We start from the raw sequence: 72,089 nt of genomic DNA on the forward strand, positions 1-72,089 counted from the left end.
TGTCATAGTAGTAATCGTGACCCCCACAGTATCCTCAGTAGCAATAGTGACACCCATAGTGGCCCCAATAGTAATAGTATCCCCCACAGTGGCCTCAAATGCAATAGTGTCCCCACAGTAGCCTCAGTAGTAACAGTGACACCCATAGTGGTGCCAATAGTAATAGTATCCCCACAGTTGCCTAAGTAGTAATAATGTGCCCCACAGTGGCCTCCAAAGCAGTAGTGACTCCCACAGTGGCCATAGTAGTAGTAGTGTCCCCCACAGTGGCCCTAGTAGCAAGTGACCCCCACAGTGGCCCAAGTAGTAATAGTGACCCCCACAGTAGAACCAGTGGTAATAGTGACCCCCACACTTGCCTCAGTAGTAATAGTGACCCCCTATACCGATCCCAGTAGTAATAGTGAGCCTCACAGTGGCCTCAGTAGCAATAGTGGCTCCCACGGTGGCCCCAGTAGTATTAGGGACCCCCACAGTGGCCCCAGTGGTAATAGCATCCCCCACACTTGCCTCAGTAGTAATAGTTACCTCCACGGTAGCCTCAGTAGTAATAATGACCCCCTATACCGATCCCAGTAGTAATAATGACCCCCACAGTGGCCTCAGTAGCAATAGTGGCTCCCACGGTCGCCCCAGTAGTATTAGGGACCCCCACAGTGGCCCCAGTGGTAATAGTGTCCCCCACAGTTGCCTCAGTAGAAATAGTGACACCCACAGTAGCCTCAGTAGTAATAGTGACCCCCTATATTGACCATAGTAGTAATAGTGCCCCCTATATTGACCATAGTAGTAATAGTGACCTCCACAGTGGCCTTAGTAAAAATAGTGAGTCTCACAGTGGCCTTAGTAGAAATAGTGTCCACCTTAGTATCATCAGTAGTAATAGTGTCCCCTATATCGGCCCTGGTAGTAATGTCTCTGATATTGGCCCTAATAGTAATAATGTCTCCCACAGTGGCCCTTATAGCAATAGTGATCCCCACAGTATACCCAGTAGTAATAATGACCCCCCCACAGTGGCCTCAAAAGCAATAGTGACTCCCACAGTGGCCCCACTAGTAATAGTGTCCCCCACAGTGACCTGAGTAGCAATAGTGATTCCCAGAGTAGACCCATGTGTAATAGAGTCCACCACAGTGACCTCAGAAGCAATATTAACCCCCACAGTGGCCCAAGTAGTAATAGTATCGCGCACAGTTGCCTAAGTAGTAATAGTTACCTCTACAGTAGCCTCAGTAGTAATAGCGAACCCCTATATCGGTCCCAGTAGTTATAGTCCCCCCAACGCATATACTTACCTCCTCCTTGCAGTCAGCGCAGCTCCTCCTCTTCTTGGCGCTGATCCCGGGTACACACTGACAGCAGTGCAAGTGCCCGGAACATTTTTTCCCTTGTCCTCTCCTGCGGAATGAAGGAGAGGACTTAGGGGAGGAGGATCCCGGATATAGCAGCAGGGAATTGTTCTTACTAGCAGGGATGAAGGAAACATCTGATGCATGCGATAGATGTGTTCTTCATCCCAGCGGGGGACGCGGCGGCGGGTTAGTTTTTTAAATTTTTTTTCTCTTTTTACACTAAAACTATTGCTTTTCAGGGAAGGGCTTATATGAAAATCCCTTCCGTGAAAAACAATTTAGGGGTGCCAGCAGAGCATTGTTTTCAATGGAGCCACTGGCAGCAGCCGCAGCTCCATTGAAAACAATGCACGCTCCGCCCGGATCATCAGTCACCCTGAAAAGTGCTTGACTCTCTCATTGACTTCAATGGGGTTCGTTACTCGAAACGAGCTCTCGAGCATTACAAAAAGCTTGTCTCGAGTAACAAGCACCCGAGCATTTTGGTGCTCACTCATCTCTACCCAGGTGTAATAGCATCCAACACAGTAACTCAGTAGTAATAGTGACCCCCACAGTTTCCCCAGTAGTAATATTATCCCCCACAGTAGTCGCAGTACTAACAATGACCCCCTCATTAGACTCAATAGTAATAGTGTTCCTTCACAGTAGTATCAGTTGCAATAGTGACACCCACAGTGGCCCCAGTAGTAATAGTATCCCCTACAGTTGCATCAGTTGTAAGAATGACCCGCACATTGGCCTCAAAAGCAAAAGTGTCCCCCACAGTAGCCTCAGTAGCAATAATGACACCCACAGTGGCCCCAGTAGTAATAGTATCCCCCACAGTTGCATCACTTGTAAGAATGACCCGCACAGTGGCCTCAAAAGCAAAAGTGTCCCCCACAGTAGCCTCAGTAGCAATAATGACACCCACAGTGGCCCCAGTAGTAATAGTATCCCCAACAGTTCCCTTAGTAGTAATAGTGACCCCCACAGTGGCCTCAAAAGCAATAGTAACTCCCACAGTGGCCCCAGTAGCAATAGTGACCCGAAAGTAGACACAGTAGCGAGTGTCGCCCACAGTGGCCCCAGTAGCAATCGTGTCCCCCACAGTAGCCTCAGTAGCAATAATGACACCCACAGTGGCCCCAGTAGTAATAGTATCCCCAACAGTTCCCTTAGTAGTAATAGTGACCCCCACAGTGGCCTCAAAAGCAATAGTAACTCCCACAGTGGCCTCAGTAGCAATAGTGACCCCAAAGTAGACACAGTAGCAAGTGTCCCCCACAGTGGCCCCAGTAGCAATTGTGACCCACACAGTAGACCCAGTAGTAATAGTATCCCCCAGAGTTGCCTCAATAGTAATAGTGACCCCCACAATAGCCTCAGTAGTAATAGTGACACCACATATCAGCCCCAGTAGTAATAGTATCCCCTATATCAACCCCAGAAGTAATAGTGCCCCTACAGTGGCCTCATTAGCAATAGTGTCCCCCACAGTGGCCTCAGTAGTAATAGTGACCCCCACAGTAGCCTAAATAGTAGTAGTGACCTCCTATAATGACTCTAGTAATAATAGTGTCCCTTATATCGACTGCAGTAGTAATAGTGACTCCCCACAGTTGCCTCAGCAATAGTGACTCCCACAGTGGCCTCAGTAATATTAGTGACTCCATATATCGACCCCAGTAGTAACAGTGACCCCCAAAGTGGCCATAGTAGCAATAGTGTCCCCCACAGTTGCATCAGTAGTAATCGTGACCCCCCCATAGTAGCCTCAGCAATAGTGACTCCCACAGTGGCCCTCAGTAGTAATAGTGACCTCCACAGTGGCCTCAGTAGTAATAGTTACCTCCACAGTACCCTCAGTAGTAATAATGACCCCCTATACCGATCCCAGTAGTAATAGTGAGCCTCACAGTGGCTACAGTAGCAATAGTGGCTCCCACAGTGGCCCCAGTAGTATTAGGGACCCCCACAGTGGCCTCAGTAGAAATAGTGACACCCACAGTAGCCTCAGTAGTAATAGTGACCCCCTATATTGACCATAGTAGTAATAGTGCCCCCTATATTGACCATAGTAGTAATAGTGACCTCCACAGTGGCCTTAGTAAAAATAGTGAGTCTCACGGTGGCCCTAATAGTGACTCCAACAGTGGCTCCAGTAGTAATAGTGTCCTGCAGTAGCCCCAGTAGCAATAGTGACCCCCGCAGTGGACCTAGTAATAATAGTGTCCCCTACAGTGGCCTCAGTAGTAATAGTGACCCCAACAGTTGCCTCAGTGGTAATAGTGACCCCCCACACTGGCCTCAGATGCAAAAGGGACTCACACAGTGGCCCCAGTAGCAATAGTGAGCCTCACAGTAGACCCAGTAGTCATAGTGCCCCCACAGTGGCCCCAGTAGTAATAGCAACCCACACAGTAGCGTTTCAGTAATAATATCTGCCACAGTGGTCTCATTAGCAATTGTGACCCTCACAGTTGCCACAGTAGTAATATTATCCCCCACAGTTGTTGCAGTAGTAATAATGACCCTCATGATAGCCTCAAAAGCAGTAGTGTCCCCACAGTGGCCCTAGTAGCAATAGTGACCCCTACAGTAGACCCAGTAGTAATAGTGTCCTCTACATTGGCCCCAGTAGTAATAGTGACCCCCGCAGTGGCCTCAAAAGCAAAAGCAACTCTCACAGTTGCCCCAGTAGTAATAGTGTCCCCCAGAGTGACTCTAGTAGCAATCGTGTACCCCGTAGCAGACGCAGGTGTAATAGGGTCCACCACAGTGGCCCCAGTAGTAATAGTATCCCCCACAGTTGCCTCAATAATAATACTTACCTCCACAGTAGCCTCAGTAGTAATAGTGACCCCCTATATCAGCCCCAGTAGTAATAGTGTCCCTAATATTGACCCCAGTAGTAATAATGTTCCCCACAATGGCCCTAGTAGCAATAGTGACCCCCCCCCACAGTACACTCAGTAGCAAGTGTCCCCAACAGTGGCCCCAGTACTAATGGTGACCCCCACAGTAGACGCAGTAGTAATAGTGACCCCCACAGTGGCCTCAAAAGCAATAGTGACTCTTACAGTGGACCCAGTAGTAATAGTGTCCCCCGAAGTGACCCTAGAAGCAATAGTGATGCCCACAGTAGACCAAGGTGTAGTAGAGTCCACTACAGTGGCCTCAGCAGCAATAGTGATCCCCACATTGGCCCCAGTAATACTAATATGCCCACAGTTGCCTCAGCCTTAATAGTGACCCCATATATTGGCCTCAGTAGTAATAGTGTCCACTATATCGATCCCAGAAGTAATCGTGACCCCCACAGTGGCGTCAGTAGCAATAGTGTCCCCCACAGTGGCCTCAGTAGTAATAGTGACCCCCACAGTAGCCACGGTAGTAATAGTGACCTCCTATATCAGCCCCAGTAGTAATAGTGTCCCCTATATCAACCTCAGTAATAATGGTGACCCCCACAGTGGCCTCAGCAATAGTGACTCCTACAGTGATCCCAGTAGTAATAGTGTCTCTTACAGTGGCTTAGTAGTAATAGTGATCCACACATTAGCCCTAGTAATAACCTCCTCAGTAGCAATATTAACCCGAAAGTAGCCACAGTTATAAAAATAACCCCCTAAGTAGTATTAACTCCACGTTAGCATCAGTAGTAATATGAACCCCTCGCAGTAGCCCCAGTCAGAGGCGTAACTTGAAGCTCCCGGGCCCCAATGCAAAACCTGTAACAGGGCCCCAACTATAATGGTTTAATAATAGTACTGGGCTCCCTATATAGAGAAGAGAGGCCCTTTGGGCCCCCCAAGGCTCCTGGGCCCGGGTGCAACCGCATCCCCTGCACCCCCTATAGTTACACCCCTGGCCCCAGTAATAGTAGTAACACCACAGTACATTGTTACGCCTGTCAGCTCATAGTTTATTTTGCCAGCACACCTCGTTCTGTCCAGACAAGCCAGGGTTAACATCTCCCGTGCCTCCCAGTCAGGTTAATTATCCTGCTATGTGTCTGAGGAGTGTGCTGGTGATTGACAGGTCTATTTACCTATCGGCTCCTCCCGCCTTCCTATAAGATCCAGCTCATGCTGCCTGGAAGTTGCCAATTATTGTTCTGTTGTTCTAATTTTCTTGTCTGTTGGACCTTGCTATTGTCTGCTTTACTTTCTGTTATCTGCCAGGCCTGTCTGCTAGACCTTGCTTTTATTTTCAGTTTTCAGTGTCTGCTGTGTAGTTCAGCTACTCTGACCTGCTGGTAATCTGGCCCTGGTACTTTGTGTCCTTCCCTCAGTCTGCTTGCTAGTCTGCCTCGTTTTGGTATCCTGCTTCCGTCACCTTGTCCGCTAGACCTCACTGTTATCAGCCACTGTTTTCCAGTCCACCTCTGTTTGTATCTTGCTTCTGTCAGTTTGTCTGCTAAGCCTCGCTGTTATCAGCCACACCTTACCATCTGCCTTTCCTGTCGGTGCTAGTGGGTAGTAGTCTCTTGCATAGGTACTGCGGTCCCTGTCTGTCCCCCCTAGTAAGCGTAGGGTTAGAGTTGGCGGCCTGGACGAGTTCACCATAAGGACTATCTCCAGGAAGGGACAGTGGCGTGGGTGTAGGTCAGGGAGCCCCGCGCCTTGCGTACCTAAGCACCCCACTAGTACCGTAACATACATTGAGTAATAGTAACCCCCTCAGCAACCCAAGTAATAATATTACCCCTTCCAGTAGCCCCAGTAATTAACTCCCTCAGTAGTAATATTATTTCCCACTGTAGCCCCAGTATTAATAGTACTCACCTAACCCATATACTTACCTCCTCCTTACAGTCAGCGCCGCTTCTTCTCTTCGAGAAGTAACAGCCGGCTCCCACTGTGGGATAGTGTTGGCTCAGCTTCTGAACCACGCCATGCACAGGACTTAATTTATGTCCTGTTCCGTTAAGTATATGACAGCTAGGACATAAACTTACGTACTCTAGAGTTAAGAGGTTAAAGGGCCATTCCAGTGATTTTTTTCCCATTCATTATATAGCTGTCCCTCCAGTATATAAAAGTGAGCTAGTGTAAGTTGATCAGATTTTTCCAAGGGTCAAACCAGGACAAAGGGGTGTGGTCAGGGGGTGGGGCTTATCCGATGTATGATTCTCATCACAATTGTTACAAAACGTACAGGGCCCCCACAGTAGCCCCAGTAGTAATAGCGACCCCCACAGTGGCCTCAAAATCAATAGTGACTCCCAAAGTGGCCCCAGTAGATAAAGTGTCCCCCACTGGCCCCAGTAGTAATAGTGACCCCCACAGCAGACCCAGTAGTAATAGTGACGCCAAAATCAATAGTAACTCCCACAGTGGCCCCAGTGGATAAAGTGTCCCCCACTGGCCCCAGTAATAATAGTGACCCCACAGTAGACCCAGTAGTAATAGCGACTCCCACAATGGCCCCAGTAGTAATGGGGTCCCCTATATCGGCCCCAGTAGTAATAGCGACCCACACAGTAGCCGTAGCAGTAATAGTGTCCCCCACAGTGGCCTCAGTAGTAATAGTGACCCCCACAGTTGCCCCAGTAGTAATATTATCCCCACAGTTGTCATAGTAGTAATCGTGACCCCCACAGTATCCTCAGTAGCAATAGTGACACCCATAGTGGCCCCAATAGTAATAGTAACCCCACAGTGGCCTCAAATGCAATAGTGTCCCCACAGTAGCCTCAGTAGTAACAGTGACACCCATAGTGGTGCCAATAGTAATAGTATCCCCACAGTTGCCTAAGTAGTAATAATGTGCCCCACAGTGGCCTCCAAAGCAGTAGTGACTCCCACAGTGGCCATAGTAGTAGTAGTGTCCCCCACAGTGGCCCTAGTAGCAAGTGACCCCCACAGTGGCCCAAGTAGTAATAGTGACCCCCACAGTAGAACCAGTGGTAATAGTGACCCCCACACTTGCCTCAGTAGTAATAGTGACCCCCTATACCGATCCCAGTAGTAATAGTGAGCCTCACAGTGGCCTCAGTAGCAATAGTGGCTCCCACGGTGGCCCCAGTAGTATTAGGGACCCCCACAGTGGCCCCAGTGGTAATAGCATCCCCCACACTTGCCTCAGTAGTAATAGTTACCTCCACGGTAGCCTCAGTAGTAATAATGACCCCCTATACCGATCCCAGTAGTAATAATGACCCCCACAGTGGCCTCAGTAGCAATAGTGGCTCCCACGGTCGCCCCAGTAGTATTAGGGACCCCCACAGTGGCCCCAGTGGTAATAGTGTCCCCCACAGTTGCCTCAGTAGAAATAGTGACACCCACAGTAGCCTCAGTAGTAATAGTGACCCCCTATATTGACCATAGTAGTAATAGTGCCCCCTATATTGACCATAGTAGTAATAGTGACCTCCACAGTGGCCTTAGTAAAAATAGTGAGTCTCACAGTGGCCTTAGTAGAAATAGTGTCCACCTTAGTATCATCAGTAGTAATAGTGTCCCCTATATCGGCCCCGGTAGTAATGTCTCTGATATTGGCCCTAATAGTAATAATGTCTCCCACAGTGGCCCTTATAGCAATAGTGATCCCCACAGTATACCCAGTAGTAATAATGACCCCCCCACAGTGGCCTCAAAAGCAATAGTGACTCCCACAGTGGCCCCACTAGTAATAGTGTCCCCCACAGTGACCTGAGTAGCAATAGTGATTCCCAGAGTAGACCCATGTGTAATAGAGTCCACCACAGTGACCTCAGAAGCAATATTAACCCCCACAGTGGCCCAAGTAGTAATAGTATCGCGCACAGTTGCCTAAGTAGTAATAGTTACCTCTACAGTAGCCTCAGTAGTAATAGCGAACCCCTATATCGGTCCCAGTAGTTATAGTCCCCCCAACGCATATATTTACCTCCTCCTTGCAGTCAGCGCAGCTCCTCCTCTTCTTGGCGCTGATCCCGGGTACACACTGACAGCAGTGCAAGTGCCCGGAACATTTTTTCCCTTGTCCTCTCCTGCGGAATGAAGGAGAGGACTTAGGGGAGGAGGATCCCGGATGCACACGTTTACATCAGAACATGCGCCATGATCAGTGCTGCCAGCGGCACAACTATGAAGGGCTCTGCATGCCACCTCTAGCACGCGTGACCTACCCACTGACCTAGGTGTGTGTGAAGACTTATAAGACGATCGATACTCTTTTGGAAATATGCAAAAAGGGAACATGGAACAATACCTCTGCAGCACCACCTATTGGAAGACAACATTCATGCAAGTCATTGTTATAAAGACTTACATAAAGAGTCAGACAATGCCTTGCAGGAATGCTGGTCTCCTCACTGACCTTCTAGGTTATAACTTATAACCTTAAGGAGAAACGATACACTTTCTGAGGGTGCCTTCCCACTTGCAAACGCGATATTGCTGCATTTTTTTAATGCGAATGTCAATGGGACTTTGTAATGTTAAAAATGCATCGCACAAAAATCCCAAGTTTATGCTTTGTGATTTTTGTGCAATGCCTTAACATTAGAAAGTCCCGTTGATATGCACGTTAAGAAAGCGCAGCTATATCGCGATCGCAAGTGTGAAGGCACCCTGACCGCCATTCCTATATAAAACACTGAGTGGGGAGTGTTTAAATCCACCGAGAAGTGAGCGAGCCAACGATGATTATTGTGCTGGCTGAAACTGAACAATGAACGATAGGTTAGTCGTTGGCTCGCATTTAAACTGAGCGATTTGTTCACTTTCATTAGGCTTAACAATTGTTTGAAGGATAATCGTTGCGTCTTAACGCACCTTTAAGCGTACAAGGAGAGCGGTGTGCAATGCATATTCTAACATTTCCTCCATTATGAAACAAAACTGCTAATATTCCTTGTTAATAGATTTTATTACTCTTTTGTATAGTTATAAAACACCTAGAAAAAAATTAAAGAAAGAAACCCCAATACATTTAGGTCAGTTTCACGCGACCAAGAAACTCACATGAGATTTGTGCGTTGCACACAAATCCCGCATGAATATGATCCCTATTCTTTGGAGTCATACGCATAAGCAATGTAAAACGCGCTGCATGTTCTATCTTTTCACGTTCCTTGGAACGCATTGCCATTGTTTCCAGTTGGACAGTAAACCACAGTGCACTTGTCGATCCTCCGACACGGCTGAAAGCTGCGCCGGAGGATCGCTTCTTTACTGAAGTGATTTGAGGCATTTTTGCCGTGGATATCGCGTTCGCCCCTGTGTATAGGTAGCCTCACTGATTAGCTATAAAATTAATTAAAATGAAAAGTCCACTGGAGCTCTGTTTAATAAATCTATCTATTTCACCACAGAGGGCTCTGTTACTTCCTAGTACATCCTACGGACCTCACCAGTCCACACACCTACACATGTCCATCCCTAGGCAGTCACATTTGGCACTATACGGGTCACCCTGAGCGCAGGAGTCATCCTCTTTTTCTCTTTACTTAACCCCTTAGTGACCAAGCCTGTTTGCGTCTTAATGACCAGGCCAAATTTTGCAAATCTGACATGTGTCACTTTAACATGGAAAAACACCAGAAAGGTTTTGCATATCCAAGCGATTCTGACATTGCTTTTTCGCCACATGTTGTACTTCATTTAGGCGGAAAAAAAAGACCGATAGAATTTGTGTTTATTTATTAAAAGCGCCAAAATTGGGAAAATTTTTAAAAAATCATCATTTTTTCAGATTTCCAACTGCAATATCTCAAATAATCTGCAAACATTATCCAGAAATTTTTGCTGAGATATATATTTCCACCCGTTTACTTTATTTTGAGCGCACATTGGAAAAACTTTTGTTTTTTTAACCATTTAGGAGACGTATAAATTTAACATTACTTTTCAGCATTTTGAGGAACACAAAGCCAAGATTGGAAAGGCTCATAGGAGTCAAAATGATAGATACCCCCACAAGTGACCCCATTTTAAAAACAACACCCCTTAACGTATTCACTGAGGGGTGTCATGAGTATTTTAACCCCACAGTTTTTTCTCACGAGTCAATGCAATTTAGAAGAGAAAAACTAAAATTTTTTATATTTTTGCAAATATGTTATTTTAAAGACAGGACTAAGGATGAGCGAGTATACTGGCTAAGGCACTACTCGTCCGAGTAATGTGCCTTAGACGAGTATCTCCCTGCTCGTCCATAAAGATTCGGGGACCACTGCGGCTGACAGGTGAGTCGCGGCGGGGAGCAGGGGAGAGCGGGCGGGAGAGAGAGATCTCCCCTTCGTTCCTCCCCGCTCTCCCCCGCAGCTCCCCGCTCCGCGGCGGCCCCCGAATCTTTAAGGACGAGCAGGGAGATACTCGTCTAAGGCACATTACTCGGACGAGTAGTGCCTTAGCGAGTATACTCGCTCATCCTTAGACAGGACGTTTTTCTATAGTACACATGAAAATGAGGATTTGCACCCCAGAATGGATACCCCTGTTTGTCCCGTGCTCAGAAACATACCCATTGTGGCCCTAGTATTACGTCTGTATGCACAATGGGGCCCAAAATGAAAGGAGCAACCGGTGGCTTTCGGAACAGAAATTTTGCTTGAAGGAGATTTAGTCCCCATTGCACACTTGTAGAGCCCTTGAGTGACCAAAACGTTGGAGAACCCGCACAAGTGACCCCATTTTGAAAAGTAGACCCCTTAACGAATTTATCTAGGGGTACGATGATTTTTTTGACTTCACAGTTTTTGAATAAATCTAAGCCAAGCAGAAGGAAAAAATTATGATTTTCATTTTTTTGGCAATTGTGTCAATTTAAAAACAGGTTTTTTTTGTACAGTGTACATAGGAATGAAGACGTTCACCCCAAAATGGGTACCCCTGTTTGTCCCGTGTTCAGAAATATACCCATTGTGGCCCTAATCTACTTAAAGGAAACATAGCTAGGCCTATAATGGAAGGAGCACCTGTTGGATTTCAGGGTACAACTGAATAAATTCCAGGCCCCATTGCCCACTTGTAGAGACATTGAGCGGCCAAAACATTAGAGAACCCCCACAAATGACCCCATTTTGAAAACTAGACCCCTTAACGAATTTATCTAGGGGTGTACTGCGTATTTTGACCCCACGGTATTTGAATGAATTTAAGCAAAGCAGAAGGAAAAAATTACGATTTTCATTTTTTTGGCAATTTTGTCAATTTAAAAATGGTTTTTTTTTGTACAGTGTACATAGGAATGAAGACGGTCACCCCAAAATGGATACCCCCATTTGTCCCGTGTTCAGAAACATACCCATTGTGGCCCTAATCTACTTACAGGACACATGGCTAGGCCCATAATGGAGGGAATGCCCGCTGGATTTCAGGGTACAACTGAATAAATTCAAGGCTCCATTGCCCACTTATACGGAAAAAAAATTGACTTCCTAAAAATAATCCCCCCCGCCATCGCCATTTTTTTGGCACTCCCTAAATATTAGATAAAAGTAATAATATAAACTGCGTTTTATGTCCAAAGACAGGGGTAATTACGGTGGCTGGTTGGGATGGGCACATGGGGCAAGAAAACCGGGTATCCCCCCTTCTCTCTCGGGGGTATTTCGTGACCTCAGCGGCAGGGATAGGGGTGTAAAAAGTGGCGCTCTGTGAAGCTTCGTAAGCTTGCTGCGGTGCGGCGGTCTCACACAGAAGGTGCTCAATAAGCTGCTCCTGGAACTGCAGGTAGGCGAGCGTTCCCGGGGCTTCTTGTAAATTACGGATTACAGGTAGCGATCTGAATAACGCCGGGCTCTCACGGCCATATGCAGAATCCGCTTGCGGAGGCCCGCAGCGGATCCCAGCTGTGCGCCCGGACGTGACCCTGCGTATGGCTGCGTAATGTACTGCGCATAACTGCCTACTCACACAGGCGGTCATGCGCAGTACACCGTTTTTTGTTTATATTTCCCGTGCTGTTGCTTAGAGATGACCCGGGTACCCGCAGCCCGTACACAATGTATTTGCACATGGGCTGCGAGTATATCCGCGGTCATAGAGCACAATGGGCTCTAGGTCACGGATATCCACGGTAAAATATAGCATGCAGTGTTCTGTTTCTGCGAGTGGATTACGTAATTCCGACCCGCTAATTGGGGGGAATTGTGTAGTCCAATGCATGTGATTCCTCTCCAGTCATGCGTGACCGGCCTGTTATATCGCTAATTTATCACGTGACCGGGGACCGCTCAACGAGGCCTCCGATCACTGCTGCAAGCACTCAGCGACCAACGCAAGGAGATTTAAAATTTCCTGGGCTCCCCGGCTCCTGTGAATGTGTCCGGCATTTTGCCGGCGGGTGCATACCCAGTAGCCGGCAGGATCCATGGAGGATAATCGCATCTGGATTCAAATGCGGAAGCCTCCGAGAAGATGTTTCATCTCCTCTCACCGATCGCATTGGTGAGGGAAGATGAAACTTCCACTTTAAGAACTTTTACGTGATCGCCATTATGCATTGGATAACGGCGATCACGTGATCAGTAACCGCATACCGCAGCTCCCCGTGACATCTCCAGGCTCTTGGCTACGTTTGGTAGCCAGGAGCAGGGAGATTTTAAATTTCTGGGGCAATCTTTCACTTTTGCGCATGCATCCGCCATCATGCTGACGGGCGCATGCGCCGAAGCTGGGGTAAGGTCCGCGGATCAACATCCCACCAGGGAACAAATCCGGGGATCTTGGGTACGTAATTTCATCCCCCCTTACAGATATGATCCGTAAGCAGAGATGAAACTTTAACTTTATAAACTTTTAACTTTTTTTTAAAAACTTTTTAACGTTATATGATCACCGTTATACGATTGATAACGGTGATCATATGACTAGAAACCGCATACAGCGGTCCCCAGTCATATCTCCCTGCACTCGGCTATCTGTGACAGCCGGGTGCAGGGAGATTTTGAATTTGACGGGCTCACCGGCCTTCTGCGCATGCGCGCCACATCGGCGCGTGCGCAGAAGCCAGCGGAGGGTCCCGAGACTGACCGGAGGACATGGAGAAAGCAGGGTGAGTATTTTCACCTTCCCTCATGGATCCGATCCATGAGGGGAGGTGAAGCTTTTCTTTTTTTTACATCTTACTTCACTTTTCCGCGATCGCCGTTATCCATTGGATAATGGCGATCGCGGTACCGGGGACCGCTCACCGCGGTCCCCGCTGACATCTCCTGCCTCCCGACGACCTACAAGAGCCGGGAGCCAGGAGATTTTAAATTTCCCGGGCCGCCGGGGCATGCGGCTGACGTAAAGCCGCCTGGCGCGCATGCGCAGAAGGCCGGCTTCAGGGCCCGGAGGACCAGGAGAGCGGGGAGCAGTGCGGCGGACTCAGGTGAGTAATTTCAGCTGCCCTAATAGATCCGATCCATCAGGGCAGCTGAATCTTTAACTTTTTAAAAACTTTTTTTTAACTTTAATGCCGATCGCATTGCCGGGGGGGAGGGGGGTCCCTGCAGCCCGGGATGACAGCTCCATGCTGTCGGCTACCTGCGGACACCGACAGCATGGAGCTGTCACGTCCAGAGCCCGAGGGGCTTTATTCTCTGCAGGACACATGTTTTTACGTCCTCAGAGAATAAAGCCCACTTGGGCAGGACGTAAAAACACTATGGGCTGGTCGTTAAGGGGTTAAAATTAAAACCTGTCACACGTGAAGTGTGACGTGAAAAACATTTTCTTGTTATAATCTCACCTGTCAAGGGGTGGGATATATTAGCCCCTTAAGGACATGGCCTATTTGGGGTTTAGAGATGCAACGATTTTCTGGGGATTTTCGTTTCTGCTTTTCAAGAGACATAACTTTTTTTAATTTTTCCATCGACACGGCCAAATAAGGGCTTGTTTTTTGCATGGCGAACTGTAGTTTTTATTGGTATCTTTTTGGGTGCATATAATATATTGTAAAACTTTTATAATGTTTTTTGAGAGCAGGGAGAGAAAACATCAATTCTGCCATTCTTTTTTAATTCTCATCAAACAGCATAAATGACACAATATATATTTTTTGCGAAACAGTACGATTACAACAATACCGAAAACATAATTTTTTAATGTTTTCCACTTTTGCATAATAAAACCCTTTTTTGGAATTGATGATTATTTTTGCATAATTGCATTCAAAGTCGCATAACTTTTTTATTTTTCCATGGACGGAGCTCTGTGAGGGCTTGTTTTTTGCGTCACAAGCTGTAGTACTTTATATACCATTTTGGGGTACATATGGCTTTTTTGGAGGTAAAGGCCGCCTGCAGACAGGCGGAAATTCTGCGGCGGGATTTCTGCCGCTGGAAGCCTGCATAGGATTGCGTTAACAAACGCAATCCTATGCAGACGGCCGCAGTTAGGCTTTGTGAAATCTCGCGAGGCAAACAAACCGCGGCATGTTCTATTTCTGCGAGCCCCGCACAGAAACGTCACTCACCCGCTGCTGGCTCCGGTCTGCGCATGCGCCAGCTGCCGGTACATGAAAGATCCGGAGCTGCGGGGCATGGGTGAGTATGCGCTGCTCTCTGCAGGCACTCAGGTCGGGTCCCGCGGCGAGAATTCTCACTGCCGGATCTGATCCAGCCGTCTGCAGGCGACCAAAATAAATAAAATAAGCATTTTGCCTCCATTTTTTTTACCATTTTTTGCTGTGCAGGATAATTAGTGTGCTCAAATTGGTGCTCAAACAGGTCATTAAAGACACGAGGATACCACATTTGCGTTTTTTTTTCTATAGAAATAGGGAAAAATGAGCAAGAAAGGGTTTTCTTTCTTTCTGTATTTTTTTACACCATGTCTTTTGTTTTTTACACTGTTTATGTCCCTGAAGGGGACCTCATTCATAACAGCTATGATAGGGCATTGCAGGACTGCTATGGCTTTTCGCTGGTTTTAGCGAACATAGGCAATGGCAAAGCAGGATGCCTGTATCTGGCGTCCTGTTGCCACGACAACCCGACGGTCCTCGCAATTACATTGCGTGGGTCCAGTAATGTCCAGAGGCAGCGCACTCCCTCTGTGAACCCTTTAAACGCAGCGATCTACATAGATTGCAGCATGTAAAGGGTTAACAGCGGGGATCACTGTCCCAATGCACCCCCGCTGTTGCAGGCTATCAGTATAAGCCAGCTCCTGCTGCCAGATGGCGCAGGATTGTTTTAGATCCCGCGAGATCCACATGACGTAAGGTTATGTAATGTTGCCTTAAGTACCACCCTGCCATGACATAACTCTATGTCCTATGGCGGGAAGGGGTTAAAGGTGTTGTACCAGGATATAAAGTTATTCCCCTATCCACAATATATGATTGGTTAGGGTCCTAGTGGTTGGACCCTGACCAATCGCAAAAATGGGGGTCCCAATGGTCTCCACGTGAATGGAGCAAAGGACACACGAGCATGCCACAGCTACGTTTATTTCAATGACAGTGCCTGAAATTGTCGAGTATGAGCGCCAGAGATTGCTGAGCGCTGTCACTGAAGTTAATGGAGCTGCAGCACGCATCACACTCATCCTCACATCCAGCCATGAGGGGTCCATCGGAACACCCATTATTGTAATCGGTGGTCGGATCATAATGTTATTCCCTATCCTGTAGGCAGGGGAATAACTTTATATCTTGGTACAACCCTTTAAGCATCAAGTGAAGAGTCAGCTCTTGGTGTGTTGGAAGCAGGTAAAATGGGCAAGTGTAGGAAACTGAGTAACTTTGGCGAAATAGTAATGACTAGACGACTGGAACAGAGCCCTCCAGAATACCAGGGAGGGCGGTTCCCAAGATGCAATGGTTAGTACCTACCAAAAGCGGTTCGAAGAAGGACAACTGGTGACAGGGTCATGGGCACCATAGGCTCATGTATGCATGTTGAGAGAGACTTTTGTTAAATGTAAATGAGCAAATTAAAGAAGTATAGGGATCATCGCACTGTAAGAGGTCATTAGATACCTCTACACCCTGGACAGTGGATTTCTAAATTACACTTTAGTTTTTTCTTGCTGGCACAACATTACATCTTTCCTCACAATTAAAACACTAATAAAAATGTAACTACAAAACTCATCTTTATTTTAGAAAATAAAAACATTTAGCAAAAATGTAACATTATACACAAGTTTTCACTGTATACAAATCTGAAAACAATCGTCCCTGTTCATTCCCAGTGAAGGTACAATGGTAAACGGCTTTATGGGTCGGGATAGTCACAAATGGTAGAAGACTTCAACGTGTAGCGATTTGTAGACTCATTCTATGGAGCGGCAACGACTGCAGTATAAGATGCTGGTTTTAGAAGAACAACTGAAGACATGGTAGAGGATGTTGAGCCCTGGTAGTACCTTCTCATGCTTGCACATAACAGTTTAATCGTTTAGTATGGTCCGGCTCAGGGGTGGAAGTGGGCTAGGGGTCATCTGCTTCCAACTCTTCCACTAATCCGGCCAACTTCTCCATCCGGGATACTTGTTGATCTGAAAAGATTAGACCTAAACAAATGTTACTGCAATTAGAACAGGATTCTCTCCAGTCTCTCCAGGTTGCTCCATGATGTCGGGTAATCACTGAGAAGGATCATAAGAAATCACTGCTTTTGACAGGAACATAGTCTTATCACAGTGTACATTGACACTTACAAGGTGCTCTCAAGCTGGTGACAGACTGTCTGAGCAGTTAGAAGACTTAGAAGGTTCTTTAGGGATGCTTCTTTACCCAATTAGTGTAGGCACAGGTTAGACTGTTCATATCTGTGCAAGCGTCTTCGGCACACAGCTGACATAGATTCCCGAGCAGCCTGGCGGAAGCCCGGAGGACACCATGCTAGTCAACTGGGTCCTATGGACATCATTCATGTCAGTTAAGCATGGGGTCCAGCACTTCCAATGTTTAGCTCCTATGATGGAGCCAAACAATGGAAATAATAGTGCAAATGTGAATCCAGCCTAGTTTTTGGCTGTGGATGGAGGGTTTATTATACAATCAGGATCAAATATGGCTGGATATTCAGAGGAAGTGGATAGTTTGATTGAGAAAAGAGGTCCATCCAAGTGTAAAATACCCCATTTTTAATTTTGCATAAAATGCCTTTATCAAAAATACAAATAGTGGGTGCCTTACTTGACTTATGGTCAGTAAATTACGGTGTAGCATAAGCAGAGGCAGTGAACGATAGCAAAGTACAACTCAAATGGTGCATTTCCTTGAAAGCCAACAAAATCTTGGAGATTTTCTACAGTATAATTGGCTGTGAAAATCAAGACTTCTAGACCAGCTTTTCTCAACTCCAGTCCTCAGAGACCCCCGACAGGTCATATAGGGGGGTCCCTGAGGACTAGAGTTGAGAAACACTGTTCTAGACCAGTCAACGCTTTGATGGGCTGCGCCAGCTGTCTTGGCAATGCTGATTGGAGGACCGTCTCTGACTGATGCATATCCCAAGATATGGTGCATATTTCAAAATGTTGGTGCAGAAAATGAACATGCCATGGGGTGGAGGGGGAAGGGGAAGGAAATATCATACTGCAAATGTGCTGATAATGTAAGCCTTTAAAAAGCTAAGTTGATATTTCTGTTGCCAAATTTTGTGCCTTCTGAAGTGTCTCTCGTTTTGATTGGAAAAATAGCTCTGCATACAACGCTGTTTTTATAGTCAGAATTAGTGATGAAGGCTCCAAATGTAGCCCAACCTTTGCAGAAGTCCTTACCACCTCATGACATTAGCACAGTCTAGTCTTATAGTTTTCTTAAATCATAAGTCATAGGAGTACAAAAGTAACCAGTCATTTGTAGTAACTCATACCTCTTGTTATAGTTGTATATCTCAAGATCTGTAAGTTATAGCATTAACCTCTTCAGTGGCACGCCCGGAAATTTTCCAGGACTAGCTGCGCTGCCCATAGTGACATAGCCCAGAAGATTTCCTGGCTATGTTTCACTATAGGACCATGCAGAACACAATGCCATAAGCTGTGGCATTGTGCTCTGCCTGCATAGTCCCACAAAGAACCAGTGCAGGACTTTAAAAAAAAGAAGCGGGAAGATATAACCGATCTACCGGCAACTTTCCGATTCTTCCCTGCACTGTTTACATCTGGCCACGGAAACCATCGGCTTTTCAGACGCCGGCTGATGGTCCGCGTGCAGGGAGAGCTGGTGACCAACTGTCAGATGATAGCCGGGCACCAGCTCTTACAGCAGAGAACAAAGAAAACCTCCAATCTCCGCTGTTTAACCCTTTACATACTGCAATCTCTGTGACCGCAGCATGTAAAGTGCTGACAGCTGAGAACGGAGAAAACCTCTGATCTCCGCTGTTTAACCCTTTAACATGTTGTGGTCTGTGCGACTGCAGCATGTAAAGGGCTGACAGAAGCAGAGGGCTCCCTCTGTCACCATTGGACAGCTCCCCCTGCCACGTGGACCATCGGCTCGTCAGAAGCCGGCCAATGGTCTCCATGGCAGGGAGAGCTGGTGATCGGCTGTCAAATGAAAGCCGTGTCACCATCAGAACCCTCGCAATGTGATCAGGCGGTTCTGAAGGGTCTCAGTTGCATCCGGAGGCTTGAATATAGCCTCCGGGTTTGCCAGCTAAATTAGGCTATGGCGCTAAGACTCTGAGCTTCATAGCCTGTCTAATACCCTACTATGCCTCAGCATTCCAGAGTATTAGAAGAATAAAAAAAAGGATTATGCAAGTTCCCTAAAAAAGACAAAAATGTAAAAAAAATGAAAAAGTTAAAAAATTATAAAAAAAACAACAATAAAAATGCCAAAACCCCACCATTCTCCCTTTAGGGCTTATTTAGACGGGCATATATCGGTCAGGTTTTCACGCCCGGCTGATATACGCTGCCCCTTTCTGCAAGGGGAGGAGCTAGTGCATTGAACTCCCGCCCCCTCTCTGCCTCTTGCTACTGTTTGCAATGGAGGGTTGGGTCAGGGGCGGAGCTATGTTCCATCCTGTTATGCCCCCTCCATTGCAAGCAATGGCGAGGGTCAGAGAGGGGACGGGATCTCAGTTCACCAGCTCCCCGTCCCATCTCACCTGTTTCTGGGCTGGTGCACTGAGCTGATTTCTGCAGGAAGCAGACAGCTCCATAATCACTGCAGTGGCAGGGCTCGGTATTGCATCAAATTTTCCATTCATTTCAATGACTGCAATGCCAGGGCTGGCCACCGCACTGAGAAGGAAGCTGTCTGCTTCCTGCAGATTTAAACTTAGTGCATTGGCCCTACAAACAGCTGATCGGTGGGGTTCCTGGTAACGGACTTCCACCAAGCTACTATTGATGATCTATCTTCAGGATAGGTCACCAATAGTTTACAAACTCTTTAATTCACTTCCCTCAGCCATAAAACAGGCATGCATTACTTAATACAGTTTGATAGAAGAGAAATCTGTAGGATGAGTTTCTGTTTGCTGGTGTAGACTGGATTATGGTCATGATTTGCACTCGTTACTTACCATGTTTCACCTGCTTCAGCGCTGATGCGACTTGATAACTGAACACGGATTCACAAAGGAATCCCTCTGAGCCATCTGCAAACAGAAGGATAGAAAAACGCATGAGCAACGTTCTTGACCAGACTGCACTATTGTATGTCCTGCCTACAAGTTGTAGAACATCTACTGACACTGGCCAGGATTCCAATCATTTCCACCTACTTTTACTGACATGTGCACGTTATGGCCCCCCGTGCACGCTTATGGACTACTAGCGCCAAACACATGTCTAGGTTAAATGGCCGTTGATGAAACTGTCCCGCATCTGCAGGCGCGTGTAGTGTGTGTTTGCGATAGAAACATTACATTGTGAGCGTTACCGGCGACCATGACAGATATTAGGGACAACAATCTCTGTACATTGCTGCAGAATATGTTGGAGCTATAGAGGTAACAAGAAAATGAAGACCAGCACAAGTAACCATTTCTCCGCATTCACATGGGCGCTTGCGTATTTCGGTCTGTAAATACGCTGTTGCCTTGCGCTTTGCGGCGTATTGGTATTCTTTTACTTCACATAAATATGCAGCGTATTTCCGCATGTAATAGAAACGTGCGAAATCTTCTTGATTTTGTGGGTAAATACGTAGCGATTACGCAGGTTTCCTGTGTATTTTGTGTGCATTTGCGCATGCACATTGATTTCAATAGGCTTCTACAGTGCGTAATAGACGCTAAGATACCGTGCTTCCTTAAAAAGAAGACCCTGTCTTATATTAACCCCTTAAGGACACGGCCTATTTTGGGCTTAAGGATGCAGCTATTTTTGGCAGGGTTTTATATCCATTTTTCAAAAGCCACTTTTTGTCGCCACGGCCATATAAGGGCTTATTTTTTGCATGGCGAACTATAGTTTTTATCGGTGCCATTTTTTTTTACTCTAAATCATCACTGTTATCTATTGGATAACAGTGATCACGTCCCCGGTGACATCTCTCTGCACATGTTACCCAGGAGCAGAGGGATTTAAAATTTCCCGGGGCACGAGCCCCTCTGCGCAGAAGGATACTTCAGGTCCCAGAAGATTGGGACATCGCGGAGGACCCGAGTGAGTATTTTCACCTCTCCTTATGGATCCGATCCATGAGAGGAGATGGAACAAACTTCTTTCCAACCTTTTAAAACTTTTTCGTGATCGCCGCTTTCCATTGAATAGTGGCAATCACGTGCACAGGGGACCGGTCACCTCGGTCTCCAGTGACATCTCCTGGTTCCCGGCTACCTTCAGGAGTCGGCATCCAGGAGACTTTAAATTTGCCGGGGCTCCTGGCCTTCTGCGCATGCGCATGACGTCATACATCTGGCACACATATGCAGAAGAGCGGTGACGGGTCCCAGAGAACCAATTCCCCGTGGGAGACCACGGACAAGGCGGGTGAGTAATCTCAGCTGCCCTGATGGATCCGATCCATCAGGGCAGCTGAATCTTAATCTTTTTTTAACTATTTATTCATTTAATTGCGATCGGTGCTATACACCGGATCACATTGCCGGGAGGGGGGGGGGGGGCAATAGGGCTTTAATTCTAAGAGGATGCATGTTTTTATGTCCTCCAGGATTAAAGCCCGCTTAGCTAGGACGTAAAAAGGCAATGGGGCCGTCACTAAGAGGTTAAAGTTGAAAGTGTAAATTGTTACAGATGCCCATAATCCCACTGACAGATGATGTCACAGGAAATCAGGTGACCGCTGCAGCCAATGAGAAGCTGCAGTGTCACCATCCATTCTCCTGGCATCGGCGCTCAGACCCTGATAGCCGCGATGCCAGGAGTTCAAGAACATGATGCTGCATTTATCATTGGCTACAGAGGTCATGTGACTTCCTATGCCCCTCCCCCTGAGTCTGCAGCAGGCTGCAGTGCTGAGTCCTGGGGTACGCGTGTATCTCTGTATATTATTTTCACACAGGGCGTCCTACTGAAAAGGGGTTGTCCGGTAACCGGAGAGTCCTTAAACATAGACATATACCTTATATTTACCATCTACAATGCAGTAACAATAAAGCAATATGACCGTTGTTCTCAAACAGCTGAGCGATCTCTCCGAATATAAGTGCGAGATTTACTAAACTGAATAAGGCAAAATTCTGGCTCAATCTTAGGCTGAAGCGGTGCGCCCCCTGTGTACGTATGATGTAACTACACGCTATGCCTCACACTCACTCATCATCACCATAGCATCTGCAGGGTGGTCCACGGAAAAGAAGGACGGCAGCCCACACTGTCTATAAGAAAGTCTATCAATGTTGTCCATAGCAACCAATCACAGCGCAGCTTTCATTTCTTATACTGCTGAGGTAAATGAAAGCTGCGCTGTGATTGGTTGCTATGGCAACAAAGATTTTCTTTTAGACAGCTTTGATGAGAGTGTGGTGACGGGCTAATATTCCGTGGCCCATCCTGTACAAGAAGCTTCATTAGAATATTGCTTACTGGGAAATATTGTAATTAGATGCGCCAAGAATATAACAAAAGTCTGGAAGCTGCTGAACAGTTCCGCCCGTGGCTACAGAAATATGGCGGAGGGGGCATGCAGAGGGACCTCCATGTTGGTTCACCCCGAGTACTTTGTGGATTAGGAACAGAGGACGCCTTTACATTATAACTATTATTCCTAAGGGCTCGTGTCCTCGGGTGGTCTTTCACCGCCTATTACACATGCGTTGCACGGCCACGTAAAGCGTGCTGAATGGAGCTAATGAGAGTAAATGGACCTTCATTAGTCCTTGCACATGAGCGTATAGACACTGCATGTAGATACCAGCGAGAACTAGATCGCAGCATGCTCTATTCTCCGGCGTACCACGCAGAGTGAGCCGTATACGTTTGTATAAGCAGTGTATGCAAACCTGTCCATACACAATACATTATGTACGGGCGGCGATTCATACGCAACGCAGATACGACACAGCGGGGGATTAAAAAAAAGACAGCCACACTGCGCATGACCGCGGCCGTGAGATACGCAGATATGCGCAGTACACTCGCTGCCCGTACGCGGTATCACAAACACTGGTAAAACGCTGCGAGGGCACCTGTGGACATGAGCCCTAAGGCCGCTGAGTAATTCTCCTGAGCATGGAGATATGTATATAGATTGCAGTCGCCGTCGGGACGGGCTTCCCAATAATACACCATATCCCTGCAGCACATCATATATTCTGTCACACAAGTACCACGTCCGCTGCCGGATATCCATACTAATAGTATACATGCTAAAGTAAGGCCCAATGTCCACAGGCGGATTCGATTTGTGGAACCAGCGCTGGAGAACCGCAAATCAAGCCGTCCATAGGGATGCATGGATGTCCGCAAAGCAATGACAAGCATGCAGATGTGATTTTTCCCACACACCGCATACAGGGCTCAGGCAGGCAGATCAGCCGGAAGGTCAGTTTCTTACTTTGATATCTGATGTTCAAAGCAGCTTTCAAAGATGGCGCCGTTGTGCTGACTTCCCACAATGCCCTGCGCTCTCCCCCCTCTGTGTGCGAGCTCCCAATGACTGGCCTCGCTCAGCTCCCGTCCTGGCCACGCCCACCTCTAGTGAACTCATTTAAGTCTCTTCCTGCCCAGGCCCCGCCCCCTCTAAGTCCCTCCACAGGACAGCATGTTCTCCTGCTGTACAGTGTACTTAGAGGGGGCGGGGTCAGGAGAGACTGTCTATACTCACAGGATAAAATCCTGAACGACGAGAGTTCAGTGTAAACAGCAGCCGTTCAGTACTGAACGTCCGCTGTGCAAAGTGAATGGAGAGGGGCGGGGAGAGAAATCTCCTGCAGCCGCCCCACTGTGAAACAAGGATACCCGCTTGACAGGCACCTCCCCCCCGACCGTGACAAGTTATGGTGACAGCCCCCTCCCACCGTGCAACAAGTTATAGCAATAGCCCCTTCCCCCCTGCGACAAGTTATGGTGAGAACACCCCTCCGCCTCTCCCAGTGCGACAAGTTATAGCGACAGCTCCCCTCCTCCCGACAAGTTATGGTGACAGCCCCCCTCCCGTGCGACAAGTTACGGAGACAGTCCTCCCGCGCGACAAGTACACTGACAGCCCCCTTTCCCCCCACATGACAAGTAACACTGACAGCCCCCCCTCTTCCCCGCGGCGACAAGTTGTCAGCACCCCAACTCCCGCGGCGACTAGTTGTCAGCACCCGAACCCCCGCGGCGACAAGATGTCAGCACCCAAACCCCGCGGCGACAAGATGTCAGCACCCAAACCCCATGGCGACAAGTTGTCAGCACCCCAACCCCTGCGGCAACTAGTTGTCAGCACCCCAACCCTCGAGGCAACTAGTTGTCAGCATCCCAACCCCCGCGGCGACAAGTTATCAGCACCCCAACCCCCGCGGCGACTGGTTGTCAGCCCTCCAACTCCCGCGGCGACTAGTTGTCAGCACCCCAACCCCCGCGGCAACAAGATGTCAGCACCCAAACCCCCATGGCGATAAGTTTTCAGCACCCCAAACCCCACAGCGACTAGTTGTCAGCATCCCAACCCCCGCGGCAACTAGTTGTCAGCACCCCAACCCCCGCGTCGACAAGTTGTCAGCCTCCCAACTCCCGCGGCGACTAGTTGTCAACACCCCAACCCCCGCGGCAACAAGATGTCAGCACCCAAACCCCCATGGCGATAAGTTGTCAGCACCCCAAACCGACTAGTTGTCAGCATCCCAACCCCCGCGGCAACTAGTTGTCAGCACCCCAACCCCTGTGTCTACAAGTTGTCAGCCCCCCAACTCCCGCGGCGACTAGTTGTCAGCACCCCAACCCCCGCGGCAACAAGATGTCAGCACCCAAACCCCCACGGCGACTAGTTGTCAGCACCCCAACCCCCGAGGCAACTAGTTGTCAGCATCCCAACCCCCGCGGCAACTAGTTGTCAGCACCCCAACCCCCGCGTCGACAAGTTGTCAGCCTCCCAACTCCGGCGGCGACAAGATGTCAGCACCCAAACCCCATGGCGACAAGTTGTCAGCACCCCAACCCCTGCGGCGACTAGCTGTCAGCACCCAAACCCCTGAGGCAACTAGTTGTCAGCACCCCAACCCCCGCGGCGACTAGTTGTCAGCACCCTAACTCCTGCGGCGACTAGTTGTCAGCTTTTAACCCGCGCGGGGACTAGTTGTCACCCCCCAACTCCTGCGTCCACTATTTGTCACCACCCCAACTCCTGTGTCGAAAAGTTGTCAGCACCTGAACCCCCGCGGCGACAAGTTGTCAGCACCCCAACTCTTGCGGCAACTAGTTGTCAGCACCCCAACCCCCGCGTCGACAAGTTGTCAGCACCCTAACCCTCACAGCAACTAGTTGTCCGCACCTCAACCATTCAAAATAGTCATGGCTCTCCTCCCTGCACAAACAGGATTACACTGAGATGAGACACATCTGTATAGATAACACAGGACCACTATTCACAATACTCACAGCTCACCTCCTCTCCTCCCTGCACATACAGGATTACAGTGAGAGGTGACACCTATTTGTAGAGAACACAGGACCCACCATTAACAATAGTCACAGCTCACCTCTCCTCTCCTCCCTGCACAGACAGGATTACACTGAGAGGTGGCACCTATATATAGATAACACAGGACCACCATTCACAATAGTCACAGCTCACCTCCTCTCCTCCCTGCACAGACAGGATTATACTGAGAGGTGACACCTATATATAGATAACACAGGACCACCATTCACAATAGTCACAGCTCACCTCTCCTCTCCCTGCACAGACAGGATTATACTGAGAGGTGACACCTATATATAGATAACACAGGACCACCATTCACAATAGTCACAGCTCACCTCTCCTCTCCCTGCACAGACAGGATTACACTGAGAGGTGGCACCTACATATAGATAACACAGGACCACCATTCACAATAGTCACAGCTCACCTCCTCTCCTCCCTGCACAGGCAGGATTATAGTGGGTGGGTTGGTGGCTCGCTGGGCAGGTCGGTGGCAGGGGCAGTTATACAACCCACTCCCCTCCCCCCCTGCAATAAGTTATGGCAGCCCCCTCCCCCACTCCCATGAGAGAAGTTATGACAGCCCCCGCTCCCAGTAGTAATACTTACCCTTCAGCTGATGACCGGTGGACACTCCTGTCCGTCTCTAGTACGGACTGCGCATGCGCGAATAATCTGACGCGTGTTCCTGAGCCGGCAGGCGCTGCTGCGCATGCGCAAAAAAACAGGCGCGCACCCCTGGCCCGAGGACGTGTGTTTACGGCCCGACAAGAGGAGAAGACTGAAGATAGGGAGCACTCCTGTAGGTAAGTATATATCTTCTGTATGGCTGATTTACAAAGCACAAAGTATATTACAAAGTGCTTTGTAATGGCCATACAGAAGTGCATACATACATTTGTCAGGGCCAGACAACGCCATAAAGTGCGGTGGAGCGGAGTGCACATCATAAGCTAGGCCTCCACAAACGGGCAGACACCTGAGGGCAGACGTCGTTGCCGCACGTATGTGATTATTAGGCTAGCAGGGGTACCAGCGTTGCCCCGGATTAAGGGTGGGTTCACACAGGGCGGATTCCCGTCGGAAATCTCGCGGTTTGGCCACAGCAAAAACCGCGAGATTTCCGCCGGGAGAACCGCCGCGGTTTAAGCTGCGGCGGCTTTGAAGCAGCTCGGCGGCATGCTTTTCCGTTGCGGCTGGTGCTCCCATAAAGGGAGAGCGCGGCCGCGGTTTCAACCGGATTTACTGCAGCGGATTAGCCGTCCCGTGTGGACGAGGTTTCTGAGAAATCTCATCCACATGGCTGGCTAATCCCGAGATTAGCGGCCGCGGGCGGATCTGCTGCGGCAAATCCGCCCTGTGTGAACCCAGCCTAAAACTTGAATGAATGCCACATTAACATGGATTGAGATTTTAAAGAAAATCTGGGTTTCCCATAGCAACCAATCACAACGCAGCTTTTATTTTACCTCAGTAGTATAAGAAATACCAACCAATCACAGCGCAGCTTTTATTTTACCTCAGTAGTATAATATATACCAACCAATCACAGCACAGCTTTTACTTTACGTCAGTAGTATAATACATACCAACCAATCACAGCACAGCTTTTACTTTACGTCAGTAGTATAATACATACCAACCAATCACAGCACAGCTTTTATTTTACGTCAGTAGTATAATACATACCAACCAATCACAGCACAGCTTTTACTTTACGTCAGTAGTATAATACATACCAACCAATCACAGCACAGCTTTTACTTTACGTCAGTAGTATAATACATACCAACCAATCACAGCACAGCTTTTACTTTACGTCAGTAGTATAATACATACCAACCAATCACAGCACAGCTTTTATTTTACGTCAGTAGTATAATACATACCAACCAATCACAGCACAGCTTTTATTTTACCCTAGCTGTGTAAGAAATGATTTTGACAATTGTATTTCCCATCCATTTTTTGCTCTTCCTGTAATTCGCCTCACAAGGACAAGTCAATCACAGAACATGGCCGTTACTTACTGAGTGAGGAGTGCATATAGACAAGTCAGCTCTAGCGCATCTGATGACCAGAGCATTTGTAATGACCATCAATAAGGCTCAAGGGCAAACACTGAGGCCCAATGTCCCCAACCGAAAGATACACAAAGGGAAACATGGCCGTCCGCAATGAAATAAAGCATGTGGATTTGATTTGCGGACCTTTCGGTCTAGAAACAAGTTGCAGCATGCTCCATTTCAGTGCGGATCCCTCATGGACGACTTCCATTGCAGTCAATGGAAGCAGTCTGACCCGCGGCCCACGCGTATCTAACTGTGCCGCCGGGCAGCGGATCCCGCGGGAAAGCAGGAGACTTGAAAAAAATCCTCCACTGCGCATGTACGGCGGCACGCCAGCCGGCACTGCCGCACACATACGTAGTGAAGAAAATAGAAGACCCGGACGGGTAAGCAGTGTCCTCGGCCACGGACAGAGTGGGAATCCACTGCGGGCTACTGCCACGGAATCCGACCCGCCCGTGGACATGAGACCTTATGGTAGGTGGTGTACATTTTCTCATGGGCACCTATGCGCCGCGCTCACATGTATACAGGCCACAAAACCTTTATATCCTAGCAAAAGATGACAAGACCAGAAACGTACAGAACTGCGCTGACAGCAGATCGCGGCTACATTCCTTTCACTATTTCATAAAAAACACAAATTCCACGCAGATGGAAATATGCTATAGCCCCCCCTTGGCTCATGTGCTGGGATAGCGCTGCCGCCGCACACGGCTGGGGTCAGGGGTTGGCCACGGCAGTCATGTGTGTATATGAAAATGTCACCCCAGCAGCATGTCAACAAAAGCCAGCGAAGAAGCCTGGAGCAGTGGAGAAGACTAACCACTTTACCCCTCATCCGCTCCATCCATGGCAGGGCGGCTGTCTCTGACAGCTGACACCCGCCTGTAACAGCCGCCATCAGCGTTCACATTGATCGCAGCTGTTAATCCTTTAAATCGATCTGACAGCGGCATTTAAATGCCCCAATCGGCATTTAGTGGTCCAAAACAGCCCCCTCGCGATGAGATTGCAAGGTGCGGTTTGGTTGTCATGACACCCTGGGCCTCCTGAAGATTCCCAAGGCTACCATGAAGAGACTGACTGTCAGCATACAGCATAATGCAATACTATGGTACTGCATTACACAGTATGGCCTCATGCCCATGGCCGGGTCCATTTCCACCTGTGAAATATCGCAGCAGAATCAGACCTGGCGTCCCCCAGACACCCTATAGCAGTGATGACGAACCTTTTAGAGACCGAGTGCCCAAACTGAAACCCAAAACCCACTTATTTATCGCCCCAGCGGTAATAGTGACTGCGCACAGCGACCTCAGTGTTCATAGTGACATCCCACAGCGGATTTATTTAGCTTCACAATACATTATATGGTGCATTAAAGAGAACCATAAAAAACTACAATTCGCCCCACAAGAAGCAACAAGCCCTCAGACAGCTGCGTTATCGGAAAAATAAAACGGTTCGGATTTTCTGAATGTGGGGAAGAGAAACGAATCTTATATAAAACCGCCTGCAGGCTTTTCTTGCACCGCACTTTGACCCCTTTGTGTGACCTTGGGTGGATGATTTTGGTGTCATTAGATTTGTGACATCGTCACCACCGCCGTAAAATCATGAAATTAGAGTTTGATGCATTGAGTGACTCTCAGGCCGGGTCAAAGATCTTATGTTAAGTCTAGCGGCGCTGTTGTGCTTCACCCATTGATTATGAGCGCTATAACCAGCGATAAGGTATTGCTGTACAGAAGTCATGCAATGCCTTACCATAGCAATCACTGCTGCTATGGAGCAGGTCCGCTTCAGGGCTTATTCACGCCTGTCCGATATACGGTGTCCCTTTCTGCAGGTGGAGGAGGTGGGCTGGTCCAGGAGCAGTGCACTGAGCTCCCGCCCCATCTCTGCCCCTCGCCACTATATGCAAGCGGAGGGGGCAGGATGAGGCGGAACTTATCTCTGCCATCCCCACCCTCCTGCCCCTCCCATTGTAAACAGTGGTGAAGGGCGTAGAGGGGGCATGAGCTCAGTGCACTGCTCCCGGCCCGCCTCCTCCCCCTGCAGAAAGGGACACCGTATATTGGGCGGGTGTAAAAACCAGGACAATATACGGACGTCTGAATAAGCCCTCAGGGAAATAAACAGTGTAAATAAACTAAAGAAATAATGTAAAGAAATAAAATAAAATACCTTGGTTTTTTACTTGTTTACCGCTATTTGCAAGAAAAAAAATTACTAATTTCAGAAAAACCTCACATATGTGGTATCATTGTGTCCGTAATGAGCACACGAATTATCCTGCGCAGCAAATATCTCCTAAAAAGAGCAATAAAGGCAATCCAAAGAGCCATATGTACCCCGAAATGGTACAAATAAAAACTACAGTTCGTGACGCAAAAAACAAGCCCTGACAAAGCTCTGTCCATGAAAAAATCAAAAACGTTATGTGACTTTGAATGTGATGAAGTGGAAAAACCTAAAAAAAATTATGTTTTTGGCATTGTTGTAAACGTATCGAACCGCAGAAAAAATGAATTGCGTCATTTATACTGTTAGGCCTCATGTCCACGCGCTTAGAATCCGCAGCGTTTCTCCCGCACGCGGATCCGCGCCTCATAGGGATGCATTGCACACCCGCAGGTAGTTAAATACCTTTGGATGTCATTTCCCGCGTCAGGCGCGGATCCGCGTGCGGGAAACAAAATGGACATGCTCCATTTTCGTGCGGGTCTCCCGCGGGGACGGCTCCCGCAGGCTTCTATTGAGGCCTATCGAAGCTGTCCGGATCCGCAGGAGACCCGTACCAGAATTAAACTCACCTGCTCCGGACGATGCGGTTCTTCCCTTCTTCGCGGCCGGATCTTCTTTCTTTGGCCCGGCAGATGTGCCCGGCACGCCGCCGGCGTGTCGAGCACATCCGCCGGGTCGGAGAATGAAGATCCGTCCGCGAAGGAAGGAAGATCCGCATCCTCCGGAGCAGGTGAGTTTATTCTGATTTTTAGGCATCATGTGCGCGAGGCAGGAGGGACCCGCTGCGGGATTCTACATGAAGAATCCGCGGCGGGCCTGATTTTCCCCGTGGACATGAGGCCTTAGATTGTCGCTGTAAAAAAAAAAAAAAATTAAAAACAATGGCAGAGTTAATTAATAAAAACTATAGTTGACCACGCAAAACATAAGACCTTATACGACTGTCGACTGGAAAATTAAAAGTTGTGGCTCTTGAAAACTGTAAATGAAAATCCCTCAGAAATCGTTGCGTTCTTAAGCCCAAAATAGGCCATGTCCATAAGGAGTTAACCGCTTAACATCACAGGACCACAGATCGCGGTATGATGTAATGCTATACATTAGATCATACTGTAGGAGCGATCAACGCATCACAAGTTGTTGTCCCCTCTGGGGACTAACAAAAAAGGTAAAATTGCATTTTTACTGATTATTAAATTAAAAAAGCTAATAAAAGTAAAACAAAACCCTTTTGCCATATTTATAATAAAGGGATCTAAATAGTAATACAAAAATACATATTTAGTATCGCAGCGTCCGTAAAAGTCTGATCTATCAAAGTAATGCATTATTTACCCTGCATGGCGAACATCATCAGAACTAGAGATGAGCGAGCCTACTCGGCCAAGCCCCTTTTTTGCCTGAGTACCGCGATTTTCGAGTACTTCCGTACTCGGGCGAAAAGATACGGGGGGCGCCGTGGGTGAGTGGGGGGTTGCAGCGGGGAGTGGGGGGGAGAGGGAGAGAGAGAGGGCTCCCCCCTGTTCCCCGCTGCTACCCCCGCTCCGCCACGCCGCCCCCCCCCGAATCTTTTCACCCGAGTACAGAAGTACTCGAAAATCGCGGTGCTCGATTGAGTAATTACTCGAAACGAGTAGGTTCGCTCATCTCAGAACATAAAAATAAAGAACACCAGAATTGTGCTTTTTTGGTCACCCCTATATCCAAGAAAAAATGTAATAAAAAATGATCAAAAAGCCGTATGTACGCCAGAATGGTAGCAATGGAAACAATGGGGCGTCCCGCACAAAATGAGATGTCGTACAACTATGTCGAAAAAATGAAAAAGTTATAGTCGTCAGACGATGGAAGCAGGAAATAATTTTTAAAAATTACATATCTTCGAAAAACAAAAAAAGGAGTACAGCCCCAAAAAAACCTATATAACTTTGGTATTATAAGTATTCGTACTGACCCATAGAATAAAGTGATCAGGTCATTCTTGTTGCAGTCTGTACGCCGTAAAAACAAGACACACCCAAGATGGTGGAATTTAGTTTTTTTCCCATTTCACTCCACTGAGAAGTTTTTCCTTACATTATATAGTACATTATATAGTACCACTGAAAAACACAACTCGGCCCGCAAAATACAAGCCCTCATAGAGCGACGTCGATGAATAAATGAAGGAGTTATGATTTTTTTAAAAGGGGAGAGGAAAAAGCGAAAATGGAAAAACAAGGGCCGTGTCATTAAGGGGTTAAAACACATATATACCGAGCAAAAAATATATAACCATCACTTGCATCATATATACACTTCTGTACATCCCATATGCCCCCTGTATATACAGATAACGACAGTTATCACACATTTTATATATAATGTGAGCCCTCACTGACCGACTCTGAGGCTGACTTCACACTGCGCTCGTCAACGTGCGATTTCACCGCGGATGCGAGGCGTCTTTTGTATTAAAAACATCTGGCATCACTTCGGAGAAGTAGCGATCCTCCGCCGCGGCTGATCACGGAGTTTCTCCCATTGTTCTCATTGGTGAGACGCCTCATTGCATCGCGTGCATCTAGCACATGGAGCGATGCTGCCGCCGGCCCCACTGTCAACAATGGCCGCTGCGATGTGAAGGCGCGCCCAAAGACGGTACGTGTCGCGATTCTTTTCCTGTATCGCTTTGTGGTGCAATGTGGGTAAACAATCTCTCATGCGTATGACCCCGTTCAAAAGAATGGGGATCATATTCACATCCCGCAAGGCACAAGACTCGTGGGAGAATCTTGCCCGTGTGAAGCCGGCCTGACTCATCACTAATTCCCTAAGGCCGCTCTCACGCACGCATTAGCACATCATGGCGTTTTACTGCGATTTCGTGCGGCCTTTTCTAAGGCATTCCACTATTTGTCAGCGTTTTTTGAAGCGCCCCACTATGGGTGATGAGGTGCGTTAAAAAGTGCTAAAATGCACGAAAATAGAGCAGACAGCGCTTGAAAATCACAGCGTTAGACATGCTGCGTCCGAGCGCTAGTCGGCAGAACATCACTGAAATCAATGGAGGCGCTGTGCCGCGATTAAGCATCGCAGTAAATAGCGGGCTGTGTGAGAGCGGCCTTACTCCCCATGAAGGACAAACATGACATTTGGCGCAAATGTTCCTTAGATCCTAAGTAGGAAAAGTAACGGGTCACAACTGGATCATACAATTCTAGCCAAGGAAGCACGCGGTCACCTCCACGCGGTGTTTCCTGGGTAACGTGAAGAACCAGGCAAAGTGGGGAACATACTATAATCCTCGGTTCCTGTTCTCTGTACCAAACTAACTGGGGCGAAGCCGAGTATATCAGCCAGTATATATATAGATATATATATATATATATATATATACACACAACACCCGTATGCGCATAGCGCTCACACCATACATACAGCACCATCATCCACCGGCCATACACGCCTTCTACACAGGAATATGGGGTCGGACACATATACTCTATCATATATATATATACAGAACAGAGATCAGAAGGCAGCGCCCCAGAGTGGGGGGGGGGGGGATTTATATTTACCAATTTAATAAATATAATATTTTTATCTCACCCTGCGGTAGCCGGGTTTCCCTGGGGAGCGCCGGTGGGTCAAAGATCCAGGCCGGCAGGAAGAACCAGATAATCGGGTGGTTGAGGTGATAGATATGCTGGTCGCCGGTCCTTACGACATCACATCATGGAGAGCAACGGAGGGAAATTAGAATATATAAGTATAAACCGGAGAGAGATAGACAATAGCAGAAACTAAATAAAAATCCCCAGCGAGCGGTCCGGACCATGCGGAAGGGGCGGGCCCAGGGGATTATACAACGCTTCTTTAGATGAGGGGTGCACTCGGTGTGAGGCACCCTGTGAAGTAGGTCCGGCACATTTATATGTCTGTTGGAGTCCGTTCACTGCAGCGCTGGGAATATTTATATAGAACACACATATACAAACGTTATACAACATCCAGAGCATCATATACAGACAGTATGCACACAAGGTATAATGTGCATTCACAGCATGCACACGGTGTATTATTTAGGCCGCCTGCAGACGGCTGGGTCGGAGAATTCTCGCAGCAGGATCCGACCCGCGCCCCGGCAGTGAGCAGTGCGGCTCACCTTCTTCCGCGTCTTCTCCTCTCTGTGATGTGCAGGCTGCCACCCAGCGGGCACATGCGCAGAGCGGAGGCGGCGTGCCAGGGGTGACATCTCTGTGTGGGCCTCTGTGAGACCCGCACAGAAATAGAACATGTCATGATTTGTTTACCGCGTGTGATTTCACACGGACAAATCACGGCCGTCTGCATAGGATTGCGTTTTGCAAAGCAATCCTATGCAGGCGGGCACGGGCGGAAATTCTGCGAGAAATCCCGCCGTGGAATTTCCGCCCGTGTGCACGGGACCATAGTCATATACAATGTATACCAACTATACAGTGTAGTATACAGGCATATCTATATACAGTGTACTACATATAGAATATACACACTATGCCCACAGTGTATTATACTACCATATACACACACTGCACACTGTAGTATACAGCCATATATACACACTATACATACCGGTAGTATACAGCCATATAGACACACTATACATAGCATACAGCCATATACACACACATACATAGTATACAGCATATATACACACACTACACATAGCATACAGCCATATATACATACATACATAGTATACAGCCATATATACACACTATACATAGTATACAGCATATATACACGCACTATACATAGTATACAGGCATATCTATATACAGTGTACTACATATAGAATATACACACTATGCCCACAGTGTATTATACTACCATATATACACACACTGCACACTGTAGTATACAGCCATATATACACACTATACATACCGGTAGTATATAGCCATATACACACACACATACATAGTATACAGCCATATACACACATACAGACTATACAGCCATATATACACACTATACATACCAGTAGTATACAGCCATATACACACACACATACATAGTATACAGCATATATACACACACTATACATACTATACATAGTATACAGCATATATACACACTATACATACCAGTAGTATACAGCCATATACACACACATACATAGTATACAGCATATATACACACACACTATACATACTATACATAGTATACAGCATATTAACACATACATAGTATACAGCAAATATACACACATATGAGCAGACTACATACACCAGACGTGCAGCAGAGTGAAGCTTCTCTCCTTCGGCAGTAGGAGCTCCGAGGCTCCGCAGAGCCGCTCACCATGATGTAATCCTGCGGAGGGCATATTAACTTTTTCTTCCCCAGTTCTGCCTAAACTCAGCAATTCAAGCAACCTTAGGGTTAGGGTTTAGGCTTGGGCTTAGTTGCCGACCCTCCTACGGCCGTGGTGCTGCTTGTTTAACTACCTGGCCACACGTGCACATCTCCAAAGGGGGTGTGTCTCCAACAACCAATCAGGTCGCTGGAATCGCTCACTGCTACTGAACTGCGGCTGAAATCCCAAATATGCCTCCCGGCTACTCTGTGTTGCAGTTCTGCAGGAAGAAGAGACAGGAGTCACGTGAGCTGTCAAACCCCGCTCGAGCTCCGCGGGTCACGTGTCCTCCCGCGCGCACCTGATGTCACAACAGACTGCACACGGCTCAACTGACAGTTGAGAGTCGCGCTCAACCCGTATGGACGACGCGATGGACGCAGCCAAGAAGAGGATCCAGCGCCTGCTGCACGAGGCCTCAGCCTACAGGGACTTGTCATCCGCCCTGGACCTTCGGGACAGCCCTGCTCTGTCAGGTAACTCCCCTGCTGATTACCCTCTGCAGGCCCCTCATCTGCTCGGTGTCGCCCCCACACTCCCGGTGGTCAGCGCTGTGCACACAGTGCCGCTTCCCCCGGAGATGTTAGATTATTTTAACCCTATGAAGAACACTCATTGCATGATGGGAGTGTTCCCTGAGATCAGCCAGGCTTGGCTGACCATTAGCAGTGACCTCTTCCTGTGGGACTTCCGCACCGGCCGGAATGTCACTCGCTTTGGTGGCCTCAGGGACACAATAGTGTGTGCTGGACTGGTCAGACCTCAAGAAGGTGTCGTCCAGCCACAGACATCCCATCTGCTGATCATTGCCACTCCGGTCACACTTGTTGTATTAGGAGTGAGCTGTCTGCAGCCTGAAGATCCCCATGACAACCCTTCTGGGCAGATCCAGCTGCTAGAAGAGCCCTTGTATTCAGCCGCTGCAGAAGATACCTACGTATCTGTCGCCGGCACACACAATGGGCGCATCTTTCTGTCTGGTACATCCGGCTGCTTGTATGAAGTGGTCTACCGGGCTGAAGCCGGCTGGCTTAGCCCCAAGTGGCAGATTATTAACTGTACGCGGAGCGCGGCCGGCGTGCTGCTCGCCTCCTGGCTTCTAAGCAGCCATGACCCCGTCGTTCAGATCGCTGTGGATGACAGCCGAAACATCTTGTATACCCGCTCTGAGAGCGGCGTACTACAGGTCTATGACTTGGGTCCAGATGGCAGCGGAATAACCAAAAAGGCGTCAGTATTCCAGGACGCCATCGTATCCGCTGCTGTAGGGATCGCCAAGACAGCCGACCCGTCACTCTTCAGGCCCATCATTCAGATTGCTGTCATTGAAGATTCAGAATCTGTGAATTGTGACTTGGTGGCTATTACTGGCGCCGGCGTCCGCCTTTACTTTACATCCGCCCCGTCAAAGCGGCCCGCAGCTCAGCCCTGGCGATTGGATTTAGTCCATATTCGCCTACCGCCCGGATTTATAGACTCTGCCACCGTGGACAAGCCATCAAACGTCCATCAAGTGCTTTATAGCGATGGCGTTTTCCTTATGGCAGCTGCTGAAAACGCCGTCTATGACCAACTATGGTGCATCAACCATAACTGCGTCCCATTTCAGAACCAATTAATGGAAACACATGCCGTAAAACATCTGCGGGGTCATTCCTGTGTAATTGCGTCTGTCAAGGACTCTTCCATCCAACAACATATGGTTCCAGCCAAGACGTTTGTTGTGCTCTCCGCACATGGAAGCCATATCTTCTCTCTGGTCAGACCGGTGGAGCAGCTTCAGGATCCTCTCATCGACGCTTATGAAGATGAAGATGAGCAGAAGACTGAACAACTTTTTAAGGTGTATCACCCGGACCAGGCCTGTGCAGCTAGTTTACACCTTGCGTGTTCTACTGCTGCCTCCGATCAGAAGCTGTCTACCTGGGCTACTGAGGTATTTTTCAGATATGGAGGAATAGCGCAGGTGAAGAATAACTCTTCACTTCCCGCACCCGATAACACCAGGGCAAATAACACCATATCTGTTGGGTCACCCTTACCCACATGTAGCCAGATACCAAATAAACGCTTCCAGGGTTCAACTCAACAACATTTTTCTGGAGGACACAATGGGATTTACATCTATTTTACCAGCATTATTCACCTCATCTGGGATAAAGACCTCATAGTCGAAAGAACATGCAAGAATGACAACGGTGACTTCATAAAAATGGATAGTGGCATCTCCGGAGAACTTCTGCAATCAGCTCTACGAGACCTCAGAGACTTACAAGGATTTCTGGAGAGAAATTTTAATTTTGGAACGGGCACCCTCAGAGATCTAAAGTCTAAATATGAGAGCACGGTCCCTCGTGGCAACAGGGCGACCACCGGCACAAGGCAGAAGCTGAAGAACAGTTCTGGAAAAGCCTTCAGTTTCCTAAAGCGTGATACCAACACCTGCCATCACCAAGAGGTACATGACGAGTGTCACACTGAGGCCCCGCTAACGGAGAAGACCTCCCTTCAAGGAATTCACCAGTTGGTCAAGAAGACCTGCCAAACCTTAGCGGTGTGGAACCAGTTCTGTGAGCCCTACTTTCACCAGGTAGTGTCTGGGCTTCGCAAGGAGTTGCAGAAGCAGCTGAAAAACATGACCTTTAAAGATCTAGTCATCCGGGGGAAGAAGCTGACCAAGACTCTCATCGCATCATTGATCGACTGCCATATCCGTCACAATGTAAATACGGATGAGGTGATCTCTTACCTGCAGCACATGTGCCCGATATTTTACAGCAGTGAAGATGCCATATTGTCCAAGGCTTATGTACTTATACAACGATCCCTTCAAGTCAACAACAAGTATGATAAAGAACAATTGCTGCGCGCGTCACTGCAGGAGTACCAGAAAGTATGTCACCTTCTTGACTTGGCTAGTGTTTGTGGCAAGTACAGACAGCAGTGTTTTTATGAGGGTGTAGTACAGCTGTGCCTTACATATGCTGGAAACAAGGATCCGCAAGGCCTTGGTTTGCGCTATCTGAAGAACGGTGAGCCCGAAGGCGATGAGTTGGGCTTACAAGCATTTGAAACCAAGATGCACAGCTACAAAATCATCATTGATTTACTGCAAGAGCTGGTCAACCAAAGGAAATCTGCTCCCCGAAGAGTAACCACAAAGCACGGCCCCTCTGGACTTCTTTTTCACCAGATACTGGAATTGCTTCCGCGCTCTGCAGATGAATTCTTCCATATTGTGTTATTCAACTGGCTCATCAAGGTTGATCTCACAGACGTCCTGCTGGAGCTGAAGTCACCTTTTCTGGAGTCTCATTTGGTGCGCATGTCCAACCATGAGGACAACGAAGTGCGCTACATGAATTTATTGTTCTGTTACTACCAGAAGAAGGGAAGTCCCATCAAAGCTGCCAGGGTGATGGCCAAACTAGCGGACTACGAGAGCCCCAACATCTCTCTGAAAGGAAGGATTGAATACTTATCTAGAGCCATCTTGTGTGCCAGAACCACCAATGGCCAGTATGGACGTGCTGAAGATTCAGAACTCATACATGAGCTGGAAGACTTAATGGATGTCGCTAAAGTACAGCTTGAAATCCAGAAAGTGCTACTCAGGAAATACTCCCAACATCCTCCAGCACAGACTTCTGCGGCGCAGCTTGATTCACAGGTAATGGACCTTACAGTTCTGTATGAGAAATTTGCAGACCCATTCCAGCTTTCAGAGTGCAAGCTTGCAATCCTTAGATGTGCTTCTTTTTCTAATGCTTTCTTGGTGCAGCAGATATGGAAGGAAATCATACAAACAGAGTTGAAGGACAGCGTAGAGATGGATGCTGCCGACAGGATGCAACTGCTGAACCTGAAGTTGGTCTCACTGGGCAAGATCTATGCCAGCACTCCCATGTATCTTCCTCTTCAGTTTTTGGCTCAGTACCTGGAACAACAAGTCTGCTCCTTGGATTGGCCGGCAGACTTTGGGTTAAAGACAATATTGGAGATGAATGTGCCGTTTCCCACGTGATTTCAGAATTGGAAATCCCTTCTGGACGGAGGTGAAGAAGCCTTTCCTTCTGCCGCAATGTATTCATGGGCTGCTCCCCGCATATGGAAATGACCATAATATCGTCCAGAGCCTTGACAGACAGCAATTTAACACAACCTGTGTTCCAATGCATCAGATCACACGGGCGTATTTCCAAGCCAATATAGCTCCGGGCGTTTTTACATTGGGCCCAAAAGATAGTCCAAGAACATCGGCCGCTGCATGGGCTCCTATGCTTAGCTCCGCCCCTTCCATTGCACAGTATCAGCGGGGAGGAACAAGAGGTAAGCCTGCGATTGGAAGGGAGGGGAATGGAGAAGTTGAGAAAACATCAATCTATTTTACCACCTTTTCTCAACAACCACTCATTCCACATTCCCCATTGGCTTATCAGTTCCGCCGACATTCTCCATGCTCCACATCTTACTCTACTGCTAGAAATATTGGGCATCTTGTCCTCCTGCATAGATAACATCGATCTGCTATACCAACTTTCAAAATGTTGATCCAGGGATTATTCTGACTGCCATTATGGAGTCAGGAAGGAATTTTTTCCCCCAATGGGCTAAATTGGCTTCTGCCTCATTGGGGGTTTTTTGCCTTCCTCTGGATTAACAAGATAAGGTGGTACAGCAGAATGATGGTATTCATGCATCAGGACAACATGTGCCACATTTAGAGCAGTAGAGAAAGATTTTAATCATGGGGACTGTGGACTTAAACGACAAGCCGAGGGAAATTGTGTAGAAGTGGAAAAAACATCAATCTATTTTACCACCTTTTGTCCACTTCCACTAATTCCACATTCCCCATTGGCTTATCAGTTCAGCCGCCATGATCCATGCTCCACATCTTACTCTACTGCTTGAAATATTGGGCATCTTGTCCTCCTGCATAGATAACATCAATCTGCTATACCAACTTTCAAAATGTTGATCCAGGGATTATTCTGACTGCCATTATGGAGTCAGGAAGGAATTTTTTCCCCCAATGGGCTAAATTGGCTTCTGCCTCATTGGGGGTTTTTTGCCTTCCTCTGGATCAACAAGATAAGGTGGTACAGCAGAATGATGGTATTTATGCATCAGGACAACATGTGCCTCATTTAGAGCAGTAGAGAAAGATTTTAATCATGGGGACTGTGGACTTAAATGATAAGCCAAGGGAGAATGTGTAGAAGTTGGGAAAACATCAATCTATTTTACCACCTTTTCTCCACTTCCACTAATTCCACATTCTACATCGGCTTATCAGTTCAGCTGACATTCTCCATGCTCCACATCTTACTCTACTGCTAGAAATATTGGGCATCTTGTCCTCCTGCATAGATAACATCGATCTGCTATACCAACTTTCAAAATGTTGATCCAGGGATTATTCTGACTGCCATTATGGAGTCAGGAAGGAATTTTTCCCCCCAATGGGCTAAATTGGCTTCTGCCTCATTGGGGTTTTTTTGCCTTCCTCTGGATTAACATGATAAGGTGGTACAGCAGAATGATGGTATTCATGCATCAGGACATGTGCCTCATTTAGAGCAGTAGAGAATGATTTTGAGCATATAGAACATGGACTTAAATGACAAGCCGAGGGAGAATGTAGAATGTGTGGAAAGTGACAAAAGGTGGTTCAGCACATTGATGTTTTCTATACAGCAGGAGAAGATGCCCCATGTTGGGAGCAGAAGGGAAAGATATTGACCGTGGAGAATGTGGGCTTAATTGATAAGTCGATGGAGAATGTGTAGAAGTTGAGAAAACATCAATCTAATTTACTACCTTTTCTCAACAACCACTCATTCCACATTCCCCATTGGCTTATCAGTTCAGCTGACATTCTCCATGCTTCAACTCTTACTCTACTGCTAGAAATATTGGGCATCTTGTCTTGCTGCATAGATAACATCGATCTGCTGTACCAACTTTCAAACTGTTGATCCAGGGATTATTCTGACTGTCATTATGGAGTCGGGAAGGAATTTTTTCCTCCAATGGGCTAAATTGGCTTCTGCTTCATTGGGGTTTTTTTGCCTTCCTCTGGATCAACAGGGGGGGGGGGGACAGGCTGAACTAGATGGACATTGTCTCTCTTCAGCCTGTGTTATTATGTATTTGTGGGCAGCATGGTGTCTTAGAGATTATCACTGCTGCCTTGTAGGGCCATAATTAAAAGGGGTTGTCCATTTGCAAATGATTGATAGCCTATCTTTAGAATAGGCCATCGCTAGCATATCCGCCAGGGTGTATTCACAGACATAGGTTAATGTAGTCAAGCACTCAGCTGATTTCTGCAGAAAGAAGACAGCTCTATTCCCAGGGCAGTTTTCAAAGGGAATTTGGACTGCACCACAAAGCAAGGCCGCTACAATGCGAAAGGAGCTATATGCTTCCTACAGAAATCAGTTCAGTGTACAATCACCCTGGCCTGGTAAACAGCTAATTGGTGAGGGTATTGTGTGATGGATCCACATCACTCTACTATTGATGACCTAAACTGATGATAGGCCACCAAAAGTTTACAACTAAACAACCCCTAGAAATTTGGCTATGGCAACATCTGCTGTGCATGGAGCTTGTTTTCCGTGTGTTTGCCTGGTTTTTTTTTGTTGTTTTTTTTTAGGATAGGGAACTCGCAAGGTAATGAGGACCCTTGACGTGGGTTGCGAGCTTACATATCTTGGCCAAAAGCGGTGGAAACGAACACCTCTGTATTGCATTCTACTTTGTCCATACACTTTGATTTTATATTGGCATAGCGTGGTGTTAGTACGTTTGGTGCACTTGGGGTGTTGGAGTATCTGCCAGGTCATATATTCATGCCACTGCATTGTCAGTACATGACTTTGTTTTACTGGCAGACCATACCCAGTGCATATATAAACACACTGAGCAGTCACTGGCATCTCCTCAATATATTATTTATTGTTCATTTGGATCCACACAATGAAGAATAAGTTTTCAGTGATGAAAAAACGTGCACAAACACGGCCATGTGAAGAAGCCCTAAGACCTGGATAAGTTAACACAATGGTGGAACTTGACATGTTTGCGTATTTTGGCCAAGATATAAACCAATACCTCATGTTATTTAATGAAGGAAGATAGAACAATTACGAGATTGATATTTTCTTTATTTAAATGAGTAAAAAGGTTATGAGTTCATGGGTAAAATGAAAAGAGGAGCTTCTACATGAAGGTATTGTGAGGTGCAGATGGGTTCACATGGCAGCCCAGAATCAAGGGAAGGTTCCTGGGTCTGCCATGTATTGCAGTCTATTAAGCTCTGTCACAGTCAGCTCTCAATAAAGCATCGTTAATAATACTATATGCTACTGTAGAAGTGACCAAACTGTTGCAAGGTCAAATCACCAATGGGGACCAAAAAAATTAAGATTATTAATTTTTAAAAAAAATATTTCAAAAATAAAATCTATTTAAATAAAAAAAAAAACCTTAAAGGGGTTGTCTGGCCAAGACAAGTGTATGTATGCACTTCTGTATGGCAATTACAAAGCACTTTGTAATATACATTGTGCATTGTTAATGAGCCATACAGAAGATATATACTTACAGGAGTGCCCCCTTCTTGTGTTGACGGTCCTGTTGTCCCTGGTTCCGACAAATTTCTTTCTTCTGTCTTCTCCTCTAGTCGAACTGTGGACTCGCGTCCCGTTTGTTTGCACATGCGCAGTAGCGCTCCTTGGGCTGTGAGTGCGTGCCTGTGTCTTCGCGCATGCGCAGTAGCGCTTGCTGTCTCGGGTACGCGCGGCAGTTCGCAGTGAGGGTCCGCCGGTCTCAGCTGGAGGGTAAGTATTATTACTAGGGGCGGGGGCTGTGTCGGTGTGGGGTCTGTCACCATAACTTGTCACACAGGGGGGTGGGCTGTCACCATAACTTGTCGCACGGGGGAAAGTGGGTGGTGGGATGGGGGGCTGTCACAATTACTTGTTGCACAGGGGGTGTGTAGGGGGAGGTGGGCTGTCACCATTACTTGTCGTTTCGGGGGTGGGGGTGTCACCATTACCCGTCGCACGGGGGTTGGGTGGGGGAAAGGGGTCTGTCACCATTACTTGTTACATGGGGGGGATGTCACCATTTCTTGTCGCATGGGGCGTGGGTGAGTGTGGGGAGGGGGGCTGTCACTATTACTTGTCACACGGGGGAGGGGGGCCTGTTACCCTAACTTGTCGCACGGGGTGTGGGGAGGGAGGGCTGTTACTATTACTTGTCGCACAGGGGGTGGGGGGACTTTCACATAAACTTGTCGCACGGGGGAGGGGGGCATGTTACCCTAACTTGTCGCACGGGGTGTGGGTAGGGAGGGCTGTTACCATTACTTGTTGCACAGGGGCGGGTTGGTGGCCGTAGGGGGGGCTGTTGCTATAACTTGTTGTGCCGAGGGCGGGGTGGTCGCTGTCGGGCTGTCACTGTTCGGTTCGGGTGCGGTACTGGGACAGGTTTGTAATTGCCCAAGCAGTGATAGTAATCCCCAATAATTGCTACAGCAGTGATGATCACTTGGTGTCATTATCACTGCTGGGTAATTACTGTGTGTCACAATTACTGCTGGAGCAATTATTAAGGGGTAACTGTCCCAGCAGTGATAGTGATCCCCAATGATTGCCCCAGCAGTGATAGTGAAGCCCCATATTATTACTGCTGGGGCAATTATTGGGGGTCACTATCACTTCTGGGGCAATTATTGGGGGTCACTATTATTGCTAGGGCAGTTGCCCCAGCAAAAATAGTGACTCCCCTAGCAGTGATAGTGACCCCCAATAATTGCCCCAGCAGTGAGTGACCCCTCAATAATTGTCCCAGCAGTGCTAATTACTGGGGGTCACTATCACTTCTGCAATTATTGGGGGGCACTGTTACCGCTGGGGCAATTATTGGGGGGCACTATTAGTGCTGAGGTAATTGCTGGGGGTCACTATTAGTGCTGGAGCAACTATTGGGGGTCACTATTACCGCTGGGGCAATTATTGAGGGTTACTATTACTGCTGGAGCAACTATTGGGGAAGCACTGATGCTGCTGCGGCTGCTATTGTCGGGGCAGTGATGTTGCTGAGGCTAATATGGAGGGAGCGCTGATGCTGCTGTGGCTATTATGGAGTGTTTCACTATGCTATGTGGGGGCACTATGTTAGTTGGGGGCACACTGCACGATCACCATGTTGGGGCACTGTGGGGGGGGGGGGGCACTGGTAGCACCATGTGGGGGCACTATGTGGGAGCACTATGGGGGCTCTATGTTATGTGGAGGCACTAGGTGAAGTCACTGTGGTAGCACCATGTGGGAGCACAATAAGAGTTGTGAGGGGTAGTATTACTGGCGCTGCCAATGACTGACCCAGCCAGCCTCCCATCCAGTGTAATCCTGCCTGTGCAGGGATGGGAGGAGGTGAGCAGTGACTATTGTGAATGTTGGGTGCTGTGTTATCTATATATAGGTGTCTCCTCTCAGTGTAATCCTGCCTGTGCAGGGAGGCGAGCACTGTGGGGATACTATGTTATGTGGGGGTGCACTGTGGGGGTACACTGTGGGAGCACTATGTGGGAGCAATATGGCAGCACTATGATATGTGGGCAGGCTCTATGGGAGCACCATGTGGCGGCACTGTATGGACGGGCACTATATAGGTGCACCATGTAGAGGCACTGTGGGGGCACTATGTAGGTTCACCATGTGGGGGCCCTGTGGGTACGCCGTGTGAGGGCACTATGTGGGAGCACCATGTTATGTGGGGGCACTGTGGTAGCACCATGTGGGAACACTATGTGAGAGCGCTATGGGGCTCCATGTTATGTGGGGGCGCACTATGCGGGAGCAGTATAGGGGTACTATGTTATGTGGGGGGTGCATTATGGGGGTACTATTTGGGAGCACCTCAGTGTAATCCTACCTGTGCAGGGAGGGGAGGAGGTGAGCTGTGAATATTGTAAATGGTAGGTCCTGTGTTATCTATATATAGGTGTTCACGCTTAGTGTAATCCTGCCTGTGCAGGGAGGGGAGCTGTGATTATTGTGAATAGTGGGTCTTGTGTTATCTATATCTAGATGTCAGCTCTCAGTGTAATCCTGTCTGTGCAGGGAGGAGAGGAGGTGAGCTGTGATTATTGTGAATGGTGGCTCCTGTGTTATCTATATATAGATGTCACCTCTCAGTGTAATCCTGTCTGTGCAGGGATGGCAGGAGGTGAGCTGTGACTATTGTGAATGGTGCCTCCTGTGTTTTTTACATATGGGTGTCTCCTCTCAGTGTAATCCTGTCTGTGCAGTGATGGGAGGAGGTGAGCAGTGACTATTGTGAATGTTGGGTCCTGTTTTATCTATATATAGGTGTCTCCTCTCAGTGTAATCCTGCCTGTGCAGGGAGGCGAGCACTGTGGGGATACTATGTTATGTGGGGGCGCACTGTGCGAACAGCATGGGGGCACCGTGTTGTGCACCATATGGGGGCACCATGTAGGGGCACTTTGTAGGAGAACTGAAGGGAACACTATGCATGTGCACCATGTGGGGGCACCATATAGGGGCACTGTGTGGGGGCACTATAAAGGTGCACCTTGTAGGGGCACTGTGTGTGCACCATGTGGGGGCACTGTGCAGGTGCACCTTGTGGGGCCACTATCTAAGTGCACCATGGGGGGCACTAACTAGGTGCACCATGTGGTGGCACTGTGGGTACACCTTGTAGGAGCACTGTGGGGGCACTATGTAGGTGCATCGTGGGGGCCACTGTGTGTTTGTGTGGGCCACTGTGGGAATACTCTCACTTTTAAATAGTTTCAATGGGAGAGCATTGCGATCTCCTGCTCCTGCTGGTGACAACTGTAGCAGGAGATTCCTTCATCTCCCCAGCATGTCTCCATATCACTGGACACTGTGACAATGATGTGACAATGATGTGATAATGATGTGACAATGATGTCACAGTGTTCAGTGATGAGGGGACATGCCGGGGAGTTGAAGGAATCTCCTGTCAGAGCTATCACCAGCAGTGGTAAGTGATCGCAATGCTCTCCCATTGAGGGCGGACACCCACTGGTGACATTTTCTATCTTGCGCTGCGAGAGCAAGTGAAAACGCTTGCCTCACAGCGCAAGAAAGAAGCCGCAATGAAACTGGGATATCGCCAGTCTTTTCAATGGGGCAAGCGGCAGCTACGCTAGCCTCATTAAAAAGATAAGGAGAATACCGTGGACTTCTGCCACAGCTGTGGCAGAAGTGCAGCATTCTATCCCATTGCTTTCAAGGGGATCGGCGCTGCTGCTGGTCCAATTGAAAGCAGTGGTTTTTGGCAAACCCTGCAGCATGATTTTCGGGGAAGGGCTTGAAATATAAGCCCTTCCTTCCCTGAAAATCATCAATAAGTGGTAAAAAAATGTAAAAAAAAAAAAAAAGTACTCACCTATCCGCCGCTCACACGCGTCCTCTGGCTGGCTCCCCAACACTGCTATCCAGCACTTTCAGCAGGCGGGGATTTAAAAATCCCTGCCTCCTGAAAGGGCTGTGCTGCTTGGCTGAGCGATTAGCCAATAGCAGCTAGTGCTTAGCTATTGGCTGAGCGCTCAGCCAATTACAAATAGTGCTTAGCTATTCATTCATAAATAGCACTATCCTAGCTATTCATGAATGAATAGCTAAGAACTATCTGTAATTGGCTGAGCGCTCAGCCAATAGCAGTGTCGGGGAGCCAGCTGGAGGACGCGTGTGAGCAGCGGATAGGTGAGTACTTTTAAAAAAAAAAATTTTACCACTTATTGATGATTTTCAGGGAAGGGCTTATATTTCAAGCCCTTCCCCGAAAATCATGCTGCAGGGTTTTCCAAAAACCACTGCTTTTAATGGGATCGGCAGCAACGCCGATCCCATTTAAAGCAATGGGATAGCATGCTGCACTTCTGCCACAGCTGTCACAGCTGTGGCAGAGGATTCCTTCATCCCCGCCGTACCCGGGGCTGCCGCTGGCCGCATTGAAAAGACAGGCGATGTCCCGCGCGGCTGCCGGCCCCGTTGAAAGCAGTAAAGGGATTCCCCGCAGGGGTACGTGGCTGTTTTCACATGAAACGCCGTGCATCCAGGAGACTCACATGGATGGAGAGAGCGATATCAGGCCGTCACTCACAGCTTGATATTGCTTTTCCCATCACAGCACGCGCCTCTCTTAATGACGCCAGTCTTTCAGTCATGTGACCGGCGTCGTCAGGAGCGCGCACGCTCAAGAGGAGAGAGAGCAGCGCATCATGGGAAGTACCCTGGTGGCGCCATCTTTAGGTCAGCTTTACAAGGAGAAGATAAGGAATAAAAAGGTTAGCAGAATATCGTTTTTATGTGTAATGCTGCATAGTATGATCCTTTTAATCTACAGGGCATTAACCTCTTGAGTGGCGGGTTTCCTACCACCCTGTCGTGCCCACCAGGGCAGGTTTTTTAAAATGCTCTAATCATTGAATTTCAACTAATTTTGCAGCTGCGTCTCAAGAGCCATAACTTTTTCATTTTTCCATTGACATGGCCATATAAGGGCTTGTTTTTTGCGGGACAAGTTGTGATTTTTTAAACAGGGGGGAGGAAAGAAAGAAAAAAAGGGGCCATGTCATTAAGGGGTTAAATAATGTATTAACTTCCTTCTCTGGGTCATTATGACGCATGGATACCACATGTGTGATTGTATTTTTGATTTTTTACAAAGTAAAGGGAGACAAGTGCTTTTATAATTTTTTAAATAATTTTTAACCTTTTTTATTTTTATTTTTTTAAATTTTTTTTTTTTTGTCCCTTTAGGGGACTTCCACAGGGACCCATCAGGACCCCTGATCACATTCTGGGGGGCCGATGGTAATAGCCCTTTACATGATGCAGTGACAGCCCTTTACATGCTGCAGTCACATAGACTGCAGCATGTAAAGGGTTAACACAGCAGAGATCGGAGGTTTTCTATGATCTCTTCTGTAAGAGCTAGTACCTAGCTGTCCTCTCACAGCCAAGCGCTAGCTCTCCCTGCCACAGAGACCATCGGCTTGCTTCTGACAAGCCGATGGTCTCTATGGCAACCTGTAAACAAAGCAGGAGATTGTTGACAGGACTGTCACAGTGTTCAGTGATGAGGGGGCTGCAGCTGGGATGAAAGAATCCTGTCACTGCTATCCCATTACTTTCAATGGGGCCAGCGCTGCTGCCACCCCGTTGAAAGCAATGGGATGAAGGCAACCCCTGCAGTGATGATGTTCAGAAGGGGTGCTAGACATATAAGCCCTACCCTGAAAATCATCCCTAGCTGTGAAAAAAGAAAAAAAAATGTTCCCCCCCTTCCTGAACCGCTATTCGGCTCTTCTCCCCATCCCTATCAGTCTGCATCTGTATCTGGGGGTCGGGGATTGAAAAGTCCTTGCCTCCTGAAAGCGCAGCCTCTGATTAGCTGAGCGCTGTGTCCAATCAGAGTGAGCGATCAGCTATTCATTGAATGACAGCTGAGCGCTGCCTCTGATTGGTCAGAGAACTCAGCCAATCAGAGGCAGTAATCAGCCATTCATTAAATTCGTCTGAATGAGCCCCAGACCATGTGATTTGTAGCAGTGCTGCCGTGCGCTACCGACTGCTGGCAACGTGCTCACACTTCTTAATTGAGAGGTAGAGGTGGCGGAGGAGAAGGAGGGGGGGGTTTTGGAGGAGGTGGGATAATACGCCGCAGATACCAGCACCAAGGTAGGACCCGCTATTCTTGGTGTGAGTAGCACGTGAGGGGTCCCATGCTCTGACTCTGTCCCAGCCTCCACCAAATTCAACCAATGTGCTGACAGGGAGATATTGTGTCTCTGCCCGCCAGTACTTGTCCACGTGTCCATTGTTAAGTGGATCTTTCCAGTAACTGCGTTGGTGAGGGCACGATTAATGTTGCGGGAGACGTGCTGGTGTGGGGCGGGGAAAAATAGTGGCGACTGGGGACCGAGTAGAGCGGGACTGCCGCCGCCATCATGTTTTTGAAAGCCTCCGTTTCCACAAGCCTGCACAGCAGCATCTCCAGGCTAATTAATTTGGCAATCTGCACGTTTAAAGGGGTTGTCTCGCGAAATCAAGTGGGGTTATACACTTCTGTATGGCCATATTAATGCAGTTTGTAATATACATCGTGCATTAATTATGAGCCATACAGAAGTTATTCACTTACCTGCTCCGTTGCTAGCGTACTCATCTCCATGGTTCCGTCTAAATTCGCTGGCGGCTTGCTTTTTTAGACGCGCTTGCGCAGTCCGGTCTTCTCCTTTCAGCACGAGCCGCTTCAGTGTGCTCCCCGCTACAGCTCTTCTGCGCATGCGCAGACGAGCTGTCACTGCTCTGGAGCGGCCATTCTGTACCATCCTCTGTTTGAGGAAGGTGCAGAGCCACCCAGTCGAGAAGCCCAGCAGCCCAGCCGAGAAGCCGCCCAGGTAAGTGATGGGCCGGGGGAACTGTCGCTGGGCCGGGGGAAAGGAACTGTCGCTGGGCCGGGGGGGGGGGCTGCCGCTGGGCTGGGGGAACTGTCGCTGGGCCGGGGGGGGGCTGTCGCTGTGTCGGGGGGAACTGTCGCTGGGCCGGGGGGGCTGTCGCTGGGCCGGGGGGGCTGTCGCTGTGCTGGGGGAACTGTCGCTGGGCCGGGGAGGGCTGCCGCTGGGCCGGGGGGGGGCTGTTGCTGGGCCGGGGGGGGCTGTCGCTGGGCCGGGGGAACTGTCGCTGGGGCGGGGGAACTGTCGCTGGGCCGGGGGGGCTGCCGCTCAGCCGGGGGGGGCTGCGCCGGTTACCTGCTGCCTGGCGGTGGGTGACTGTGTGCCGTGGTCGGCCGCGTTGAATCCAGGGGTCCGGTCGGCGGCTGCATGGCGTCTGGTTGTCAGGGAGACACAGCTGGTAGCGTCTCGGGAGCGCGCACGTCGGGCTACAGCAAGCGAAGGGAAAAGAGCCGGCGGCCATCTTGGGAAAATTTTTATAAGTTGCTGAAACGCTGGAACTGTAAGTGGAAACCAGCTAGAAAAGTCATTTACAGGGGGGCTTAGTAATGTATGCTTAATTAGGGGGACTGGGCAAAAAAAAATTTCACTGCTTCCTCGAGACATCTCCTTTAAAGCTTGTGCATGCGGGTGGGTGGCGGCGTATTTCCGCTTTCACTCCAACGCTTGTGTTAGCGACAGCTGAACGCTGCACTGAGAGACATTGCTGAATGGAGTGAAGGACTGTGGAGGTGAGGGTGTGGGTGCAGGCCAGGAAGCGCTCGTGCCTGCATCCTGGGAGGTGAATTAGATCAGTGTGGCAGGTTGTGGCATAGGGGAAGAGGCAGTGGTGTGACCCAGAGGCGGTGAATGGCCTTCGTCCCAACTTGTGGGATTTTTGGCCATCATATGCCTGCGCATGCTGGTGGTGGTCAGGCTGGTAGTGGTGGCTCCCCGGCTGATTTTGGTACGGAACAGGTTGCACACCACTGTTCGTTAGTCGTCCGCGCTCTTACTTAAAAACATCCACACATTTGAACACCTAGCCGTCTGCATGGAGGCTTGCCGCGAGAGGGTGCTGTGGGAAACAGTTGGCGGATTCTTGGCTCTGGGCCTGCTTCTCCCCCTGGCCACCCCACTGCCTCTTCCAACCTGTCCTGCTGCTGCACAAATTACCCCACCGTACAGCGCTGAGAACTGGGGCTAATTCACCGCGCACAGAGACTTGTAGATACCGGAGGCTCTATGCTGTGACTGGGAAAAATTAGACCGCTATCTTGCGCTGATACCTAGGGATCATTGACCACTCATAGAGACTTGTAGAGAAGAGAGGCTCTATGGAGTGGGAGAAAACTAGAAAGCCAGTGGATAGTGCTGGTAACTGAGGCTACCTCAACCCCCCCCCCCCCAAGAAAAGGGTTTTGTGAGATGCTCTGCACAGGGGCAGAAAGCTATATAGCCAGTGGATAGTGCTGCTAACTGCGGCTACTTCACCACACCCAAGGAAAGGGTATTGTGAGACACTCTGCACAGGGGCAGAAAGCTATATAGCCAGTGGATAGTGCTGCTAACTGCGGCTACTTCACCACACCCAAGGAAAGGGTATTGGGAGATGCTCTGCACAGGGGCAGAAAACTATACAGCCAGTGGATAGTGCTGCTAACTGCGGCTACTTCACCGCACCCAAGAAAAACGTATTGCGAGACGCTCTGCACAGGGGCAGAAAACTCTAAAGCCAGTGGATAGTGCGAATAAATGCGGCTACTTCCCCGCACCCAAGGAAAGGGTATTGGGAGATGCTCTGCACAGGGGCAGAAAACTATACAGCCAGTGGATAGTGCTGCTAACTGCGGCTACTTCCCTGCACCCAAGGAAAGGGTATTTTGAGATGCTCTGCACAGGGGCAGAAAGCTATACAGCCAGTGGATAGTGCTGCTAACTGCGGCTACTTCACCGAACCCAAGAAAAGCGTATTGCGAGACGCTCTGCACAGGGGCAGAAAACTCTAAAGCCAGTGGATAGTGCGAATAACTGCGGCTACTTCCCCGCACCCAAGGAAAGGGTATTGGGAGATGCTCTGCACAGGGGCAGAAAACTATACAGCCAGTGGATAGTGCTGCTAACTGCGGCTACTTCCCTGCACCCAAGGAAAGGGTATTTTGAGATGCTCTGCACAGGGGCAGAAAGCTATACAGCCAGTGGATAGTGCTGCTAACTGCGGCTACTTCACCGAACCCAAGAAAAGCGTATTGCGAGACGCTCTGCACAGGGGCAGAAAACTCTAAAGCCAGTGGATAGTGCGAATAACTGCTGCTACTTCACCGCACCCAAGGAAAGAGTATTGTGAGATGCTCTGCACAGGGGCAGAAAGCTTTACAGCCAGTGGATAGTGCTGCGAACTGCGGCTACTTCACCACACCCAAGGAAAGGGTATTTTGAGATGCTCTGCACAGGGGCAGAAAGCTATAGAGCCAGTGGATAGTGCTGCTAACTGCGGCTACTTCCCCGCACCCAACGAAAGGGTATTTTGAGATGCTCTGCACAGGGGCAGAAAGCTATACAGCCAGTGGATAGTGCTGCTAACTGCGGCTACTTCACCGCATCCAAGAAAAACATATTGCGAGACGCTCTGCACAGGGGCAGAAAACTCTAAAGCCAGTGGATAGTGCGAATAACTGCGGCTACTTCACCGCACCCAAGGAAAGGGTATTGTGAGATGCTCTTCACAGGGGCAGAAAGCTATACAGCCAGTGGATAGTGCTGCTAACTGGGGCTACTTCACCACACCCAAGAAAAAGTTATTGTGACACGCTCTGCACAGGGTCAGAAAGCTATACAGCCAGCGGAAAGTGTGAATAACCGTGGCTACTTCACCCAACACAGAGAATAGTATCTGTGAAATGCTGTTCTGCAGTGGCCCAGGAAATATTTGCATACTATTCAGCGATGACAATGAGACCTCTGCCTAAGGCACTGCACACATAGTATGGTATGGCTGCAATGATCTACAGTGCCCCATGAAATATTTGCGTACTATTTAGCGATGAGAGTGAGACCTCTGCCTAGGGCATTGCACACATAGAATGGTATAGCTGCAATGATCTGCAGTGGCCCAGGAAATATTTGCGTACTATTTAGCGATGAGACTTCTGCCTAAGGCACTGCACACATATATAACGGTATAGCTAAAATGATCTGCAGTGGCACAGGAAATATTTGCTTACTATTTAGCGATGAGAGTGAGACCTCTGCCTAAGGCACTGCACACATGGAACGGTATAGCTGAAATGATCTGCAGTGGTCCAGGAAATGTTTGCGTACTATTTAGCGATGAGACCTCTGCCCAATGCACAGCACACACACTACAGTATAGCTGTAATGGCCTAGATGCTTAAAAAAAAAAATCGGTGCGCTACTGCTCCCCGCCGGCCCCAACAGTAATGCACACAATGAGGAGTAGCCCTAAGAAGCACCGTTGGGGTTCTTGAAGAGAGGATCCTACTCTAACACTTTCCCTATATTAGCATCAGCTCTTTCCCTAACCTCTGCCAGCATGCGTCTGAGGCGAGCTGCGGGCGGGACCAGTTTAAGTACTCAGCGGTCACCTGATCCCGCCAGCCACTCATTGCTGTTGGCGGGCAGAGGGCTGGTACATCACAGCAGGAAGTGGTAATGCCGTCCCCGCATGTTTATTGGCTAGAAAATGGCACTAAACATGCGGGGAAGGGAGATGAAATTGACTTGAATACCCCGTGGTGTTCGTCTTGAGTAACGAGCATCTCGAGCACCCTAATACTCTAATGAGTATCAAGCTCGGATGAGTGTCTTCGCTCATCTCTAATAGAAGCCTGTCCGGTGTCTGCACAGTATGATGTAATGCCATAGCATTACATTATGCTGTGCAGGACAGATAGTTCTTATCTTACAAAGTTCGTAACTCGAACGTTCGCAAGTAGAAGACTATCTGTACGTTTTTTTTCCCAGTGGAATTACGCAGTGTTTCATGCATCTCCTTGTGTATTGCGCATGCATTTGCAGACACCCCATGTTTTTTTGAGCAACCAAAATGTATGCGCAAAATACAGAAATATGAATGATGCAATTGAAATCAATAGGTTCTATTCTCTGCATATTGTGCGCGCAAATAGGCCCCTGTGAAGCCAGCCTTAGGGCTTATTCACACGAACCTATGCATAAATACGTTCGCTCGTACGGAATGTATTAACACATGAATGAATTACAAAGCTCATCTCTTGATCTTAATTGGCGTATTTAAAGCCACTCAAACCGTGCGCTGCAGCGCATATGTAAAAAAACACGCTGAACCATCGCAAGCAACGACCGGAAAGAAAGGCTTGGAATGGAAATTAAATGCCTAATCATGGCGAGTTGTCTTATTTTTCCTATGTTGTAGGCATGTTAAATTCCTCCCCCTCCCTTTTTTTCAGCTGCCATAGAGGTCTGCATAATCCGGACAAAGACAGGGCAAGACGTACCTTTTCACGGCCCGTATAAAAGATGCATCCTACAAAGATAGAGCAGGTCCTATCTTTGCTCGCACAAATATTTTCCTTGGAAGAAAAGGTAAGTCTGAATGACGCCATTGAAAGCAAAGGCATTGCTTGGTCGCGTTATACTGGCGAATTGTTCACGTGTGGAAAAGCCTCCGCAAATATGTTTGTGTGAAATTAGCCTTATACTTCCCTGTTGTTCCCTCGGTGTCAGCGCTCAGACAAGCCGCTGCAGTACATTGAGCACCTCACTAAGTAGTCCTCCCAATCTAATGTTACTACTCAATGCACTGGCGAACGGCGGAGAAAGTGAGCTTAAAACCTACATTCCTGGACTCAGAGGGGAACTACTGTGAGGCCATAAGATTAGTTTACGGGGCTAAAAGGTGCCCACAGATTCCCTTTAATATTTTTTTTAAATGAAGAACAATTCCTCAGAAGTCCCATTGTTTATTACATAAGAGCCAAAATATAGATTACGTGGCTAAGTGGGCAGCGCAGTTCCAGTACCAATATAATAGTGTAAGATGGTAGCGTTCTGCTTAACCCCTTGAGGACAGGGCCTATTTTGGCCCAAAGGACGACAGCGATTTTCTGGTATTTTCATCTCCACTTTTCAAAAGCCATAGCTTTCTAATTTTTCCGTCAACATGGCCGTATGTGCGCTTGTTTTTTGAGTGGTGAACTGTAGTTTTCGTTGGTACCGTTTTGGGTGCAAAAATTGTATTTATTTTTTAGAAAGCAAGGAGAGAAAGGTTTTTTAGGTTTTTCTACACAATAATAAAAAACATTTTTTGACAATTATTAATTTTTCTATATCATTGCATTCGAGGTCCCATAACTTTTTTACTTTTCAATGGACAAAGCTCTTGAGGGCTTGTTTTTTGAATGATGGGCTTTTGTTTATATTTGTACCATTTTGGTACAACTCATGGCGAGTTGGCTTTTTCAATGTTTTTTGTGTTTTTTTGGGAGACAAAATGAACAAAGTAAACATTTTGCCAAAATTTTTAAGGGTTTTTATCACAGTTTTTTTGTGCAGTTCAATTTATTGTACAGGTCGTGACTCGTTACAAATACGATGATACCAAATATTTGAAATTTTTTTAACATTTTTAATTTTTTTACAAGTACGGGAAAATGCACAAAAAAAGTAGTTTTTTAAATTTTGTTTGATATTTTTCATGTCCTTGTACGTGAATTGAACCATGACAGCTGGGATCACTATGATTATGCATTGCAGTACTTCTGTACTGCAATACCTCATTGCTTACAATAGCGATCATAGGCAATGGCAAGCTGGGAAACAAGTATCTTGCTTCCTCTTGGCCCAGTGATGCTCCCTCTGTGAACCCTTTATCTGCCACAATGTACATAGATCGTGGCATGTAGGGATTAGCAATAGGGATCACCGTTATTACCTGTTATTGCAGCGGGAGGCCAGCTATCAGTCATAGCTGGCTTCTGCTGCGGGATGGCGTGGGTTCAGCTTCTGAACCTGTGCCATCCACAGGACGCAATTTATGTCCTGCTCCATTAAGTATACCACCACTAGGACATAAACTTATGTCCAGTAGAGTTAAGGGGTTATAGGGCCATTGCAGTGATTTTTTAAGTTTATTATGTAGCTCTCCTTCCAGTATATATAAGTGAGCTAGTGTAAGGTGACCAGATTTTCCAAAGGTCAAAGCAGTACAAACGGGTGTGGTCAGGGGGAAGGGCTTATCACGATGTATGATTTTTACTCTGGGCTTAGTAGCAATACTGTGACCTCAAAAGTAATAGTGACTCCCACAGTGGCCCCAGGAGCAATAGTGACTCTCACAGTGGTCTCAGTAGTAATAGTGACTCCCACAGTGGCATCAATAGCAATATTGACCCCCTATATCAACCCTTGTAGTAATAGTGTCCCCTATATTGGCCTCAGTAGTAATAGTGACCACCACAGTGGCCCCAGTAATAATAGTGTCACCCACAATGGCCTCAGTAGTAATAGTGAACCCACACTAGTCTCTGTAGTAATAGTGACCCCCACAGTGGCCTCACTAGCAATAGTGTCCCCTATATCAGCCCCAGTCATAATATTGTCTCTGTATATTGCCCCTAATAGTAATAGTGACCCCCACATTAGCCCCAGTAGTACCAGTGATCCCCACAGTAGCCTGAAAAGCAATAGTGTCCCCCCACAGTAGCCTCAGTAGCAATAATGACACCCACAGTGGCCTCAGAAATAATAGTAGCCCCCATAGTGGCCCCAGTAGAAACTGCCGAGATGGGGATGCAACATTCCTATCACAGTTACTGATGATGATTAGAGGTGCCTGACACATAGTTATAACAAAGGAGATCACACCCATCCTCCTCACTGTATAATTCAGGACTGTAGCTTATTTAGCTGAATATAGAATAAGGCCTAGTGCCCAGGGCCGTGACGGGCTCCGCAAGCGGAATTACGCCCCCCTCCCCAGAGACCCCATACTCACCTTCGGATCCGCTGCCCAACGTCCCGCAACCCGTGCAGTGCAGCGCATGACACACCGGACGCATCATATGATGCGGGCGTCGGTGGGCGGAGAAGCGTTTTCACGCTATCTTCTGCTGTGCTACAGCGGAAGATACCGTGACAGACGGCTTCCATTGACTGCAATGGAAGCCATCCGCGCGTACGCCCGCGGCATGTACGTGTACTTTCAAGGGGCGGAATTCCACGGTGGAATTCCGCACCGCGAGCTCTGCACTATTAGGTTCAATAGAACCTAATAGTTGCGGGGTAACGCCGCGGATTTCCGCCGTGTCATACGCGGCAGAAATCCGCCCGTGAGAATTAGGCCTAAAGATGTAATGGTAGTGTTGGAGAGCTTGTATAGGCTGTATCTGATTATGTAATGCTATGTTGATGCATCATGGTATTGCTGTGAAAGGGAAAGCAACATTAACATGGAGCCTGCACTGCATGGAAGCAGAGGCGTAACTTGAAGTTCCTGGGCCCCAATGCAAAACCTGGAACGGGACCCCCAACTATAATGCTTTATTCATTGTACTGGGCTCCCTATATGGAGAAGAAAGGCCTCATGGGTCCCCCAAGGCTCCTGGGCCCGGGTGCAACCGCATCCCCTGCATCCTCTATAGTTACACCCCTGCATGGAAGTCATTACAATATACATAGAAAATGACCAGAGTGTGACAAGCAATCTGGTGATGGGAGCAGAGATGGAAAAATATGCTTTAGCCAGAATGGCCCTTTAATTGTAGTAGATAATTGTTATGTAGCAGAAGTGGATCCTTTGTGCCTTAGAACTTATTTGACTTACGGCTCGATTCAGAGGCCACAGCTGGGGATTCCTGGTTTTCATCCATTCACCCCACCAATCGGGATTTGGCCTTCGATGTGTGGAACCCCAGACCGTTACTTTAGAACAGGGGTGTCAAACTGATTTGCACCGAGGGCCACATCAGGCTTATGGTGACCTTCAGGACTCAGTCACACGGGGCATCCAGGCGCCGATGAGTTTGTCGTCCTGCATGAAGAAGACGGCCACACTGCAGGTGCGGACGACTCACCGCAGTGCTGGAAGAAAGAACACATGACCGGCAATGGAGTCGGCCATGTGTTCTTTCTCCGAACCTGTGGTGTGGCCATCTTATCCTGCAGGAAGACGGGCGCATCAGCGCCCTAATGCGCCCGTGTGACTGAGCCCTTAAAGGGCTGATTGTAAGTCAGTATAGTAATGGCCTGTTCACACAAGCGTATTTGCGCACATAATATGCAGTAAATAGAAGCCATTGATTTCAATGAGTTAATTCACATGAATGTATCTTTCACACAGCATGACCTATTTTGTTGCATACTAAGCACCCCAATGGGCTATTGAAGTGAATGGGACGCACAAATATGCAGTGATTGTGCGGGAAACCTATGTATTCACTGCATATTTGCGCACTATTTCAGTGAGCCCATCTGCGTTCTTTTTTTGCGTGCTAAAATATGCAGGCATAAGCGATTTTCAATTACACAGCGTATTTGTGCGACCGAAATACGATTACGCCTGTGTGAACGAGCCCTAATAGTGACCTCTATAGTGGTTGCAGTACTAATAGTGACCCCTATAGTGGTCGCAGTAGTAATAGTGACTCTCAAAGTGGCCCCAGTAAAAAATAGTGATTCTCATAGTAGACCCAGTAAAAATAGTGACTCTCATAGTGGCTCCAGTAATAATAGTGACCCTCATAGTTGCCTCAGTAATAATATGGACACCCATAGTGGGCCAATTAGTAATAGCGACCCCCACAGTGGCCCAATTAGCAATAGCGACCCCCACAGTGGCCAAATTAGTAATAGTGACCCCCACAGTGGCCCCAGTAGTAATAACGACCCCCACAGTGGCCCCCGTAGTAATAGCGACCCCAAGAGTAATAATAATAACCCCCTCAGTAGTAATAACCCCATATTAATATTAACCCCCCTCAGTAATAGTATTATCCCCGTCAGTAATATTAACCCCATAGCAATATTAACCCCCCTCGGTAATATTAACCCCCCTCAGTAATAATATTACCTCTGTCAGTAATAATAACCCCATAGCAATAGTAACCCCCCTCGGTAATATTAACCTCCACAGTATTATTAACCCCCCTGAGTAATATTAACCCCACTCAGTAATATTAACCCCCTCTCAGTAATAATAGTTCCCCTCCAACCCATATACTTACCCCCTCCTTGCTGTCAGCGCTGCTCCCCCTCTGCTCGTGCTGAGCCCGGATGCACTCTGACGTCAGAGTGTGCACCCCGCACGCTTCTTCCCTGAGTCCTCTCCTGCGGCACTGAGGAGCAGGGACCTCAGGGGGAGGAGGATCCTGGCTGCACACTGACATCAAAGTGTGTGTCGGGATCAGCGTTGCCAGCGTGATTACCAGTGAGGAGCTGCAGCAGCCCAGCTGGTAATCGCTACAGTGGTGGGCGTTGTCGGCACGCCACGGGCCACATAAAATGAGGCAGCAGGCCTGCGGGCCTTGTGTTTGACACCTGTGCTTTAGAAATAGTCTAAGTCAAGGGCATAACTAAAGGCTCAGGGGCCCGGGTGCAAAAGTACACCTCGCCCCCCCCCCCCCCCCTCCACTCCTGTACAGGTGCTCATACCTAAATTGTGCTGCATACAGCTGCAAAATGAATTTACATACATAATCTAACCTCTTGGCACAAGCTTTCCAAACATGGCTCATTTCCTGGACCACATGAAAATTTGCTTGTAGCCCCTTAGGCTACGTTCATGCTTTTTGTTGTATTTTTGAACCACGATTAAAAAACACATTAAAAACTGCATACGATATTCAAAAACCACATTTGTTTATAAGAAACTGCATAAACTACTGACAAAAAAAACCCACATGTTTTTGATACGTTTTTTAATTGTTTGCATTTATATACAAGAGATACCCAGGTTATACCAGCATACTCCATATCACTATGTACAGGGAGATGTATAACTTATATCAACTGTATTTATATAATTATATACAGGAGATACCCAGGTTATACCTTCCAGTAAGGTCTCTATAATTATATACAGGGAGATGTATAACTTTTACCAGCTGTATATTGTGAGGGCTTAGTGTTAGGATAGGTAGCAATCTGGGCGTTAACAGTCAGAGACAGTGACACTCTGGATAAAGTTCGTAGTCCAGGCTTCGCCTGGGTTTATTTCAGCACAGAACAAAGAAAAACAGGCCTTACCACCAGGCCAACATGAAGTAACTCCTGCTCGTCTGAGCACTTACTAGACATAGACCGACCCTGACTACTCACTTGCAAAAACAAACACTTGCTGCGCACAGCTAGCCTGGCTCTCAGAGCTGCAGAGGTCTCAACACACCTCTCAAAGGACCGGCAGGTCCAGGCTTTATAAGGCCTGGTACTAGCCTCACCTGGTACATGGGAGTGGCCATCCCACCCTTCACTTTGACCACTCCAGGAAAAGCCAGCCCGGATTATGCGGCTTGGAGCCACTTACCAACTACAACGTGTCAGTAACTTAATGCTACTGACACACAACTGCCGGCTTCCTCCACTGAGCCCAGGCTGCTCGGTGGCACGTATCTGCCCACGTGCTTGCTAAAACCTCATAGGAGAGCATCCTAGGCGAAATATATCTGCCCTCCAGTACTTTGCTCGTCACTGTCTCACATACCCTCCCCCTCTGTTCGAGCCTGTGGGGTCGGACACCTTTAGCAGCCATACAAGGCGTCCTAGACAAGGCATCTGCATTGCCCTGTAGCTTTCCTGCCCTGTGTTCGACAGAGAAACTGAAGTTTTGAAGCGTCAGGAACCACCTAGTGACTCTGGCGTTTCTCTCTTTTGCCTGTGACATCCAGGTTAAAAGAAAGCGGTCTGTGATCAGCCTGAAGTGCCGACCTAGAAGGTAGTATTTTAGGAATTCAAGGGCCCACTTGATGGCTAGGCACTCCTACTCAATAATACTGTAATTTTTTTCGGGTGGCGTGAGCTTCCTGCTCAGATAAATTACGGGATGTTCTTCTCCCTCTACTTCTTGGGACAGAACTGCTCCCAGTCCCACATCGGACACATCTGTTTGAACCATAAATTCCCTTTTAAAGTTGGGTGTGACCAACACAGGACGTCTACAGAGTGCCCGTTTTAACTCCTGAAACACCTTTTCTGCGTCAGGGTTCCACTTGACCATGACTGACTTATTGTTCTTGGTCAAGTCTGTTAGGGGCGCTGCTACGCTAGCAAAGTTTTGCACGAACCGCCGATAGTACCCTACAATGCCTAAAAAGGCTCTCACCTGCCTTTTAGTTGTGGGTTGTGGCCAGTCCTGAACTGCTTCAATTTTATTAACCTGGGGTTTTATAATACCCCTGCCTATTATATACCCCAGGTATCGTGCTTTTTCGAGGCCTATGGCGCACTTCTTTGGGTTTGCTGTGAGCCCCACTTTTGTAAGGGAGTTGAGTACTGCCTGTACCTTAGGTAGATGGCTGTCCCAGTCCTCGCTAAAGATCATGATATCATCTAAATACGCTGATGCATACTGACGATGGGGTTTGAGTATGACATCCATCAATCTTTGGAAGGTTGCTGGAGCTCCATGCAAACCAAAGGGTAAGCAGATGTACTGAAACAGCCCGTCGGGTGTGGCAAACGCTGTCTTTTCTTTCGCCCCTTTCTGTAAGGGGAACCTGCCAGTAACCTTTAGTAAGGTTGAGAGTGGAAAAGTATCTGGCATGACCCAGTCTCTCAATTAACTCGTCCACTCTTGGCATTGGGTATGCATCAAATTTTGATACGTCATTTAACTTCTGGAAGTCATTACAGAAGTGCAGAGAGCCATCAGTTTTTGGTATCAGCATGATCGGGCTGGACCATTCACTTTTCGACTCTTCAATTACCCCGAGGTCTAGCATTTTCTTGACCTCCTCAGAAATGGCTCGTCTGTGGGCTTCTGGAATCCTGTACGGTTTCAAATGCACCTTTACCTCTGGCTCAGTTACAATGTTGAGTTTTATGACGCCAGTACGCCCTGGTATATCGCAGAACACGTCCGAATTATGTTGGATCAATTCCCTAGGCTCTTGCTGTTGAGATTTAGACAGGGACCCTGATACACACACCTCTGGGACCCCGCCATGGGGGGCGCTCACTGCAGTCAGGGTTTCTCTGTCCTTCCATGGCTTAATTAGATTTGCATGGTACAACTGTTCTGGCTTCCACCTGCCCGGCTGGTACACCTTATAGTTTACCTCTCCGACTTTCTCGATTATTTCATAGGGCCCTTGCCATTTCACTAGGAATTTACTTTCTAGGGTGAGCACCAACACTAGTACCCGATCCCCAGGGTTGAAGCTTCTCACCTTGGCGGACCTGTTATATACCCCGCTTTGGGCTTCTTGAGCCTGCTGTAAATGTAACAATGGGCATGACCGCCACAATTCGATGTTGCATGAGTGAGATGTGTTCAATAACACTCCAGTATGGAGTGGATTCGTGCTCCAAGGTCTCCTTGGCTATATCAAGGAGCCCCCGTGGATGTCTACCATAAACTAACTCAAAGGGAGAGAACCCAGTGGAGGATTGTGGGACTTCCCGGATTGAAAACATTAAATATGGCAGCAGACAGTCCCAATCCTTCCCATCCCTATTGACTACCCTTTTTAGCATGCTTTTTAGGGTCTTATTGAATCTCTCAACAAGACCATCTGTCTGTGGGTGGTACACAGATGTCCGTAAGTGCTTAATATTCAGCAGCTTACACAGTTCCTTCATGACCTTTGACATAAAGGGGGTTCCTTGGTCCGTCAGGATCTCTTTTGGTATACCCGTGCGGGAGAACATATGAAGTAGTTCCTTTGCAATACCCTTTGATGAAGTATTGCGCAAAGGAACTGCTTCGGGGTAGCGGGTGGCATAATCTACAACCACTAACATATGTTGGTGACCCCGGGCAGACCTCACCAAGGGACCAACTAGGTCCATAGAGATCTGCTCAGACGGCACCTTTATAATGGGCAGGGGCACTAAGGGACTCTGGTAATGGGGCATAGGAGCTGTTATTTGACACTCCTGGCATGACTCGCAGTAACATTTTACATCCCCATCTACCCCGGGCCAGTAAAACCGCTGAAGGACGCGTTCCCTAGTTTTTTCGCTCCCGAGATGACCTCCTAGCACATGCTTGTGCGCCAGGTCTAAGACCATCCTACGATAAGACTGAGGTACCACCAGCTGTTCTACCATCTCCCCACGGACCTTGTCAACCTGATACAACAAGTCTTGATTGACTGCAACGTGTGGGAACTCTGCCTCAGCCCCTGGGAATTGAGGCTCCCCATTGATCACTTTAACACTTTCCCTGGCTTTTACTAAGGTGGGGTCTCGGAGCTGCTCCGTTCCGAAATTGGCACGTGAGACCTCTAAGTCAGGCATGGCAACCACTTCGTCCTGCACCTCCGTCTTACCTGCCAGTACCGTTAAGGGAAAGTTATCCCCATTCTCTTGGGTTACCGCGACTGCCGGAACCGTACCCTCAGGGTCAAATGGTTCGGGACATACATCATACATATTTGCATCATCATGAACCTTACTTGTAGACGACCCTTGGCTTTGCCACAAGTCCCAAAATAGGGGAAAGTCTCTCCCGAGGATCACGGTGTGCATTAAGGACCTTACGACGCCCACCTCATGAGTGGCAAGTCCACACGGAATCTCAAGTCTTACAGGGGCAATAGGATACTCCTTGGTGTCCCAATGCACACACACAATGCCCATGCGATGGCCGGTGACGGTTGTGGGATCGACCAAGCTGGAGTGCACCAGCGTAACCAAGCTCCCCGAGTCCAGTAGAGTTGTTCACCTTTAAGTGGCATAAGGGGCGATCAATCTCTGACACCGTTCCTGCAGAGCATACTGGCCGTGCGAACATCGACCTCCGCCGGGCAGAGTCACAGTCCATTGGCTCCACGGTGAGTGGACAGTTGGCGGCAATATGCCCGGGCTCATGACAGCGCCAACACAGTATGGGGGCTCGGTCACCTTGGGGTTCTATCCGGGACCAGACTGTCCATTTGGGACTCCTCTTTTGTCCCAAACGATCCCCCCTCTGAGCCGCCTCCCCTGCGACACTTTTGACACCCTTTACATAGGGAACAGTCTTACCAGGTGCTCCGGTCGACTTGCTGTTCCCAGGGTTGGAGCTTCCAGGAGGCACGTCTTGCAATAAGTCCTCTGTGGCTTTATACCTCTCGACGAGGCTCACAAGTTGTTCCACATCCTGGGGGCCCCCTTGTCCCACCCAGCGCTGAATGGCGGGGGCAACGAGCGGATAAATTTGTCCAGAACCACTTTTTGCATGATCTCTGCCGGGGTCGACTCCTCCGGTTGCAGCCACTTTCTCACCAGGTGGAACAGGTTGTACATCTGAGAGCGAACTGGCAGGTTGTCAGCGAAAGTCCAGGCGTGTACGCGTCGGGCCCGCTCATTGGTGTCCACGCCCAAGCGTGCCAGGATCTCACCCTTGAGCTTAGTATAGTCCTTGGCATCCTGCTCACCGAGGTCAAAATAGGCCTTTTGGGGTTCCCCCGTCAGGAAAGGCGCTACTACCTCAGCCCACTGATGCGCCGGTAACTTCTCCCTTTCTGCCACTCTTTCAAGGACAGGCCTCAATGTCATCGGTGGGCGTCATCTTTTGTAAGGACGCCTGTACCGCGGTACGGGTGGTGGAGAGTGAACCAGACGACCTCTGCACACTTTGTGCCACCGCCAGGACTTGCTCTTACAGCTGCTGGTTAACCCGCTGTTGCTCCTGCAAGGCTAAATGATTGGCTTCCGCCAGGAGAGCATTAGTTTTGGCCTGAGCTCTCATGGCCTCCTCATGGACCTTTTGCTGGGTCGCCGTCATCAGCGTCAACTGTTTCATTAGGTCCTCCATCTTGGCCGTATCTGCTTGCTGCACCATGCAGCTTTCACCCAGGACATGGGGGGTTACAGCACTCTCCAGTAAATCCCTTGGGCAGTTGCCCTTAGCAACGGTTCTCCAGCTGCTGCAGCATAACGTCCATTAATAGGCGTATGTCTCTTTAAGACCGTTTGTCCGCATCCAAACACCATATGTGAGGGCTTAGAATTAGGATAGGTAGCGATCTGGGCGTTGACAGTCAGAGACAGTGACACTCTGGATAAAGTTCGTAGTCCAGGCTTCGCCTGGGTTTATTTCAGCACAAAACAAAGAAAAACAGGCCTTACCACCAGGCCAACATAAAGTAACTCCTGCTCGTCTGAGCACTTACTAGACATAGACCGACCCTGACTACTCACTTGCAAAAACAAACGCTTGCTGCCCACAGCCAGCCTGGCTCTCAGAGCTGCAGAGGTCTCAGCACACCTCTCCTAGGACCGGCAGGTCCAGGCTTTATAAGGCCTGGTACTAGCCTCACCTGGTACATGGGAGTGGCCATCCCACCCTTCACTTTGACCACTCCAGGAAAAGCCGGCCAGGATTATGCGGCTTGGAGCCACTTACCAACTACAACGTGTCAGTAACTTAAAGGGGTTGTCCCACGCCGAAACGGGTTTTTTTTTCTTCAACCCCCCCCCCCCGTTCGGCGCGAGACAACCCCGATGCAGGGGTTAAAAAAGAACACCGCACAGCGCTTACCTGAATCCCCGCTCCGGTGACTTCTTACTTACCTGCTGAAGATGGCCGCCGGGATCTTCTCCCTTGGTGGACCGCAGGGCTTCTGTGCGGTCCATTGCCGATTCCAGCCTCCTGATTGGCTGGAATCCGCACGTGACGGGGCGGAGCTACACGGAGCCGGCATCCTGCACGAGCGGCCCCATTGAGAAAAGAAGAAGACCCGGACTGCGCAAGCGCGTCTAATTTGGCCATTAGACGCCGAAAATTAGTCGGCTCCATGGAAACGAGGACGCTAGCAATGGAGCAGGTAAGTGAAAAGCTTCTTATAACTTCTGTATGGCTCATAATTAATGCACAATGTACATTACAAAGTGCATTAATATGGCCATACAGAAGTGTATAGACCCACTTGCTGCCGCGGGACAACCCCTTTAATGCTACTGACACACAACTGCCGGCTTCCTACACTGAGCCCAGCCTGCTCGGTGGCACGTATCTGCCCACGTGCTCCCTAAAACCTCAGGCCAGAACCACGGCCAGGGAGAGGAGACACAGTTCAGGTGCAGGTTGCCTTGTTAGAGTGCCCTGGGTGGCACCATTATGCCTGAGCTTTAATGAGGCACCCCCAGTGATGATGCAGGCAGTGATGCCCAGTAGTTTCAGCCCCAACGATAGGGGATGTGAAGAGGGCTACCCCTCTACTTGCCCAGAGAGCTTAGGAAATGATTCAGCATGCCTAACATTCTTTCATGTGAACTTTTCTATAGGAACATATTGGTTCCTATTAGAAGACTAATAGCGCGAAAACAGCACTCGTCTGAACGAGTTCTAAGGGAAAAGTACCATGGCAGTTCGTTAGCTGTGATCAAGAAAGAAATGGCTTTTGAAACATGTATGAAGGTAGACATGGTGTTACACGGTACCTACCATTTGTGATTTATAGATTTTTTAAGTCGGCTTTTCTTGTAGAACAGTCTTACGGTCTCATTCCCATAAACTTATAGCTTGGGTACCAGGTCTTTTTCAGAGTCTCTGATGGAAGGGTTTGGCCTACCTGCAATGGACAATCTTCCCCCCTGAACGATTAAGGGAAACTGGGGTGAACCTACGGAGTTGACCAACTCTGATCTTTATGCAGTAGTAGTACAGCAACAACTTCTGCTATGCCCGTAAGGCAATCGGACCTTCCTTGCAGAGCCGCTCCGCATACGTCTCACTCTCTCAACAACCTTGCTCACTCTGCCCACTTTCCAAATTCTGGTCCATGGTTGCAGGCCGGAACAGCCATTGCTTGGGTCTCCGTGACTCTTAAGGATACAGGAACAAACATAACATGTAAAAGCAAAAACATTGCCCTGACTGGCTACCCTTTACATGAATATTATTGCAGACCAAGTATGTGACCTCCATTTGCAACCTTTGGACTGCCTATGAATCCTGTACAGTTGCTTTTTTTAATGGACTACAAGTTTACTGAGGAACTACTCAGACAGTCATTGGTTGTGCCATGTAGATATACCCCTGTATGTTGTGTGGAACAGCAAGTTGGCTGGATGACAGGCCTAGTGCCCTGCAATGTCATAGTATATATTGTGCTTTAGCTGGACTAGGAATGAGAGCCTTCTGAGGACCAGTTACATGAGAGGCATGGAGGAATCACTAAGCTAGGGGATAAGTATCTGATTGGTGGGGGTCCGATCACTTGGACCCCCACCGATCATAAGAACAGTGATCCTATGTACCTACAAATGACTGTAGTGGCAGTCTAGTATATGTGCTGCCCCCTATTAATTTAAATTAGACTACTGGAGATAGAATGGGCTGAATATGTCTAGAGATTTTAGCTCTTCCAGACACACCCATGCAGCTATCCCTGCTGATTAGCATTCAGTATACAGATGGCCTGTTTACAGCCCCCTTCAGGTCATTCTATGCACAATCTTGCCAATTTCTCTTCCCAAACTCTAAATGGATAAAAATGAGTTCATCATCTTTCCCTACATTGCTCCCTGTCCTTCAAACCATACTTACAAGCTATCACCACTTCCTGCCGCCTCCAACTCAAAAACATCTCTTGGATGTGATTAGAGATGAGCGAGCACACTCATCTGAGCTTGATGCTCGATCGAGTATTAGGCTACTCAAGATGCTCGCTACTCGAGTCAAGCACAACGCAGTACTCAAATACATTTCATTTCCCCTCCCAGCACGTTTACTGCCATTTTGTAGCCACTAAGCATGCAGGGAAGGCATTACCACTTCCTGCTGTGACGTGCCAACCCTGTGCACGTCTACAGCAGTGAGTGGCTAGCGAGATCAGGTGACCACGAAATACTTAAAATGGTGCCACCAGCGGCTCGCCTCAGACGCATGCTGGCAGAGGTTAGGGAAAGAGCTGCTGAGATAGGGAAAGTGTTGGTGTAGTCCTTCTTAGGACTACTCCTCATTTAGTGAATTATCATTTTAGCTGGCTGGGACCAGTAGTGCATCAATTTTTTTTTCAAGCATCCCGGCTGTATTCTGCCCACTGGTAGAGGTTTTATGCAGTGTACTGCCAGGGGTGTACACACAGAACATAGGAATTTACCATTTTTAATTTACATTTTTTCTGGCCTTGCTCAGAGTCTATAAAAGCTAACAGTCTCTGTGTGCAGAGAATTAGCCATAGTTCTCATTGCTAAACAGTGGGTTCATTTTTCTGGCCTTGCTCACAGTCTGAAAAAGCTAACAGTCTCTGCATGCGGTGAATTAGCCGAAGTTCTCATCACTATACAGTGAGTTGATTTTTTCTGGCCTTGCTCACAGTTAATAAAAGCTAAGAGTCTCTGTGTGCGGTGAATTAGCCATAGTTCTCATCGCTATACAGTGGATTAATTTTTTCTGGCCCTGTGCAGAGTCTGTCACATCTACCATTCTCTGTATGCAGTGAATTAGCCGTAGTTTTCATCGCTATACAGTGGGTTAATTTTTTCTGGCCTTGCTCACAGTCTATAAAAGCTACCATTCCCTGTTTGCGGTAAATTAGCCGTAGTTCTCATCACTATACAGTGGGTTAAAGAAGATGTCTCGAGGAAGCAGTGAATTTTTTTTTTTGCCCAGTCCCCCCCATTAAGTACACATTACTAAGCCCCCCTGTAAATGACATTTCTAGCTGGTTCGTACTTACCGTTCCAGCGTTTCAGCAACTTATAAAAGTTTCCCCAAGATGGCCGCCAGCTCTTTTCCCGTCGCTCGCTGCAACCCGACGTGCGCGCTCCCGAGATGCTGCCAGCTGTGTCTCCATGGCAACCAGACGCCCCGCAGCCGCCGACCGGACCCACCGCAGCCGCCGACCAGTCACCCACCGCCAGGCAGCAGGTAACCGGCGCAGCCCCCCCGGCGCAGCGCTAGTTCCCCCGGCCTAGCGACAGCCCCCCCCGGCCCAGCGACAGCCCCCCCCCCCCGGCCCAGCGCTAGTTCCCCCGGCCCAGCGACAGCCCCCCCCGGCCCAGCGCTAGTTCCCCCGGCGCAGCGACAGCCCCCCCCGGCCCAGCGCTAGTTCCCCCGGCGCAGCGACAGCCCCCCCATCGCAGCGGCAGCCCCCCCCGGCGCAGCCCGGCGCAGCCCGGCGCAGCGGCAGCCCCCCCGGCCCATGACTTACCAGGACAGCTGGGCGGATTCTCCGGACAGCTTGGCAGCTCTGCACCTTCCTCTAACAGAGGAAGGTACAGAATGGCCGCTCCAGCGCGCTCCCGAGCAGTGACAGCTCGTCTGCGCATGCGCAGAAGAGCTGTAGCGGGGAGCACACTGAAGCGGCTCGTGCTGAATGGAGAAGACCGGACTGCGTAAGCGCATCTAAAAAAGCAAGCTGCCGGCGAATTTAGACGGAACCATGGAGACAAGGACGCTAGCAACGGAGCAGGTAAGTGGAATAACTTCTGTATGGCTCATATTTAATGCACGATGTATATTACAAAGTGCATTAATATGGCCATACGGAAGTGTATAACCCCACTTTGTTTTGCGAGACCACCCCTTTAATTTTTTCTGGCCTTGCTCAGAGTCTATAAAAGCGACCATTTTCTCTGTGCGGTGAATTAGCCGTAGTTTTCATCACTATACAGTGGGTTAATTTTTTCTGGCCTTGCTCAGAGTCTATAAAAGCGACCATTTTCTCTGTGCGGTGAATTAGCCGTAGTTTTCATCACTATACAGTGGGTTAATTTTTTCTGGCCTTGCTCAGAGTCTATAAAAGCGACCATTTTCTCTGTGCGGTGAATTAGCCATAGTTCTCATCGCTATACAGTGGGTTAATTTTTTCTGGCCTTGCTCAGAGTCTCTCAAATCTACCAGTCTCTGTGGGCGGTGATTTAGGCCTAGGTCTCAGCGTTATACACTGGTTAAATTTATTCTGGCCCTGATCAGAGTCTCTCAAATCTACCAGTCTCTGTAGACGGTGAATTAGCCCCAGGGATCAGCGGTATCCACTGGTGAAATTTTTTCTGGCCCTGCTCTATGCTTTATCCTTCATGATGAAGAATAGGGGTAAGGGTCGAGGCCGAGGACGTGGGCCTCCCAATGAGCGTGTGGGCAGAGACCGAGGTCCTTGGCAGGGTGAAACAGTGCCCTGCTGCAGAGAGATTAGTAGAGCACCGCGTATCTCCACTCCCCAGCTTCATGTCACATTTTGCAGGTCCGCGTGGTAGACCATTCATTATTAAAAGCAAGCACAGCAGTGCAATCAGCTGCTGACGTGGATAGCGGATAACACCTCCACTACTTTATCCAACACCCAGTCTTCCACGCAGTCCACTCACGCCACCCAAGGGAATGCATCTCTGAATCCTCAGGCTGCTCCTTCTTCCGCCCAGCCTGGTCACTCTAGGAAAAGGAGAGATTATGATGAACAGGCATACACCCAAGAACTCTTCTCGGGTCCCTGCCCTGAGTGTAAAAAAATGGTTCAACAGCCACGTGAGGAGTTTTCCATGACCGATGCCGAAAATGTGGAACTTTCATAGACTCAGGGTGATGAGGGTGGGGACTTCGAATTACTTTCTCAAGATCTATTCGTGGATGATGAGGATGAGACACAGTTGTCTGTCAGCGAGGTGGTTGTTAGGGTAGTAAGTCTAAGGGAGGAGCAGACTGAGGAGTCAGAGGAAGAGCTGGTGGACGATGAGGTGACTGACCCCACCTGGCTTGCAAAGCTTCCTGAAGATAGGGCTTCAGAGGGGGAGGCAAGTGCTGCAACAGAACAGGTTGGAAGAGGCAGTGGGGTGGCCAGGGGGAGAAGCAGGGCCAGAGCAAATATTCCACCAACTGTTTCCCACAGCAATCCCTCGCGGCAAACCTCCGTGCAGAGGGCTAGGTGTTCGAAGGTCTGGTGGTTTATTAGTGAGAACACGGAAGACCGACAAACAGTGTTGTGCAACTTGTGCCGCACCAAGATCAGCCGGAGAGCCACCACTACCAGCTTCACCACCACCAGCATGCACAGGCATATGATGGCTAAGCACCCCATGAGGTGGAACGAAAGCCATTCACCGCCTGCGGGTCACACCACTGCCTCTTCCCCCGTGTCACAACCTGGAACAGAGGTACATTCCCCCTCCCAGGATGCAGGCACGAGCGCCTCCCAGCCTACACCCACACCCTCACCTCTACGGTCCTCCACTGCCTCTACCAATGTGTCCCAGCACAGCGTTCCACTGTCGCTAACCCAATCGTTGGAACAAAAGCGGAAATACACGGCCACCAACCCGCAAGCACAATCTTTAAACGTGCATATCGCTAAACTACTCAGCCTGGAGATGCTGACATACAGGCTATTACAAATGGAGGCTTTCCGCAACATGATGGCGGCAGCTGTCCCTCGGTACTCGGTCCCCAGTTGCCACTATTTTTCCCGGAGTACTGTCCCTGCCCTACACCAGCACGTCTCACGCAACATAAACCGTTTCATCACCTATGTGGTTACAGGGAAGGTCCACTTAACAACGGACACGTGGACAAGTGCTGGCGGGCAGGGACACTACATCTCCCTAACTGCACATTGGGTGAACTTGGAGGCTGGGACCGAGTCTGACCCTGGGTCTGCTCACAAGCTACCCACACCGAGGATTGCGGGTTCTACCTCGGTGAAGGTTTCACCGGAGAATTATGCCACCTCCTCCAAACACCCTCCCTCCTCCTCCACACCCTCCACCTTTCTATTACCACGTGTGAGCACGTCGCCGGCAGTCGGTAGCTCGAGGTGCTGTAGCACTGCGGTGGGCAAGCGTCAGCAGGCCATGCTGAAACTACTCAGCTTGGGAGAGAAGAGGCACACCGCCCAAGAACTGTTGCAGGGTTTGACAGAGCAGACCGAGCAGTGGCTTTCGCCACTGAACCAGGCATGGTCGTGTGTGATAATGGGCGTAACCTGGTGGCAGCTCTGCATCTTGGCAGGCTAACATACGTGCCATGCCTGGCCCACATGTTCTATCTGGTGGTTCACTTTCTGAAAAACTACCCCCATTTGTCTGACCTGCTCACCAAGGTGCGTTGTGTGTGCGCCCATTTCAGGAAGTCCACCACAGGTGCTGCCACCCTCAGGACACTGCAAAAGCGCTTCCAGCTGACAGTGCACTGACTGCTGTGCGACGTGCCCACGCACTGGAATTCTACATTGCACATGTTGGCCAGGCTGTACGAGCAGTGTAAAGCCATTGTAGAATACCAGCTGCAACATGGCCAGCGAAGTGGTAGTCAGCCTCCACAGTTCTTCACAGAGGAGTGAGTATAGATAGCAGACATCTGTCAGGTCCTAGGAAACTTTGAGGAGTCTACACAAATGGTGAGTGATGACGCGGCCATTATCTGCATAACCGTCCCGCTGCTTTGCCTGCTGAGAAGTTTGCTGCTAAGGATAAAGGCTGACGCTTTGCAGTTAGAATAGGAGATGGGGATGACAGTATGTCGCTTCATA

The 72,089-nt window shown here is 48.5% G+C and overlaps 1 protein-coding gene and 1 pseudogene across 2 annotated transcripts; one reads left to right on the top strand and one right to left on the bottom strand.

The window, feature by feature from the left end:
- Positions 1-16,346: 16,346 nt before the first annotated feature.
- LOC136626037 (anaphase-promoting complex subunit 16-like) lies at positions 16,347-35,036 on the bottom strand. 2 transcript variants are annotated; one of them, XM_066600747.1, is made up of 3 exons: positions 34,844-35,036; positions 19,759-19,833; positions 16,347-16,768 (listed from the first exon to the last, which is right to left on the bottom strand). In XM_066600747.1, the coding sequence occupies exons 1-3, from the start codon at positions 34,938-34,940 to the stop codon at positions 16,701-16,703; spliced, it is 240 nt and encodes a 79-aa protein (XP_066456844.1). In that variant the 5' UTR covers positions 34,941-35,036; the 3' UTR covers positions 16,347-16,700. The 2 variants fall into 2 exon arrangements, with proteins under 2 accessions (XP_066456844.1, XP_066456843.1); XM_066600746.1 differs by having other exon boundaries at positions 16,347-16,783.
- Positions 35,037-35,122: 86 nt separating this feature from the next.
- On the top strand, positions 35,123-41,668 carry LOC136626606 (nuclear pore complex protein Nup155 pseudogene; annotated as a pseudogene).
- The last annotated feature ends 30,421 nt before the right edge of the window (positions 41,669-72,089 follow it).

Source organism: Eleutherodactylus coqui, chromosome 4 (assembly GCF_035609145.1).
Source record: "Eleutherodactylus coqui strain aEleCoq1 chromosome 4, aEleCoq1.hap1, whole genome shotgun sequence".
NCBI lineage: Eukaryota > Metazoa > Chordata > Amphibia > Anura > Eleutherodactylidae > Eleutherodactylus > Eleutherodactylus coqui.

What these genes read in the sequence shown, in the direction of transcription:
- LOC136626037 (XM_066600746.1), bottom strand. Translation starts at nt 34,940, where the DNA reads ATGCCCTCCGCAGGATTACATCATGGTGAGCGGCTCTGCGGAGCCTCG. An exon ending in CACTCTGCTGCACGTCTGGT is followed by an intron (nt 19,834 to 34,843) that starts GTATGTAGTCTG and finishes TTCTGTTTGCAG; the next exon opens with ATGGCTCAGAGGGATTCCTT. An exon ending in GCTGAAGCAGGTGAAACATG is followed by an intron (nt 16,784 to 19,758) that starts GTAAGTAACGAG and finishes ACATTTGTTTAG; the next exon opens with GTCTAATCTTTTCAGATCAA.